The sequence below is a fragment of the Mobula birostris genome, chromosome 28, assembly GCF_030028105.1.
Source record: "Mobula birostris isolate sMobBir1 chromosome 28, sMobBir1.hap1, whole genome shotgun sequence".
Classification (NCBI taxonomy): domain Eukaryota; kingdom Metazoa; phylum Chordata; class Chondrichthyes; order Myliobatiformes; family Myliobatidae; genus Mobula; species Mobula birostris.
In genome coordinates this window covers 15,928,434-15,984,165 of record NC_092397.1, presented here as the reverse complement: position 1 = coordinate 15,984,165, position 55,732 = coordinate 15,928,434, and the positions used below count along the sequence as shown (strand labels likewise).

The window sequence follows — 55,732 nt, the reverse complement described above, 5'->3', positions numbered from 1 at the left end:
TCACAGCCCTCAGGAATTGTACTCCCGCATAACACCCAACTCCCCTTTTTATAGCCTCCCTCCTCTCCCACTCTCCTCACTCTCAACCCCTCTCTCTTGTTTCTGTCTCTCTTGCCCTCTCCCCTCTGTCCCCTCACTCTCGCCCTTTCTGCTTCTCCCTCCCCCTCTCTCTCCCTCGTCTCTCCCCCTCCCCCTTTTCCTCTCTCCCGCCCCTACCCTACCCCTCCTCTCCCTCCCCTCCCCTCTCTACCTCTCCCCTCCATCCCCTCCCCTTCCCCTCTCTCCCTCCCCTCCCCCTCTCTCCTTCCCCTCCCCCTCCATCCCCTCCCCTTCCCCTCTCCCCCTCCCCCTCTCTCCCTCCCCTCCCCCTCTCTCCATCCCCTCCCCCTCTCTCCCTCCACTCCCCTCCCCCTCTCTCCCTCCCCTTCCCCTCTTTCCCTCCCCTCCCCCTCTTTCCCTTCCCCCTCCCCTCTTCCCCTCTCCTCCCCCTCTTTCCCCTCCCCCTCCCTTCCCCTCTCCTCCCCCTCTTTCCCCTCCCCCTCCCCTCTTCCCCTCTCCTCCCCCTCTTTCCCCTCCCCCTCCCTTCCCCTCTCCTCCCCCCTCTTTCCCCTCCCCCTCCCCTCTTCCCCTCTCCTCCCCCTCTTTCCCCTCCCCCTCCCTTCCCCTCTCCTCCCCCTCTTTCCCCTCCCCCTCCCTTCCCCTCTCCTCCCCCTCTTTCCCCTCCCCCTCCCCTCTTCCCCCCTCTCTCTCTTCTCTCCCTCCCCTCCCCCTTTCTCCCTCCCTCTCGCCTCCCCCTCCCTCCCCTTCTCCCTCTTTACCTCCCCCTCTTCCCCCACCCCTCCCCTCCCCTCCCCCTCTTCCCCCACCCCTCCACCTCTCTCTGTCCTCTCTCCCCTCTGTCCCTGCCCCCCTCACTCACTCCCTCTCTCCCTCCCTCTCCCCTCCCCTCCCCCTCTCCTCTCTCCCTCCCCCTCCCCTCCCCTCCCCTCCCCCTCTCCTCTCTCCCTCCCCCTCTTCCCCCTCCCCTCCCCCTCCCCCTCTTCCCCTGCCCTCCCCTCCCCCCCCCCACAAATGTGGTTGTACTGTCTGTTTCCTTTTGTTTCTTGTTCCCCCTGGACTGCTCCCCCCTCCCATTCTCTCTCTCCACACACCTCCCATCCTCTGCGATTAAAACCTCCCGTGTTTTCTCACTTTTCCAGCTCTGACAGTGGGGCCCGTTAACCCCAAAATCCCTGCTGTTTCTCCCTCTGCGGATGCTGCCTGACCTGCTGAGCATTTTCCTATCCGAGATAATTACCTGGAGCGCTTTGTGTTGTCAGTGATCCCTCCCATCCGTCCAGCAATCTCTCTGTTCACCCCCCTCCCCGCCCGCCATCAGGCAGCAGGTCCTGTAGCATTAGGACAAGGACTGTTAGGGTGGGAGACGGTCTCTTTCCCCTCCCCCAGGCCGTGAGACGACTGAACTCCCTGCCACCACATACGAGGTATTATACGCCTGCAGCGTTACCCTGTTTACTTTTAATTGTATACACACCTTTTTTATTTGTGTGTGGTAATATTACATTGTGTTACTGGGTGTGAGTTACATGTATGGTTCTGTACAAATTTCGTTTGGCTTGGCGCGATACGTGTGCACGGTTGAGTGACAATTGGCTGGCGTTGCCCAGATGCAGACAGACGTACACAAACACATACATATATAGGAATGAAAGGCTTACCATATGAGAAACGTCTGGCAGCTCTTGGACTGTATTCCCTGGAGTTCAGGAGAATGAGGGGGGGATCTCATAGAAACTTTCCGAATGTTAAGAGGCCTGAACAGATTAGATATGGCAAAGTTATTTCCCATGGTAGGGGAATCTAGGACAAGAGGGCATGACTTCCGGATTGAAGGGCGTCCTTTTAGAACAGAGATGTGGAGAAATTACTTTAGTCAGAGGGTGGTAAATCTGTGGAATTTGTTGCCACGAGTGGCTGTGGAAGGCAAGTCATTGGGTGTATTTAAGGCAGAGATAGATAGGTTCTTGATTAGCCAGGGCATCAAAGGGTATGGGAGAAGGCAGGGGAGTGGGGACGATTGGAAGAATTGGATCAGCCCATGATTGAATGGCAGAGCAGCCTCAATGGGCAGAATGGCCTACTCCTGCTCCTATACCTTCTAGTCTTGTGTATACTTACACAGGCCTCTGTCGGTCAGAGTTCACTGTGGATGTTGTGCCCTGGCTGTCCAGATCTGCAAGGCCGGGCAGTACGATACGGAGAGCAAGCTGTTGCCCTTGTAGCAAGCGCCCCCTCTCCACACATCAGCTTGGCACCAGGAGCTGCCAGTCAGCGTTGAACTCAACGTAGGACTGCCTCAGGGAATCCTGCTCCGATTTCTCCCTCGGGGTTTACTCCCAAAGCCTTCCCCGCGAGCGGGTGTAGCCGCGAGGCAGCGTCTCTACCCCCTGCCCCCGCCTAACTCCCGCTGCCGTCTTTTCCTCGCCCCAGATACTGGCCAACGATCGAGGACCGGTTGCGTGCTGCCGCCTGCGAGCGCAAGGTGACCGTCCGCCTGCTGATCAGCTGCTGGCCACACACGTACGCCCCCATGCTGGTCTTCCTGGAGGCACTGGACGTCCTGCGAAAGGAGCCGCTCAGTTGCAGAGTTGAGGTGGTGAGTTGCAGCGTCCGGGGGGGGGGGGGGGGGGAGGCCGGCGGGGTGGGACTCCCGCTCGCGCCAGCGGGCGGTCGTCACTTGGAGAGGCACGAGATGGCAGACGCTGTAATCTGGGGGCGGAGGAGCTGCTGGGGGACGTCAGCGGCTCGGGCAGCATCCGAGGGGGTGAATGGACAGTTGGCGTCTGGGCCGAGGGGTCAGGGACGGCAGGGTAGCGTGACGCTGCACGGCGGCCGGGGTTCGATTCCTGCCGCTGACGGTAAGGAGTTTGCACGTCCTCCCCGAAACCCGGCACGTTAGCCCCAGACGCTCTGATTTCTTCCCACATTCCGGCTCGGCGGTCGTGTGACGACAATTGCGGGCTCTCCCCCGCACACCCAGCACATCCCCGGACCGTGTGGGTTGTTGACGCAAGTGACACACTTCACTGCATGTTTCGATGTGCGTGTGACAGAAAACCTACCGGCTGTTATCCCGCTGGTGTTTCAGGCAGTGATGAAGCTCCTCCATCTCTGGCGGTGTTCAGGGCTTCCCCCCTCGTGTCAGGAGCTTCCTCTTAGTTTTCACCACTGTCGGTCACGCAAGTCCCGGGTGGAGACTCAGGAATACCGTCACACTCAGATGGAGAAGGAATCTTCATTGCCGTTTCCGGAACAGTTTTGTTTGACCAGTCAGGGTTGTTAGCCCCGAACCTGGAGGACCGGTGGGCCACTCTTAGTTTGACCTCTCCCCTTTGACCTGTTTGGCATGGGTGACCCTACCAAGAGCCAAAGCACAAAGCCCTGACCCCAGCCAGCAGAGCTCTCCAGGTCACTGAGGCAGGCAAGCCTCCAAGCCCTACTGCGAGGTTATGGTCCTCCTGGAGGGTTATGACAAATATAGCAAATCTTTATCTTCATTTGGGCTGAACAACAGGGGGTGGGGGAAAAAGCTGGAATAAAGAGGTGAGGAGTTGGGGTGCAGGAGGTGATGGGTGGACCCAGGAGAGGGGAGAGTGGGAATAGTGACCGAGGCTGGGAGGTGATGGGTGGATCTGGGTGAGGGGATAATGGGCAGATGGAGGAGGGGAGAGTGGGAATAGTGACCAAGGCTGGGAGAGGGAGGAGTGTGTGGGTGATGGACAGGTGGAGGAGGGGAGAGTGGGAATAGTAACAGAGGCTGGGAGAGGGAGGAGTGTGTGGGTGATGGACAGATGGAGAAAGGAACGGGGTGAGGATGGCTGGGCCGGGTGTAGGAGGAACAGAGTGGATCAGGGACAGAGGGGGGCGTCTGAAATCAGAGAATAAGTTCATAGTTACCCTGCTGCCCAAGGGTTTTGACCCTCAAACCCAAAGGTGAGGAGATCAGATACCTACCACATACCGAAAGACCTGGACGGAGAGGATGTTTCCTGCAGTGGGAGAACCTAGGACCAGAGGACACAGTTTCAGAACAGAAGGACGTCCCTTTAGAACGGAGATGAGGAGGAATTTCTTTAGCCAGAAGGTGGTGAATCTGGTGGAATTTGTTGGCCACAGGTGGCTGTGGAGGCTAAGTCATTAAAGCAGGTGCTGATAGGGTCTTGTTTAGTGTGGATTACGGGGAGAAGGCAGGAGAATGGGGTTGAGAGGCTTAATAAATCAGCCGTGATGGAATGGCAGAGCTGACTCTATGGGCTGAATGGCCTAATTCTGCTCCTATACCTTATCGTTTTTGTGTCAGTGCTTCTTTCTTTGGTAGAACATCCATTCTGAGCTTAAGGATCTAGGATATCTAACCTGGAGAATGCCCCTCCCTCAGACAGAGTCATAGAAATAGGCCTGTGGCTCAGTGAATCCACATCAGATATCAACCACCTCCTCGACTCTCCCCCCACCCCCAAACTTTCCCACTCACGCACAATTAACCGCACTCTTTTGGGAAAGTATACCACCTGCTGTCACGGGGGGAGGAGCGTGCAAACTCCACACAGACGTTACCAGAGGTGGGGATCGAACCCCCTGCTCCGGCTTGGGAAATGAAAGTGCTGGGGCTGCCCGGGAACTCGGTGACTGCAGAGATCAGTCTGTGGAAGGACAGGAATCAGGGGATGATGACAGTACCCAGCAGGTCAGGCGGCGTCCGGGAAGGGGGAAGATGCTGACCCTTCCAGCTCCGGATTATTGCGTGTAGTCCTGGTCACCTCCCTACAACTAGATTGAAGGAGTGCGCAGGAATTTTACACGGACGTCTCTGGGACTCGAGCTCACAGTTAACTCTCTGTCAAAGTACATGCATGTCACCGTACGCGACCCTGAAATTCACTGTCTTGCGGGCCTTCGCAATCGGTAGAAAGAAACACAATGGAATCGGTGAAAAATCTCACAACCGAGACGGACAAACAACCGGCGTGCAGAAGACCTCAGAAAATACAGAAAGTGATCAATATTGAGAACACAAGTCACGGAGTCCATAGGTCGTGGAGTCAGCTCAGGGTTGAGGTGGGTGAAGTTAACCACCGTGACTCGGGAGCCTGATGGTTGAGGCTGTTCCTGAACCTGGTGGCGTGGGACCTGAGGCTCCTGTACCTCCTTCCTGATGGCAGCAGTGAGAAGAGGGCACGGCCTGGGTGGTGGGGGTCTCTGATGATGGACGCTGTTTTCCTCCGACAGCGTTTCACGTCGATGTGCTCGATGGTGGGGAGGGCTTTACTGGGGCTGAATCCACTACCTTCTGCAGGATTTTCCGTTCGAGGGCATTGGTGTTTCATACCAGCCCGCAATGCAGACAGTCAGCATCCTCTCCTTGCAGTTAGAGAAGTTTGTCAAAGTTTTAGACGACATGCCGAACCTGCAGAAACTTCTGAGGAAGTAGAACTGCTGCTGTGTCTGTCACCTTTGTGATGGCACTTAGCACGGGCTGGACCCAGGACAGGGAAACGCTGAGGAATTTAACGTTGCTGACCCTGTCTGATTCCCCCGATGAGGACTGGCCCACGGACCCTTCGGTTTCCTCCTCCTGAAGACAGCTCTTTGCTCCCGCTGGCTCTGGGAGAGGGTAACGCCATTCAACCAGGTTTTCAGTCTCCCTCCCGTACGCCGATCTGCCACCAGCTTAGGTCTGGCCAACAATATCCCAATATCCCCGAGAACTCCAGTTAGGAGGACTGGAGTTCTAGGGGAAGATCAAATAGATTCGGACTTTGTTCCTTAGAGCGCAGGAGAACGAGAGGAGATTTGATAGAGGTATACGTCATTACGTGAGCACATGGCCAAGTGGTTAAGGCGTCGGTCTAGTGATCTGAAGGTCGTGAGTTCGAGCCCCAGCCGAGGCAGCGTGTTGTGTCCTCGAGCAAGGCGCTTAACCACACATTGCTCTGCGACGACATCGGTGCCAAGCTGTATGGGTCCTAATACCCTTCCCTCGGACAACATCGGTGGCGTGGAGAGGGGAGACTTGCAGCATGGGCAACTGCTGGTCTTCCATACAACCTTGCCCAGGCCTGCGCCCTGGAGAGTGAAGACTTTCCAGGCGCAGATCCACGGTCTCGCAAGACCAACGGATGCCTTTAAATTGTTAATATGTAATTATGAGAGGTGTAGACAGGGTAAATGAAAGCAGGCTTTTTTCCCACTGAGGTTGGGTGGGACTACAACCAGAGGTCATGGGTTAAGGGTGAAAGGTGAAAATAACCATGTAACAATTACAGCACGGAAACAGGCCATCTTGGCCCTTCTAGTCAGTGCCCGTGCCCGTATTTGAGGGGAAGCTGAGGGGGATTTTGCATACCTCTGTCAAATCTCCCCCCCACCATTCTCCAGGGAACAGTCCGAACCTATTCAACCTTTCCTTATACGTCAGGTCCTCAAGTCCCGGCAACATCCTGGTAAATTTTCTCTGCCCTCTTTCAACCTTATCGCCATCTTTCTGGTAGGGTAGGCAGGTGACCAAGAGTACTCTGGGTTTGGCCCTCCTGTACAACCTCAACGCGGCGGTCTGCGGATCATTCGTGGCCGGCTCCTTCCGGTGAGGCTTTGGACCGCCCCAGCCTGTTTTGTACTCTGTTGCAGAAACTCTTCCGGGTTCCAGCCACCGCGGAGCAGCGGAGGATTCCCTTCGGCAGGGTCAACCACAACAAGTACATGGTGACTGACCGCATTGCTTATATCGGTGAGTGCTCTGGGTCGGAGGAGGGGTGATTCGCCCGTACCCCCGCCGCCTCTCATCCGCCACTGAAGGCTGCTGCGATTGCCGCCTTACAGGCTCGCACGGCAGCATCGCAGTCAGCGCGCTCGTTTGACGAGGGCAGCGACTGTTATCGAAGAGTACAGCTCAGGGACAGGCCTTTCGGCCCACAGTGTCTGTGCTATCCCAGCTAAAAAGCAAATCAGAAGCACCCCAACCCTCCTGCCTACACCATGTCCCTATCCCGCCATCCTCCTCACATCCGTGTGCCCATCCAAACGTCTCTTTTTCTTTTCAGCGTGTCACACCAGACAGTTGGCCATTCTCGTCTGGTGCGTGGTGTCGGGATTGGTCTCCTTTTGGATTAACCGGGTCACGATATGAACGTTCCTGACTCGACCCTTGTATTTTTTTCACGGGGCCGAGTGGCTAGCTCGACGCTCAACCTGGCACGGATGGAAAGCGTGCTCGGGTGGGGGTGGGGGGCATGGTCTGACTTGGATTTGAACTCGGGAGCCTTCGCTCCGGAATCCACTGTGCCACCAGCGATGTCTCTTAAAAGCCTCTAATGTAATGGCCTCTGCCACCGTTCCAGGCCTCCACAGCTCTCTGAGTAAAAAACCTGCCCTCGCATCCCCACTCCCCAAAACCTATCCCTCTGGTATGAGACATTTCAACCCCAGGAAACAGATATGTCCACTCTCTCTCTGCCTCTCATAATCTTATAAACCTCTATCAGATCTCCCCGCAGCCTCCAACGTTCCAGAGAAAACAACCCAAGTCTATCCAGCCTCTCGTGGTAGCACACGTCCTCTAAACCAGGCAGTGTCCTTATAAACACAAAATACTCTGCACATGCTGGGGTAAAAGCAACGCTCACAACACGCTGGAGGAACTCAGCAGTTCGGGCAGCATCTGTGGAAACGATCGGTCGATGCTTCGGGCCGGAACCCTTTGTCAGGACTGTAGAGGGAAGGGGCAGAGGCCCTATAAGGAAGGTGGGGGGAGGGTGGGAAGGAGAAGGCTGGTAGGTTCCAGGTGAAAAACCAGTAAGGGGATAGATAAAGGGGTGGGGCAGAGGAGGCAGGGAGGTGATAGGCAGGAAAGGTGAAGAAGGAACACAAAGCACAATGGGTAGTAGAAGGAGGCGGAACTATGAGGGAGGTGATAGGCAGCTGGGGGAGGGGACAGAGTGAAAACTGGGATGAGGGAAGGGAGGGGGAGGGAATTACCGGAAGTCGGAGAATTCGATGTTCATACCAAGGGGCTGGGACAGGATCTCCCAGTAGCCACCCACTTCAACTCTGCTTCCCAATCCCATTCAGATATGTCTGTTTATGGCCTCCTCTACTGCCATGATGAGGCTAAACTCAGGTTGGAGGAGCAACACCTCATATACCATCTAGGTAGTCTCCAGCCCCTTGGTATGGACATAGAATTCTCCTACTTCCGGTAATTCCCACCCCCTCCCTTCCTCTATCCCTATGTCACTCTGCCCCCTCCCCCAGCTGCCTATCACCTCCCTCATGGTTCCACCTCCTTCTACTACCCATTGTGTTTTCCCCTATTCCTTCTTCACCTTTCCTGCCTATCACCTCCCCCACCCCTTTATCTTTCCTCTTACTGGTTTTTCACCTGGAACCTACCAGCCTTCTCCTTCCCACCCTCCCCCCACCTTCTTTATAGGGCCTCTGCCCCTTCCCTCTACAGTCGTGATGAAGGGTTCCGGCCCGAAACGTCGACTGATCGTTTCCACGGATGCTGCCCGGCCTGCTGAGTTCCTCCAGCATATTGTGAGTGTTGCAGGGTCTTTATAAATCTCTTCTGCACCCTCTCCAAAGCCTCAGCGTCCTTCCTGTAGTACGGTGACCAGGTTAAATTCCTGCCGCTGCTGTTACGGAGTTTGCACGTTCTCCCGGTGACTGCGTGACCAAAGACCTACCGATTAGGCTGGCTGCTGGGCAAGCGGCTTTGATGCTGGAAGCTGGGTAACACTCGTAGGCTGCCCCCAGCGCATCCCCGGTCTGTGGCGCTGAAGGACGCACTTTGTTCGGACGTACGTGTGACAGTGGAGCCGATCTTCAATGTTATGTCTACCTCCTGGGGATTCCCACAGTAAGCGCGGTCGCGCACGCTCCCCGCCTCTGTGAGGTCTCTGAACCAACCCAAAAACCTTAAAGGTTAGCTCGACAGAACTACAGAAAACCTACAGCACAATACAGGCCCTTCGGCCCACAAAGCTGTGCCCAACATGTCCCTACCTTAGAAATTACCTAGGGTTACCCATTGCCTCTATTTTTCTGAGATCCATGTACCTGTCCAGGAGTCTCTTAAGAGACCCTATCGTTTCCGCCTCCACCACTGTCACCAGCAGCCCATTCCACGCACTCCCCACTCTCTGCATAAAAAAACTTACCCCTGCCATCTCCTCTGTACCTACTCCCAAACACCTGAAAACTGTGTCCTCTTGTGCTAGCCATTTCAGCCCTGGGAAAAAGCCTCTGACTGTCCACATGATCAATGCCTCTCATCATCCTATACACCTCTATCAGGTCACCTCTCATCCTCCGTCGCTCCAAGGAGAAAAAGCCGAGTTCACTCAACCTGTTTTCATAAGGCATGCTCCCCAATCCAGCAACATCCTTGTAAATCTCCTCTGCACCCTTTCTATGGTTTCCACGTCCTTCCTGTAGTGAGGCAACCAGAACTGAGCACAGTACTCCAAGTGGGGTCTGACCAGGGTCCTATATAGCTGCAACATTACCTCTCGGGTCTTAAACTCAATCCCACGATTGATGAAGGCCAATGCACCATATCCCTTCTTAACCACAGAGTCAACCTGCACAGCAGCTTTGAGTGTCCTATGGACTCAGACCCCAAGATCCCTCTGATCCTCCACACTGCCAAGAGTCTTACCATTAATACTATATTCTGCCATCATATTTGACCTACCAAAATGAACCACCTCACACTTATCTGGGTTGAACTCCATCTGCCACTTCTCAGCCCAGTTTTGCATCCAATCAATGTCCCGCTGTAACCTCTGATAACCCTCCACACTATCCACAACACCCCCAACCTTTGTGTCATCAGCAAATTTACTAACCCATCCCTCCACTACCTCATCCAGGTCATTTATAAAAATCACAAAGAGTAGGGGTCCCAGAACAGATCCCTGAGGCACACCACTGGTCACCGACCTCCATGCAGAATATGACCCGTCTACAACCACTCTTTGCCTTCTGTGGGCAAGCCAGTTCTGGATCCACAAAGCAATGTCCCCTTGGATCCCATGCCTCCTTACTTTCTCAATAAGCCTTGCATGGGGTACCTTATCAAATGCCTTGCTGAAATCCATATACACTACATCTACGGCTCTACCTTCATCAACGTGTTTAGTCACATCCTCAAAAAATTCAGTCAGGCTCATAAGGCACGACCTGCCTTTGACACAGCTGTGCCTCTCCAAATGTTCACAAATCCTGCCTCTCAGGATCGTCTCCATCAACTGAAGTAAGACTCAGTGGTCTATAATTTCCTGGGCTCTCTCTACTCCCTTTCTTCAATAAGGGAACAACATCTGCAACCCTCCAATCCTCTGGAATCTATCCCGTCCCCATTGATGATACGAAGGTAATCGCCAGAGGCTCAGCAATCTCCTCCTTCACCTCCCACAGTAGCCTGGGGTACCCCTCGTCCTAAATCCATAGAACCATAGAAACTACAGCACAGAAACAGGCCCTTTGGCCCTTCTTGGCTGTGCCGAACCATTTTCTGCCTAGTCCCACTGACCTGCACACGGACGATATCCCTCCATACACCTCCCATCCATTTTCTTTCTTTTTCTCTCTCTATCATTTATTATGCAAATTTATGCTAATTTAAGCACTATTTACATGATGGCAAATATGATGGCAGATCCAAAAGTAAATACCGATATGCAGATTTTGGAACAGGTAGGAGATATGAGGAGAGAGGAAGGGGGCTGACCACGAAGTTGTCACAAGCATGTAACTTGTGATCTTTTTTGCTTCGAAAGGAACATCCAACTGGTCCGAAGACTACTTCATCAGGACGGCTGGCGTGGGACTGGTCATCAACCAGACTGGGGCGGATGCGGGGAACCCCGGCACGGTGCAGAGCCAGCTGAAGGCCGTTTTCCAGCGTGACTGGGACTCTGAGCACGCCCTGGAGCTGGGCAGCAAAGGAGTTAAAGAATGCCTGGAATCGAAGCGGAGCGCGTAGGCAGCAGCGAGCGTCGTGCAAGTCCGTTCCGTGAAGGATGGGCGGTGGGAGGGAGGGGACTGGCTGGCAGAGGGGTGGGGGGAGAGAGCAGCAGAGTCTCACACTCCCTCCCTCCGTTCCTCATCTCTTCCCAGAGGCTGGGTGGCATTTTCGTTTTAAAGCTGGCATGGGTTTCGGAACTCTCCACTGCTTTGCGGTCCCGTGACAGTAAAGGAGGGGACGGTGCCGACAGGAGGAATTTCATGATGTGGAAGCTGCCGTCACTCTTGAACCTTGACCCCTCAACCCCCTAGGGCCCTTCCAGAAGCCGTTGTTAGCAGAGACACAAACTTTGGATTTGTCGGAATTTGTACGGTTTTCCGATTCCCACCCCACCTTTTCGGCTCACGCAGCAAGCGTGATTGTAGGAAGCAGCCTTTGAATGACTCTCTGGCTGCCCGTGCCACAAGGGGAAGCTCTTCTGCTCCGAGGCAGGTGGAGTTGCTGGTATTTTGGATCCCCGGCCCTGTCTCTGCCTGCGAATGCCACTCAGCCTAGATTTTAACTCTCAGGCCCCAGCTCGTCTCCTCTCACTCATCTGCGAAGCTCACGGGTATACGTACGCACAGCAGTTTACATAAAAGTTTCTCAGCTTCTCCCTCCCCACCTGGGTACTTGTAATATACATATATATTAAAAAAAAAGTTGCGTTTGCATTGTGCCTCGTCCAGACTCTGGTTCGCCAAGGCCACTTGCATAGCATAGGATTAGGAAACTTTCTGCCGAGAAGGATTATTAGGATTTAACGCTTTGTCGGAGAGAGGACACAAACTGTATATATGCAGTACACTGTCCTGTTTTGGATGAAACACTCAGTGGCCACTTTGTAAGTACAGGCGTGGAACCTGGCGTGGTTTTCTGCTGCTGCAGCCCGTCCACATCAAGGTTTGACGTGTTGTGCGTTCAGAGATGCTCTTCTGCACACTGCTGTGGTAACGGCTGGTTATTTGAGTCACTGTTAGCTTGAACCAGCCTGAGCACCATTAACAGGGCTGCCGCCTGCTGGATGTTTTTCTCTCTCCCCCCTCCCCACCAGTTCCTTGCGCCCATTCTCCGTAAACTTCGGGGACCGCCGCGCGTGGAAAACCCCCAGATCAGCGGTTTCCAGAACGCTCAAACCACCCCCGCCTGGCACCGACAGTCGCTCCACGGTCAAAAAACAAAATCACCCAGATCACATTTCATCCCCATTCTCGTGTTCGGTCTGAACAGCAACCAAGCCTCTTGACCGTGTCTGCGTGCTTTGACGCTTGGAGTTGCTGCCAGGTGATTGGCTGATTAGATTCATGAGCAGGTGCGCTGATAAAGTGGCCTCTGAGTATAGGTATAGTTTCAAACTGGGCTACGTGCTTAGCCCGCTAGATCTGTGGTAATAGTGTACAGTGTCAAGCGGACTTGTTAGCGGTGAGGACAATCGCCCAGAGTTGATCGCTGTTGTTACCACTGACCTTTGCCCCCTTAGACTGCTGCACAGAGGACCAATATAGTGTTCAGTTATAAAAGTATTCCTAGAAGGGAGAACTTTTAAATGTATATTTTGTTAACAGTTCTATTTTTGAAGGCTCTTGTTCTCTATTGTAGGATTTATGTAGCTTGGACAAAGAATGAGTGATTATTTTTTTATACGGACATGTAGCAATAATTAGCCAGACCCTTGCCTATCGGAACATAGTTTTTAGATACAGGAGTAGAGAATATTTGTTTTGTGAACTTCTATAATTGCACCCTTATTTTGCTGAGCCTCTTAAACTTGATAGAGAAAACCTGTTACATTCATTTCTCAGTGTATCCCAACATTAGTTGTTGACTAATTCCTCCTGGATAATTTATTGGAGAATCCAAAGATTTGTTTTTGTTTCTCGGAAGTTGCTAAAGGATGAACTGTGCTAAATTTTAAACAGTCTGTTATAAATCCGCCCGGCGATTTCTGAAATGGCAGCTCTTTCATCCTGAGTTTAACCATAAAACACAGGAGCAGTATTGGGACGTCCGGCCCATCGAGTCTGTACTGCTGTTCGTCCGTGGCTGGTTTACTGCCCCTCACAAGGCCCGTTCTCCCGCCTTCTCTTCGTTACTAATCGAGTGTCAACTGGCTAGTTTTTGTTGGCTAACCCAAAGTTGAAACAGCTTGTTCACAGGGCGAGCTCGGGCTTTTCTCTTTGGAGAGGAGGATGAGAGGTGACCTGATACAAGGGGTTCAGATCGCGGGGACAGCCAGAAGCTTTTTCTTGGGGGTGGAAGTGGCTAATGTAAGGGGGAGTAACCTTAAGGTGAATGGAGGAAAGTATGGGAGGGGTAAATTCTTTACACAGGAGTGGGGAGGTGTGTGGTAGAGGCAGATACATTAGGGATGTTTAAGAGACTCTTAGGCACATGGATGATAGAAAAAAAGGGGGGGGCTACATAGGAGAGAAGAGCTGGATTGATCTTAGAATAGGTTAGAAGTTACGCACACTGTGGGCTGTAGTGTTCTGCTTTATTTTACTGGCCCGAAGTGGTGGGATCCACAGTTCAGGATGTCTGAATCTGTCCGATCGAGGGATGGCATACCCGGTGTTACTGATGCTGGGGACAACGTGCCCTCGCAGGTCTCGCAGATCCCAGCCCACGGCCGGGTACTGGCAAACCCCTGCCCACTTCACCCCCGAGACCTGAAGTCAGACGTCCAGAGGGAGTCAGTGGAGGTCTGGACCTGGCACCGGCTGCTTCTGACAGGGGACCCTGTCCCCTTGACCAACTGCCCAGCAGCAACGTCCCGCAGGCGAGTCGGGGCACAAGTTTAAAAATGTGACGTCATAGGCACCAGGCATGGATGGATGGTGTTGCAGTAAACCCCAAAGTCATTTAGGTCAAAGTAGCCCGTGACCTCTAACACCAAAAGCAGTAGGCATGTGGGAAGTGGCACCAACTGCAGATTCCACCCTCCCCGCCCTAGCTTGGAAAGGTAGCTACGGTTCCTTTATTACTGGTTACAAATCCTGGAATTTCCTGCCCAGACTGCAGTGCTGGTAGGAATCAGCCTAAGGGCGTGCAACAGTGCTGGCTTTGCCAGCGAAGTTGAAACCCCTTCTGAGAATTAAAGTGTGTAGGAACGATAAGACACAGGAACAGAATGATACCATTCAGCCCAGTGAGTCTGCAGCGTTTCATCATGGCCAATTGATTGTCCCCCTCTGATATTTTGTGTATTTTCTTTGCATTTGTTTACCGATGTTCTGGCAGGCAGCCGTTCACTAGCGTTCCTAGATGTCCAGGTGAAGCTGTGAGTGGGCCACCATATTGAAATCGGTGCGGTTTGTGTTACAAAGGTGCTGCTGTTTCCCTGGTTGCTGAGGCTTCCAGTTTGTGCAGATTTAGGCCATTCGGACCATCGAGTCTGCTCCGCCATTCAATCGTGGCTGATTTATTATCCCTCTCAACCCTATCCTCCTGTCTTTGCCCTCGCTAATCAAGAACCCGTCGACCTCAGCTTTATATACACCCAATAACTTGGCCTCCACATTTGACTATGCCAACAAATTCCAGATTCACCACTCTCCGGCTGAAGAAATTCCTCCTCATCTTTGTGCTTAAAACTAAAAGACTGTCCTTGCATTCTGAGGCTGTGCCCCCTGGTTCTAGATTCTCCCTCTATTGGAAACGTCCTCTCCACGTTCAGTCTACTCAATATTTTATGGGTTTCAGTGAGATTCTCCCCTTCACTCTTCTAAAGTCCAGTGAGTACTGGCTCGGAGCCACTCCTCTAACACTTGTTCATTCTTATGAACCTCCTCTGGACTCATTCTCCCTACCAATAAATACCAAATCCTGCGCTAGTCCAAAGCTTCCAAATGCTAAGGAGAATTTCTGGCAGCCTTTGTGTTTGACGTTAAGCTCGCAATATTCAGTAACTTCCAACGCATTACCAAGCCACTGGCTAGCTTTCTGCTAAGGCGGAAAGTTTCTGAACAGTTGCAATTAATCCACTTTAAAACAGAGTGGATTTACTTACTTCATACTTTATTCTCGCCAAACAATTGATACTAGAACGTACAATCATTACAGTGATATTTGATTCTGTGCTTCCCGCTCCCTGGAGTACAAATCGATAGTAAGTATTAAAAATGTAATCATAAATCATAAATAGAAAATGGAAAGTAAGGTAGTGCAAAAAAACTGAGAGGCAGGTCTGGGCATTTGGGACTTGGAGCAGTGGGAGAGACTAGGACCAGAGGGCACAGCCTCAGAGTAGAACATCCATTTAGAACAGACGAGGAGGAATCTCTTCAGGCAGAGGGAGGCAAATCTGTGGAATTCTGTGCCACAGCAGAGGTTGGAACATCGATTAGTAAAGGCATCAAAGATTATGGGGCAAAGGCAAGTAGAATGGGGTTTGGAGAGAAAATAAATCAGCCATGATTGAACAGTGGAGCAGACACGATGGGCAGGCTGGCCTAATTCTGCTCCAGTGTCTTGTACTCAAAGGTTTATGTGAAAACCCCTGCTCTCACGCTACAACTGGGTAAGGAGCTGTGGCCAAGACCGGGGATGCTGTGTGTGTTGAGCTCGGCCAGTACTTACCACTTAAGGGACAGTTCCGGTGCTAGCAGACATTAAATACACCAAAGCTCTCCACGCCATGCAGATTTGTACACGGCACAACACAACCCGTTCTCCCTGCAGTCCGAGGGGGGATTAAAATCAGGCGTGAAGTGTGTCTGCTGCAGGACAACTGTAGATAGGGTTGGGAAGAAAGCTAGTGGCACATTGGCCTTCATAAACCTGAGTACAGGAATTGGGATGTTACACTGAGGTTGTACAAGACACCGGCGAGGCCCAGTTTGGAGTATTGTGTACAGTTCTGGTCACCTACCTACAGGAAGGATGTAAATAAGATGTTGCCAGGGCTTGAGGACCTGAATTATAGGGAGAGGTTAGGACTTGATTCCCTGGAGCGTAGGAGAATGAGGGGAGATTTGATAGAGGTATACAAAATTACGAGGGGTATAAATAGGGTAAATGCAAGCAGGCTTTTTCCACTGAGGTTGGGTGAGACTAGAACTAGGGGTCATGGGTTAAGGGTGAAAGGTGAAACGTTCAAGGGGGAAATTCTTCACTCGGGAGGGTGCCACTGGAAGTGGTGGATGCGGGTTCGATTTCAACATTTAATAGGATTTTGGATAGGTTTGGGGATGGAATTGGATATCCAGCTCTTCTGGGGGTGGAGGGGGGGTGGTTAACACTCCTAACTTAAAAGGTGGTGTTGCCATGGTAAGTTTCCTTTCTGCCTTGAATTGAAGTTGTTTTCTGAATGCTGTTTTAGAATGCTTTTTTTAAAAAAAGATTTGTCATGCTTGTGTTGAAATAAAGTGTTTGATGCTTTTTTTTCCCCTTGGGACTTGCATGGATTTTTTTTTGGACGATGAAATATTACTGTCAAAATAACCCCTGGCCTGTAAAGGCACGGAGGCTGAAAGTATTCACACTGATGTACGGTGCGAGGGGAGGACTGTATTCAACACTGAGGAATCCTCACCGTTGCTGGACATCAGTGTTACAGTCACTGAACCACATCTGATACTGCACTCATGTTGAAAGCAGAACTACTCACTTTCCGGATTGATGGTGGGTCTCGGCACGAAACGTCAACTCTTTAAAGCCCTCTGTAGATGCTGCCCGGCCTGCGGAGTCCCCCCAGCATTTGGCGTGTGTTGCTCTTGAATTAGAGCTGTAGCCCAGGGTAACTTTACCTCTGGTGTGCCCGCCCAGCTCCGCGCGACCATGTGACACTCCTTCCCGCCGCCCACGCAGGGCCGTGGGACATCGCAAGCACGGGAGCCCGTCAGAGCTGAACACAATGCCAGTTTAAAACAAATCCCTGCACGCCACCCGTACCCCTCCAGCCCCTGCTCCTTCAGCTAAAAGTGCGGCCCCTAGCGGCCTGTTCACACCACCACCACCAGTCTGTGTGCAAACAAAACGTTGAAAAAATTTCCCCCCTCGCCTCAACTTCACATCCTCTATTTCCACCCAGATACGATTATAACTGCGTGATCTATCGGTGACTGAGTTGTATAAACTTTTGTCAAGTCTCCCCTCGGTCTCCGATGCTGCACAGAAAATAACCCACGTTCGTGCGACCTTTCATTACAGCTCATATTGCAGGCCGCAGCCTGGTACACCCCTTCTATACCCCTTCCAAAGCTGCAGGGCATTGCGGGGAGAGTTAACCTACCCCTCAATCCATCTCCAGCTTTAAAGCACGGTCAACTGAACCAAGGTGACTTTATGCACTCTCTCGGGTACATGTCAACAGTCGAGGCCAACGGTTGTGAAACGGCTCAGCCAGTGCAGAGTTCCTTCTTTTAACAGCGTACATAGAATACACTATGAGCCGGTTGGTGGTGTAGTGTCATCCGCACCGGGCTTCAAGGCGACTGGTCCCCGGGTTCGAATCCGGCCGGCTCCTCGTACGCTTCCCATCTGTGCAGGGTTCAGCCTCGGGCTGGTGCCTCAGCCTCATAAAAAAACAGACAAATGCTATGGAACTGGCAAAGGTTGCTGCCCGACACGCCAGAAGGCGTGGATAGGAGCAGCAAAAATAGAGCATAGCACAGGAACACAGTGTAGTGTCGCACCAATTAAATTAGTAACCAACTGGACTAATCTCATCTGCCTAAGCAACATCCATATCCTTCCCTTTCCTTACATTCATTTTATTGAGAGTGTGAAATTGGCACTTGGGGCCGCACCAACCAGCAATCCCTGACAACCCATATTTAACCCAAGCCTAATCGCGGCACTCTTTACAATGACAAATTGCCTTACCCAGTACACGCCCCTGGACTGAACTCAAGTACTGTACAAAATAAAATAAGAAATGGGAGCAGGAGTCGGCCATCTGATCCGTCGAGCCTGCTCCACCATTCAGTAAGATCATGGCTGATCTGACCATGGACTCATCTCCACCTACCTGCCTTTTCCCCATAACCCTTAATTCCCCTACTGTGCAAAAATCTATCCAACCTTGTCTTAAATATATTTACTGAGGCAGCCTCCATTGCTTCATTGGGCAGAGAATTCCACAGATTCACCATTCTCTGGGAAAAGCAGTTCCTCCTCACCTCTGTCCTAAATCTACTCCCCCAAATCTTGAGGCTATGTCCGCTGGTTCTAGTCTCACCTACCAGTGGAAACAACCTTCCTGCCTCAGTCTTAATTTTATATATTTCTATAAGATCTCCTCTCATTCTTGTGAATTCCAGCGAGTACAGTCCCAGGTGAGTCAATCTCTCCTCATAGTCTAACCCCCTCATCTCTGGGATCACCCTGCTGAACCTCCTCTGCACTGCTTCCAAAGCCAGTAGATCCTTCCTCAAGTCAGGAGACCAGAACTGCATGCAGTGCTCCAGGTGCGGCCTCACCAGTACCCTGTACAGTTGCAGCATGACCTCCCTGATCTTAGATTCAATCCCTCCAGCAATGAAGGACAACAATTCAATGGCCTTCTTGACAGCCAGCTGCACCCGCAAACTGACCTTTTGTGATTCATTGTAGTACCCATCTAAAAGTTCCCAATATTCTGACTCTACCGCCACCCCAAGCAGGACACTCCAGACACCCACCACTCTCTGTTAACAAACTTGCTGCTCACATCATTTTTGAAACTGCCCCCTCACCAAATTTTTTTTTAAATGTTTTGCAAATAGACCAATTAACATCCATAATCAGTTTTGATGGGTAAACAGTGGAAAACATAGTTTAAAACTGCACAGAAGGCATTAAATTGAAATACCAGAACATTTTCAAATCACAGATCTATTTATTTAATAGGAAATACAAGGGGATCGTTGTGGCTTGCTTAGAATTCAATTAAAAATGGGAAAAAGAAACCGCAAAATATTCCATCAGAAAATCAAAATACATTTTTTTTTAAAAAACTAGGGAATCAGAAATTACATCTGTTTTAAGTTTAAGATTCAGCCAACACCCTAAGCCTCAGCTTGTCCAGGATAACCGACCAACAGGGGGAGACAGAGTTCCTGGAATGGAAGCGTTGGGCAGTGGAGGCCACAGAGAGAGAGAACAAAACATCGGCCTACTTCTTTCTGGGAAGGCTCAGCGTGTTGGAGGGAGCCCACGGCGATCACGCGCTGCCGCTAACACACCGCGAGGGGGGCTGGGTTGGCTCCGGTGCAGACGCCAACCTCTTTGCAGCTTGACCGCGGGTTTGAAGTAGAGCCGACGTCACCGTGGAGGTTCCAAGGCAGCAGTGCGCACCCGCTCACGTGAGCTATGGCAACAATACCGCCCTGGTGGAGGGAGTTGGGGGGGGGGGTCCACTCCAGAGGGGCATGAACGGGAGGGAGGGTGTGTGCTGCCTCCTTTTGGGCTGAGGAGGATTCCAGGGAGGTGTCTTCAGATTTACAGACCCGTTTTGCATAGGATCTCGCTGCCCCTTGGCTCAGTCCTCGGACAGCAACCACACCCGCGGGGTCGGACCCCCAAAAGAGCGGGCGTGCGGTACTGACGTCGAGCAGGTCTTGCGCGGCGAGGTGGGGCGGCGGTGCCCTGCCAGGGAAGGGAGCGGTCACCCTTCAGAACTCCTGGTCCCTGTGGCGGCGGGTCTGGATGGGTGGTGGGTGCTCTAGCTCACAAGCCCTGCAAGAGGGGAAAAACGCTCGGCCATTAAGTGACGGAGGCTTGCACGGACCTAGAGGGCAGCCCCTGCCTCCCAAGCTGATGAAACGTTAACAGCACCAAACCCGGCATGCCTCTTGTTCCACAAGATCCACTGGGAACGCTGTCAACAGAGGCTAAACAGGCTCCAAATCCAAGTTCAATTGTCATTCAACCATCCACACGTATACAGACAAATGAAACATCATCCCCCTGGGGCCAAGGTGTAAACCACAACACACACAATCACACACAGTACACAGCGTTATGATCCAGCACACACAGATCCCCCAGTGGCACGGCATGAGGATTGATGGTGTATGGGACAGTGCCCTTTGGGGATTAGCAGGGACAATCTTACAGAAAGATGCAAGATCCTGGGGGGAGGGGAGATGTGGAGAATCTTCAATGAGAGAATTTAGTTTGTCACTTAAAACTAAGGCGTTTGGAAATTTATTACTGCGTGGAGTGGCGAGTATTTGGTACTCTCTGCCTGAGGGAATACGGGAGGCCAGTTCAGTCCATCAGAAGGCCGGGTGGAAGTCCAGTTCAAAACTCGAAGGTCAATTGGAGCCCGGACTGAGTCTGTGAATCACCACGAGTCCACTGGGGGGGGGGGGGGTTAATGGTTCTATGTCCGTGGGAGGCTGAAGAAGCTGGCCTGTCCTGGGGGTTAGAGGGCTGTGTATGTGTGAATGGGTGGCTGGGTGGGTGGGAGGGAGGGGGAAATGGGGCTCGTTTCGCTGTTTCATCTGCATCACCCCGCCACCCACTCTTGATGTGCCGGGAGTTACTGCCCACACACACGGTGAGGGCCACGAATTACACGTTCGTAGCCCTCACACCCACGTGAGGGGTGGGTCTTGCCATCTCATCGCGCATCCAGATGACGGGGAGACTCCCGCTAGCCCCCTGTCCTCCCAGGACGACAGCACATGTACTCACCGAGGTAGTCATCCATCAAAGAGCCGATGGCAAACTGCAAGTGAAGTGAAAACACTCGTTACAGGAGTGGACGGGACCCTGCAATCTCCCCTCCTCCAACCAGCTAAAAGTGGTGCGTTTGGCATACAGATTCCTGTGCTTCGCCCCCTCCCCCCCTTGCGGGCCGTTCCCCTCCCCTCCCCCACTCCCCGCGGGCCGCTCCCCTCTCCTCCCCTGCTCCCCTCCCCTCCCCCATTCCCTGCGGCCCTCTCCCCCTCCCCTCCCCCACTCCCCGCGGGCTGCTCCCCTCCCCCACTCCCTGCGGCCCTCTCCCCCTCCCCTCCCCCACTCCCCACGGGCTGCTCCCCTCTCCTCCCCTGCTCCCCTCCCCCACTCCCTGCGGCCCTCTCCCCTGAAACCAGGCTGAGTACTCACTATGTCGTTTTTATCCACCCTGGTCCCTACGATCTTCAGGCGAATCTCATCATCTTGCTGAATGACTATGTCCTGAAGGGGAAGACTCAGAATTACAAAAGACCATTCTGTCAAACACGCACACTAAAAGAACAGCCGCTCTCTTCTGATGGAATCTGGGAGAGGCCAGGGCCAGAGTGGAAATTCTCTCCGAGCCCCTGAAGTGATTCCAGGGCCCGGAGGTTCGACATGAAACAGCTTCCTTTCTACAATTCCAAGCAGCAATGGTCAGGCTCCCTGTTTAGAGACACAGGACAACAGCAAGGAGCTCCAGTGCCTCACCACTCTCGCAGGCAGGAATTTGCTCTCAGGCCTGTGGAAGTGGGTTACTCCCGATTCGCTATTGTAAATCTAACAGTCCCAGTCTTACGGACATCCGGAGGCTGTACTTCTGGTTGGACAGTCGTTACAGCTCTGCCGGCCAGTGAGCTGAAAACTGAGCAAAACCAAAGCAACGATGGTGCTGGAGGCAGGAAATCGGTTGTTCTTTGTTTGTGCAGCTTTTCACTGGTTCTATTTCGTTTCTTTGCTCTACTGCGAAGGCCTGCAAGAAAATGAACCTCAGGGTGATATTTGGTGATCTGCACCTCCTCTGAAAACTGCAGAAATCCGAAAGAAAAACAGATAATGCCAGAACACTTAGAAGATAGGGCAGCATCTGTGGAGAATGAAGAGTCGTTGCCAGGTCCGGCTGAGGGAACATTATAGCTGCTTCTCTCTCTCTCTCTCTCCCCCCCCCCCGCCACCACAGATTACTCCCAAACCTGCCAAGTCTTTCCAGCACTTTCTTTAAAAATCCCACACAACGTTATTTGGTATTTTTCTTCAAGTAATTCTAGCCAAACTGTTAACCTTTCTTGCTTCCAGAGGCTGAAGTTAGGCGGGATCCAGGACATCTGCTCTCATCTGCACTGAAGGGCGACTTTTTTTATAACAGTTTGAAAGCGAATGGACGGTGAACCAATTCATGAATACTACCTCATTATTTTTGCTCTCTCTTTGCACTACATTTAGATTTTAAAATAAAATTCTTATTGCAATTTATAGGTTTTTAGCAACAGAATTGATATCATCGGCATATGTCATGAAACTTGTTAACAGTGGCAGCAGTACATAACAAGAAAAAAATGAATTAAAATAACTAACTAAGTAGTGCAAAAACAGAAATAAAAACGTGGGTTCAATGTCCATTCAGGAATCGGATGGCGGAGGGGAAGAAGCTGTTCCTGAATCGTTGAGTGTGTGCCTCCTCCCTGATGGTAGCAATGAGATCAGGGTGTGTCCTGGGCAACGGTGCAAAACAGGTTCAGTGATATTAAAGCTGGTTCTGATTCAGCTATTCAAAGAGAGAGCAGCAATAACGAGCTGAATTCTCTCTCACCCAATGACCCCACCCATCTGACAACAGAATGACTAGTCACTGGCCGGTCCCATCTTCCCTCACTGCTAGCTACTTGCTGTGGTAACAACTACCAGCCTTCTCAGTGGCGCTGAGCTAGACTGGAGGGGGAGAGAAGAAAACAAATCCATTCCTTCCGCGTTATAAAGCCACTGAACGCCCGAGCAAAGTTGAGTCACCTACCTCATCGCTGGTCTTGTAACAGGGTGGGTTGGAGTTGGGGTCAAATTCCATTTCTGATGGAATAGACTGGGGAGAAAGACACGTCAGGACAAACTGATTGGCTTTATGGCAAAGACAAAATCAAAAGTCAAAGTAAATTTAACATCCAAGTACGTCTTTGTTAGCATTTGCTGCCCTCAGTTTCATTTTGGCTTCAAGTACCTTGACTACAATGCGAAAATCCCCTACAGCAGTGGTCCCCAGCCTCCGGGCCGCGAAGAATGCAGCGGTAGCTGGAACGCACCCAGCACGTCTTTAAGAAAAAAAGCCCGGCACGTAATTAATTGGCTTGTTTATTCTGGCTTTTTTCTTAAAGACGTGCTGGGTGCGTTCCGGCTACCGCTGCATTCTTCACGGCCCGGAAGTTGGGGACCACTGCCCTACACGCACAGCCAATCTTCAGGTTAGAACAGGGGTTCCCAATCTTTTCACGCCATGGGCCCCTGCCGTTAAACGAAGGGTCCAGGTTGCGAACCCCTGTGTTAGAATGAAGCTGTCACTTTGACACATGCACACACATCGAGGGGCAGAATGCATATTGTACTCAGTTCCTCTGACCAGGTGGCAATTTCCTGCCACTGTCATACAAACAGACCTGCTAGTTTACACAGCGGGCATAGCAACCGGTTGGTGCATTGGCTGTGTTCCACAAGGGACTTCCCCAATCCCTCACTCCACCCAACCCTTCACTCTCATGCACTTCCTTACCACTCCTTCAATGTACCCATGCAGGACATGGGAGACCAGGCCATTCGGCCCATCGCGTCTGCTCAGCCATTTATTGTCCCTCTTTCTCAACCCCATTCTGCCCGTAACCTTTGACACCCTCACTGATCAAGAACCGATCAACCTCTGCTTTAAATATACTTGAATGTGCCAATGAATTCCACAGACTCACCACCCAGTGGCTGAAGAAATTCCTCCTCATCTGTCCTAAAGGGGCGTCCTTGTATTCTGGGGCTGCGCCCTCTGACCCTGGACTCCCCCCACTATAGGAAACATCCTTGCCACATCCACTCTATCTAGGCCTTTCAAAATTCAGTAGGTTTCAATGAGATCCCCCCCCCCCATTCTAAATTCCAGAGAAGGAGGCACCAAATGCTCCTTCTCACAGTAAGCTGACCCTTGAAGGTGAGCTTCCCCACTCTCCAGGTGAAGACTGTCCCTGAATACCTTACAGGGTGTGTGTTCCACACTTATGTGAACCACTCAAAGCAAGTTCCACGTTCACCCTCTGAGTAAACTCTGTTATCCTCCCCTCCACCATCCACCCTCACAACTGCATTCTCTTCTCTGTGCCCTTACGGTGGCAAACGGAATTCCATCTGGTCACCACCCGCACCCCTTGCCCCACCAGACTTCTCACCTCGGCAAACAGACCCAGCCAATTCGATGAACCTAGGGAATTTGCTGCCATGGGCGACTGTGGAGGCCAAGTTATTGAGGGCGGAGGTTGACAGGTTCTTGATCAGTCAGGGCAAAGGTCACAGGGGGATGGGGTTGAGAGGGATAATGAATCAGCCATGTTGGGATGGCGGAGTAGAGTCGATGGGCTGCTCCCACATCTTATGCTCATGACCCTGTAAATCCCTGACCCTGACCTAGCATCCTGGGATTAGTCAGCAACTCGATGAGCTGTCGGTGATTAATAGCCTGTCGACGTCACCTTCCCCCTCTGTTTACCCACGAGCGACTGGACAGTAATCTGCCGGTTCGGATTTGCTTTTTCCACGATAGGCGTGACACGGTCACGCAGTTCTGTTACAGCTTTTCTGGCAGCACGTTGAGACGTCCGCAGTGCAGGAGTTCATTCCCAGACCCCTCGGTTAATGGTAGGGGGTCCGTGGCATTAAAAAAAGGTTGGGGGTCCCCTGCCGCGGAGAAACACTCCCGACCAGCGCATTCTGGGCTTCAGGAGGATGCCCTGGGGCTCGGTGTGTGGAGGACCATGTCATAGGGTTCTTCCACCACTGGACAAGGAGGGGTTGGGTTGGGCTGGGCGAGGAACCCCCTCAATTATTGCAGTATATCACCACCCCAGCCGGTGGTATAGTGGTGTCCATGCCAGCCTTCGAGCGGAGTGGTCCCCGGTTCGATTCCGGCCAGCTCCTTGCACACTTTCAACCCGTGCTGGGTCGAGCGTCGAGCTACTGACTCGACCTCGTTAAAAAAAAAGAGAAATGCTAATGAAACCGCAAGGCTGCCGCCCCACGGAGAGAACAACAACATTACCACCCTGGGGAGGTGGGGGGGGGCCACATGAGTGGCAACACTCCTATTGGTTTTAAGGAATATAATAGCACACTGCTTAACGTATTAACTATGAATTGTCAATGGTTCAATTTAATATCAGAGAATGTATATGGTTTACAACCTGAAATTCGTACTCTTCACAGACAGCCACGAAACAGAAAAAAGAAACCCCAAGCAATGAATAACAGGAACATCGGAACCCCAAATCTCCCTCCCCCTCACAAGCAGTAGTAAAAACATCGACCCTCCCCCTCCCCTCACTCGCACCGGCTCTACCCTCTCCCCCCACCATGTAAGAATATACACATTTCATGATTTATCCTTGTAAATATTTGAACGAGGTTGATTTTGATTTCTCTTTAAGTGACTCAGGTTCAATTCTCTGCCACCGTCTGTAAGGAGTTTGTACGTTCTCCCTGTGACCCGGTGGGATTCCTCCACGTGCCCACATTCCGAAGACAAATGAGTTCGGGTGAGTAAGTTGTGGACGTACAATCTTGGCTCTGGGAGCGTGGCGATACTTGCAGGCAGACCCCAGCATACCCTCAATGTTGGGCGCCAAGGCCAAGTTAAGGTGGAGGTAGCTCGGTTCGTGATGAGTCAAGGCATCAAAGGTTACAGGCCGAAGGCAGGAGAATGGGGCTGAGAGGGATAAAACTCAGCCCTGATGCAATGGCGGTGCAGACGCGACGGGGCGAATTGCTTAATTCTGCTCCTATGCCTTACAATCTAACTGGGGCTCAGAGGACTGGGCAGGAAAAGCTGATGTTTGGTTCTCAGGAAACAAAAGAAGTAAAAGAGCAGAAACAACAGGGACGCGAGTCAAACTGGGAAGCACAGAGGGGAGCAGCATTATTTGGCCATTCAAAGGTCTTGCAATGACTGTAATTCACGGCAGCATCTCGTCCCTATGTGAGGTACAGCAAGGTAACACTGAGGTACCTTGGGGCACTGGAAGCAGCAAGGCAGAGTGAGGGCCGGTCAATGTGACTGGATGGCCAGCATGGGGACTGTGGGCCAAAGGGCCTGTTTCTTTATTCGGCGACAGAGCCTTCCGGCCAAAGGAGTCTACGCTGCCCAAATCACCCATGTGACTAATGAACCGACTGAAGGGCAGCACAGGAGCATAGTGGTTAGCACAACGCTCCACAGCGCCAGCGACAAGGGTTCAATTCCCACTGCTGCTCGTAAGGAGTTTGCTCAGCTTCCTCCGGGTGCTCTGGTTTCCTCCTACAGTCCGAAGAGGTACCGGTTGGTGGGTCATTGTAAACTGTACCGTGATTAGGCCAGGGCTCAACTGAGGGTGGCTGGGCGGCGCGGCTCGAGGGGCCTGTTCCGTGCTGGATCCCAATAAAAACAAATAGACAACCGGCGTGCCTTTGGAAGGCGGGAGGAATCCGGAGCACCAGGAGGGAACCCACGCTGACTCCGGTGTGAACTGAGCCCGTGTCGCCAGCGCTGTGATAGCGTCACGCTGCCACTCTGCTCCCGGTAACAAAGGGGAAATGTCTGTTACTTGGGGGATACAGGGGTACAACACATCGACAAGGTTACGGGGTCGTCGCAAGGCATTATACAGCCAGTAACGCGGGATTCACTGGACAGGTTTGCAAAGACGGATGTCTGGGTACACCATTATCACAATGAGTGGTGTGGAGCGCGAAGGCGTGGTATTAGGAATCGTTTCGACCGCTCGAGTCGAGTACGATGCTCTCCTAAGGGGTTACTGCTCAATGGAGAAAACAATGTGCGATGTGGGGGGGGGGGGGGGGGAGGATGATGAATGGGGTAGTTCTTCAGAAAAATGAAGGGGGGACCTCACTGAAACCCGTCAAAATAGTGAAAGGCCTCACTAGAGTGGATGTGGAGAGGATGTGCCCTATGGTGGGGGAGTCTAGGACCTGAGGACACAGCCTCAGAATAGAGGTGATGTCCATTTACAATGGAGATGAGGAGGGCGGTGAATCTGTAGAACTCATTTCTACAGTCGGCCGTGGAGGCCAGCTTTCTGACTATATATAATGTGGAGACTGATCGGCTCTTCATTAGTGAGGGCGTCAAAGGTTACAGGGGGAAGGCAGGAAGAATAAATCAGCCATGATGGATGGTGGAGCAGATCCGATGGGCTGAATGGCCTCATTCTGCTCCTATGTGTTACGGCCTTGTGGAAACCCACACACCCACAGGGAGACGGGACAAACTCCTCACAGACAGCGGCGGGAATTGAACACGGGTTTGCCAGCACTGTGAAGCATTATACCACCATTAATTTTTAAGAAATGATACCGAATTCTCAGCCGCCGTAATGGGACTGAACCAGTTACTTAGCGAGCAGCTTTACCAGTGAACAGGAGGTGAGCGTCAGCAGGTTTTACAACTTACGTGTCTGGAGATGAAGCAGGACATGGGCCCGATTTCAGTGAAGAGTCCAACCTGCAGGGTTCAGGAAGAATAATAAATAAACTGAGCTGCTGTTTGACTCATCCCTAGCCTAACTCTATACTTACACGACCCATCCTTAACCCTGGGGAGTAACAGGGCACTAGAAATACATGACTGATCCTCACCCTGGGGAGTAACCCAGACGTAAGGCCGAGGCTTGGCTTGGAACATTGAGAGCATTCTGGGGCCCCTCGTCCCAGGAAGGATGCTCTGGCGTTGGACAGGGTCCAGAGGAGGTTCACAAGGATCAACTTGGGAACAAACAGGTTAACATACGAGGGGCATTTGATGGCTCTGGGCCTGCGCCCGCTGGAGTTCAGAAGAATGAGTGGGGACCTCATTAAAACCTATCTTGGCCCACATAAGAGCGAGGACGTTTCCAATAGTCTGGGATATTTCCTAGCCCAGGACCTGAGAGCACTACCTCAGAATACAAGGGCATCCCTTTGTTATTAATAATAATCATAACAATAATAATATGCACTTTATTGATTCGTGGGCACGTGGCCAAGTGGTTAAGGCATTGGACTAGCGACCTGAAGGTCGTGAGTTCGAGCCCCAGCCGAGGCGACGTGTTGTGTCCTTGAGCAAGGCACTTAATCACACATTGCTCTGCGATGACACCGGTGCCAAGCTGTATGGGTCCTAATGCCCTTCCCTTGGACAACATCGGTGTCGTGCAGAGGGGAGACTTGCAGCATGGGCAACTGCCGGTCTTCCATACAACCTTGCCCAGGCCTGCTCCCTGGAGAGTGAAGACTTTCCAGGCGCAGATCCACGGTCTCGCAAGACTGACGGATGCCTTTACTTTATTGATTCTGAGCGGGAGATTCTTCTGTTACAGCAGCAACATTTAAAAACATTTAGCAGTGTGCAAACTAATAAGGCGCAGAATAACATACACAATAATTTACCAATGTGCAATAATGTATGAAATAATAAAACAGAAACTATTGTACTATGATGCGTGTTCTTGTGTCACACAGAAATGAACTGTTGTATATGCTGACTGCATTTGGTAGGAAAGATTTTCTGTAACGATCCTTGTGACAGTGGAGCTGAATGAGCCCGTTGGAAAAGGTGCTCCGCTGTTTATCCAGTAGGTCATGGAGAGGACTGTCCATAATGGATAACAGTTTGTTTAGCAGCCTCCTCTCCACCACTAACTCAGGCAAGGACAGATGAGTTTATTTTGTCTTTTCGCATCACCAGCACCGATGCTGCGCCCCCAACGTAAAGCCGCAAAGAAGACCGCACTCGCTACAACAGACTGGTGAAAGATCTCCAACATCCAGAACAGAGACGTTCGGAGGAAGTTTACCAGAATTATCCCGGGAATGAAAGGGTTAACGTGCGAGGAGCACTCGTTGCCTCTGGGCCCGTGCTCGCGGGAGTTTACAAGATGAGGGGAGGGGCCCCAATGAAACCTATTGATTATTGAAAGGCCTTGATGGAGTGAACGTGGAGAAGGCATTTCCAATAGTGGGAAGAGTCTAGGACCAGAGGGCATGGCCTCAGAATAGAAGGACGTGCCTTTAGAACAGAGATGAGGAGGAATTTCTTTAGCCATAGGGTGGTGAAGCTGTGAAATCCATTGTGGAGGCCAAGTCACTTTGGATGTACTAAAAGTGGACGTTGGTGGGTTCGTCATAGTAAGATCGTCAGGAAAAAGGCAGAAGAATGGGATTGAGAAGGATAATAAATCAGCCTTGGTGAAATGGCAGAGTGGACCTAATTCTGCTCCTATGTCTTATGGTCTTGTAACAGGACACGATTGATTCTTATTCTGGGAATAACTGAACACCACCTTGAATCACCTGGGCAAAAGCAATACCTACATCAGGCTGCTTTTCATTGATTACAGCTCAGCGTTTAACACAATCATACTTAATCAACAAGCTCCAAAGCCTGGTCCTCTGTACCTCCCTCTGCAACTGGATCCTTGACTTCCTTACCAGGAGACCAGAGTCTGTGTGGATCAGAAATAATATCTCCTCCTCGCTGACAATCAGCACCGGCACACCTCAAGAATGCTTGCACAGCCCACTGCTTTACTCTCCCTATACCCACGATTGCGTGGCTGGGCACAGCAACCACCATCTATAAATTTGCCGACGACACAATTACTGTTGGCAAAATTTCAGATGGTGACCAGGAGACGTACAGGAGCAAGATAGATCAGCTGGTTGTGTGGTGTCACAACGACCTTGCGCTCAATGTCAGTAAGGCCAAGGAACTGCTGTCGACTTCAGGAAAGGCAAGTTGAGGGAACACACTCCAGTCCTCATCAAGAGATCAACAGTGTAACGAGTGAGCAGCTTCAAGTTCTTGGGTTCATTCATAGCTTGTTGCACCAGACAGTCAGCCATTCCTGTCTGGTGTGTAATGTCAGGATCGGTCTCCTTTCGGATTAACCAGGTCACGGTATGAACGTTCCTGACTCAACCCTTCTATTTTTTTAAACAAGGCCAAGTGGCACAGATGGAAAGCGTGCTCGGGGGGGGTGGGACTGGCCTTGAACTCGGGAGTCTCCACTCCGAAGTCCGGCGCTGATGTCACTGCACCACCAGCCGTCCCCAAGTTCTTGGGTGTCAACATTTCTGAAGGTCTATCATAGAAACCACAGAAAAACTACAGCACAGAAACAGGCCTTTTGGCCCTTCTTGGCTGTGCCAAACCATTTTCTGCCTAGTCCCACTGACCTGCACACGGACCATATCCCTCCATACACCTCCCATCCATGTATCTGTCCAATTTATTCTTAAATGTTAAAAAAGAACCCGTATTTAGCACCTTGTCTGGCAGCTCATTCCATACTCCCACCACTCTCTGTGTGAAGAAGCCCCCCCCAATGTTCCCTTTAAACTTTTACCTCCTCACCCTTAACCCATGTCCTCTGGTTTTTTTCTCCCCTTACCTCAGTGGAAAGAGCCTGCTTGCATTCACTCTATCTATACCCATCATAATTTTATATACCTCTATCAAATCTCCCCTCATTCTACTATGCTCCAGGGAATAAAGTCCTAACATATTCAACCTTTCTCTGTAACTGAGTTTCTCAAGTCCCGGCAACATCCTTGTAAACCTTCTCTGCACTCTTTCAACCTTATTTATATCCTTCCTGTAATTTGGTGACCAAAACTGAACACAATACTCCAGATTCGGCCTCACCAATGCCTTATACAACCTCATCATAACATTCCAGCTCTTATACTCAATACTTTTGATTAATAAAGGCCAATGTACCAAAAGCTCTCTTTACGACCCTATCTACCTGTGACGCCACTTTTAGGGAATTTTGTATCTGTATTCCCAGATCCCTCTGTTCCACTGCACTCCTCAGTGCCTTACCATTTACCTTGTATGTTCTACCTTGGTTTGTCCTTCCAAAGTGCAATACCTCACACTTGTCTGTATTAAACTCCATCTGCCATTTTTCAGCCCATTTTTCCAGCTGGTCCAAGTCCCTCTGCAGGCTCTGAAAACCTTCCTCACTGTCTACTACACCTCCAATCTTTGTATCATCAGCAAATTTGCTGATCCAATTTACCACATTATCATCCAGATCATTGATACAGATGACAAATAACAATGGACCCAGCACTGATCCCTGTGGTACACCACTAGTCACAGGCCTCCACTCGGAGAAGCAATTCTCTACTACCACTCTTTGGCTTCTTCCATTGAGCCAATGTCTAATCCAATTTACCACCTCTCCATGTATACCTAGCGACTGAATTTTCCTAACTAACCTCCCATGCGGAGGTCATGTCAAAAGCCTTACTGAAGTCCATGTAGACAACATCCACTGCCTTCCCTTCATCAACTTTCCTGGTAACCTCCTCGAAAAACTCCAATAGATTGGTCAAACATGACCTACCACGCACAAAGCCATGTTGACTCTCCCTAATAAGCCCCTATCTATCCAAATGCTTGTAGATTCTGTCTGTTAGTACTCTCTCTAATAACCTACCCACTACCGACGTCAAATTTACCGGCCTATAATTTCCCAGATTACTTTTCGATCCTTTTTTAAACAATGGAACAACATGAGCCACTCTCCAATCCTCCGGCACCTCACCCGTAGACACCGACATTTTAAATATTTCTACCAGGGCCCCCGCAATTTCAACACTAGTCTCCTTCAAGGTCCAAGGGAACACCCTGTCAGGTCCCGGGGATTTATCCACTTTAATTTTCCTCAAGATAGCAAGCACCTCCTCCTTTTCGATCTGTACAGTTTCCATGATCTCACTACTTGTTTCCCTTAATTCCATAGACTTCATGCCAGTTTCCTTAGTAAATACAGATGCAAAAAACCCATTTAGGATCTCTCCCGTTTCCTTTGGTTCCGCAAATAGCCGACCACTCTGATCTTCAAGAGGGCCAATTTTATCCCTTACAATCCTTTTGCTCTTAATATACCTGTAAAAGCTCTTTGGATTCTCCTTCACTTTGACTGCCAAGGCAACCTCATGTCTTCTTTTAGCCCTCCCGATTTGTTTCTTAAGTATTTTCTTGCACTTCTTATACTCCACAAGCACCTTATTTACTCTGTTTCCTATACATGTCATACAACTCTCTCTTATCAGAGTTGCAATATCCCTTGAGAACCAAGGTTCCTTATTCCTATTCACTTTGTCTTTAATCTTGACAGGAACATACAAGCTCTGCACTCTCAAAATTTCTCCCTTGAAGGCTTCCCACTTACTGATCACATCCTTGCCAGAGAACAACCTGTCCCAATCCAAGCTTTTTAGATCCTTTCTCATTTCTTCAAATTTGGCTTTCTTCCAGTTCAGAACCTCAACCCTAGGACCAGATCTATCCTTGTCCATGATCAAATTGAAACTAATGGTGTTATGATCACTGGAACCAAAGTGCTCCCCTACACAGACTTCCGTCACTTGTCCTAACCCGTTTCCTAACAGGAGATCCAATATTGCATCCCCTCTAGTTGGTCCCTCTATATATTGATTTAGAAAACTTTCCTGAATACATTTTACAAACTCTAAACCATCTAGACCCTTAACAGTATGGGAGTCCCAATCAATATATGGAAAATTAAATCCCCTACCACCACAACTTTATGTTTCCTGCAGTTGCCTGCTTTCTCTCTGCAGATTTGCTCTTCCAATTCTCGCTGACTATTGGGTGGTCTATAATACAACACCACTAATGTGGCCATACCTTTCCTGTTTCTCGGCTCCACCCGTAAGGACTCAGTAGACAAGCCCTCTAACCTGTCCTGCCTGAGCACTGCTGTAATATTTTCCCTCACAAGCAATCCTACTGAAGCCACTTACAAGAAGGTACATGTAACTCCTGCGTAGCACCCGTCTTATCACGTGTGACTAGTCACCGCACTCTTTGAGAAAATCAAATGACTCCAAGTGCCTGTAGGCCATCAGAAGATTCTGGTATCGGAAGGAGGCAGCCAATAGAAACCACACACTTCTGGAGATAAGTTTTGTTTATAAGGAAAAAACAACATGTACAAAATATTTACATCAGCAAGAACAATTCAAAATTCCAACACTCTGTTTACGTTCCAAATCTTAGCTATCAAACCACAATTTCCTTTTAAATTAGAATCAGAGATTCCTTTATTATCCTAATCTCTTTAATTAGATCCAGTGTTATTCCCTATTTAAAAGGGAAACCCCCCCTTTTCACTTGTCCCCAGTTAGTTAGAAAACCAAATATAATTCCAATTCTTAAGTGTTAGTTAACTTCAGTTTTGTTCCAGGCAGTACATCTACAATTTTAAATACTTTTTTTTAATTTTATTTTTATTTGGATATGGAATTCACAAATATCATGTACCTTTTTCACACATATAACCTTTTCCATCTTTTATATGTATAAAACTACAATTATTTATACATTCTTAAGTACACATTGAGATGATATAAAAGGAAAATAAACATTTAAATAGATAATTATGTACTGTGGTAAATCTAACCTATTAGGCTAAGTAATGGAATTAGTTGTTAAGAAAAATGGTAATAATAGTTTCCATATAACCCTTCTGGACCATTTCCACTGGTCCAAAATGTTGTATATAAGCCTATGTATCAACCATTGTAGGTGTTTATATCCTAATTTGTTCATGCTTGCTCCTGCCCGCAGACATAATTATCCAATCCCTATGTACTTATTTACTTAATTTTTTCATTTTTTTTATCCCTTTCCCAAATCTTTCCCTTTACTTATGTTAGTTCTCTATTTTCCAAAAGAAAACAAAAAAAAAAACAAACATTTAGACTAGGGGTGCTTACATTAGCAATATTACTGTGTTGATGAGAAGAGCAATATAAATCATTAGGAGAGTCATCTAAAGTCTGCTCGCATTGGGGTTATATATTCAATCCATTTATTCTAGATTTGATAAAATTTTTCTTTTTGAGTTCTCAGGGAGTAAGTCAACTTTTCCATTTTAAATATTTCCAAGATAATTTCGTACCAATCTTCTAATGTAGGTGGTATTGGATTTAGCCATTTTCTAGTGATTGATTTCTCACTTGCCGCTAAGAGGGCCTGCAGCAACTTTATATTTTCCTTCTGTTCAAGAAACAATACATGCCCCAAATAGAGCGTCTCAAAGTTCAGAGGTATCTGGGACCTAAGTACCTTAACTAATGTTCTATGAATACCTTCCCGAAATAGACTTAATTTAGGGCAATCCCAAAAAATATGAAAATGATTTGCCTCCTTGGAGCCGCACCTTCTCCAACACATCACATTTGTATCTTTATATTTTTCCTGATATGGGGTCTTGAAGTATCTTATAATGTTTTTCCAACAATGTTCTCTCCAAGTCAAAGAATTAGTCGAGGACCATTGAAAGCTGCAGATTTTCTCCCAAGCCTCCTCTGAAAGTACCAACCCCGCTTCTTTCTCCCACTTCTCTTTAATATACAGTGTATTTACATTTTTAGCATTGGAGAGTGCATTATATACTCCAGAAACTGATTTACTAGGTATTGAACTGCAAGCCGAATTCAGAATCTTGAAAAATTCTAATTCTACTGTTGATAGGTCTGTATATCTACAACTCTGGTCAACATAGTTTCGTACTTGAAGGTACCTAAAAAAGTCATTATGTTCTAGGCCATGTTTGTCCTGCAGGATTTGGAAAGTTTGTAATACTCTTTTTTCTATAAATGAGAGGTAGGTTGTAAGACCTTTCTTTATCCATAGCTCAAATCTTTTATCTCCTCTGTTGGGAAGGAATTCAGTATCATATGCACACCATCTAAAGAGTTTTAACATGTTATTAATTCCACATGAATTAACCACCTTCTGCCATACTTTTAATGTAAGATTTATCCAAGCGTTTTTAAATTTTTCCAACTGGGCCATCAATCCTTTGTCAGCTATTGAGGCCTGAAGAGGCAAACTGTCAACTAATCCAAATTCTACTTCCTTCCATCTAGCCTTATATTCCCTATTACACCAATATAACAGAGGGGTTATCTGTGAGGCATAAAAATAATTTCTCAGGCAAGGAAGAACCATACCTCCTCCTTCCTTCCCTAACTGTAAGGTGTTATATCGAATTCTAGGTTTCTTTCCTTGCCAAATGAAGCCGGAAATCCATTTGTCCCATTCCCTGAATTGATTATCATCCACCTCCACCGGTAAAGTACGGAAAAGATACAATAACCGAGGAAGAATATTCATTTTTATAGTATTTATCCTTGAATTTAAACTTAAAAAGGGGATAAGATTCCATCTATGCATATCTGCTTTTATCTCTGAGATTAATGGCCCGTAATTTACCTGTGACAGTGTTGAAAGATCCTTCGGCAGGGTTATTCCTAAATATTTTAATGATTTAGCTTCCCACTTAAAATCATATGTATCCTGCAACTTTTTGGATGGTGTATAATTTAGGGACATAACCTGCATTTTCTTTACATTTATTTTATAACCTGATATTTTGCCAAAGTCATCCAACAGTGTAAACAATCCTATAAATTATTTTTCTGGTTCACTCAGGTAGACCAAAACATCATCTGCAAATAACGCCACTTTCTGTTCAATCCCTGCCACCTTGATACCTTTTACGATTTCGCTCGGTCTTATTAGTTGGGCAAGCGGTTCAATATATAGCGCAAAAAGGAGAGGAGAAATTGGGCATCCCTGTCTAGTGCCTCTCTCTAAGATGAAGGAGTCAGAGAGGTCCCCATTTATCTTAATTCGGGCTGTAGGGCTGTCATATAGAGTCTGAATTACTTTAATAAACTTTCCTTGAAAGCCGAATCTTCCTAACACTCTGTATAGGAATGCCCAACTAACCGAATCAAAAGCTTTTTCAGCGTCCAATCCTACTACCAGTGTCTCTGTCTCGTTCTTATTAACCTGTTCTAATATGTGCAGAGTTCTCCTTATGTTGTCCTGTGTTTGTCTTTGATGAATAAATCCAGTCTGGTCTAAGTGGATTAGGCCAGGTAAAAGCTTTTCCAAACAACAGGAATTCTGCAGATGCTGGAAGTTCAAGCAACACACATCAAAGTTGCTGGTGAACACAGCAGGCCAGGCAGCATCTGTAGGAAGAGGTGCAGTCGACGTTTCAGGCCGAGACCCTTCGTCAGGACTAACTGAAGGAAGAGTGAGTAAGGGATTTGAAAGTTGGAGGGGGAGGGGGAGATCCAAAATGATAGGAGAAGACAGGAGGGGGAGGGATGCAGCCAAGAGCTGGACAGGTGATTGGCAAAGGGGATATGAGAGGATCATGGGACAGGAGGTCCGGGAAGAAAGACAAGGAGGGGGGGGACCCAGAGGATGAGCAAGGGGTATAGTCAGAGGGACAGAGGGAGAAAAAGGAGAGTGAGAGAAAGAATGTGTGCATAAAAATAAGTAACAGATGGGGTACGAGGGGGAGGTGGGGCCTAGCGGAAGTTAGAGAAGTCGATGTTCATGCCATCAGGTTGGAGGCTACCTCCCTTACCACAAGTGCTACACATGCCCTTACACTTCCTCCCTTACCACCATTCAGGACCCCAAACAGTCCTTCCAGGTGAGGCAAAACTTCACCTGTGAGTCGACTGGGGTGATATGCTGCGTCCGGTGCTCCCGATGTGGCCTTTTATATATTGGCGAGACCCGACGCAGACTGGGAGACTGCTTTGCTGAACATCTACGCTCTGTCGGCCAGAGAAAGCAGGATCTCCCAGTGGCCACACATTTTAATTCCACATCCCATTCCCATTCTGACATGTCTATCCACGGCCTCCTCTACTGTAAAGATGAAGCCACACTCAGGTTGGAGGAACAACACCTTATATTCCGTCTGGGTAGCCTCCAACCTGATGGCATGAACATCGACTTCTCTAACTTCTGCTAGGCCCCACCTCCCCCTCGTACCCCATCTGTTACTTATTTTTATACACACATTCTTTCTCTCACTCTCCTTTTTCTTCCTCTGTCCCTCTGACTATACCCCTTGCCCATCCTCTGGGTCCCCCCCACCCTTGTCTTTCTTCCCGGACCTCCTGTCCCATGATCCTCTCGTATCCCCTTTTGCCAATCACCTGTCCAGCTCTTGGCTCCATCCCTCCCCCTCCTGTCTTCTCCTATCATTTTGGATCCCCCCCTCCCCCTCCAACTTTCAAATACCTTACTCACTCTTCCTTCAGTTAGTCCTGACGAAGGGTCTCGGCCTGAAACGTCAACTGCACCTCTTCCTACAGATGCTGCCTGGCCTGCTGCGTTCACCAGCAACTTTGATGTGTGAAAAGCTTTTCCAATCTGCGCGCTAATATAGATGTAAATAGTTTGTAATCTAAGTTAAGAACACTAATTGGCCGATAATTGCCACATTCTAGTTTATCTTTACCCTCTTTAGGAATAACTGAAATAATCGCTTCTCTCCAGGAAGGTGGAGTTTTTCCTCTCTGCAAGATCCAATTAAAGGTGTTGTAGTAATGGGGCTAACTGTGTCTTCAGAGATTTGTACCACTCTGAGGTAAACCCATCAGAACCCGGGGACTTTCCAGCCTTTAACGTAGAGATGGCCACGTTCAGTTCTTTGACAGTTACTGGTTCTAATAAACTTTCATTTTGTAAATCTGTAAGTTTAGGTAGATCTAAAAAATTCAATACACTGTCTATATAGGGCTCATTGGGGGCCCAGGGTTGGGAGTACAGCTCTTGATAATATGTTTCAAAACTCTCTTGAATTTTCCCTATTGTACTCTCCACAAGCTTTGCCTTTGGATTCTTTATTTTATGAATTATATTGTCTGCTTGTTGCTTTCGTAATTTATATGCTAATAATCTAGCTGATTTACCTCCTACTTCATAATTCTTTTGTCTCAGGTAAAGAAAATTTCTTTTGAGTTTCCAACGTATAAATATCGTCAATTTCACTTTGCAATTTCCTAATTTCCTGTTTTCGATTTGAATTACTTTTGTTGCTATCTACAACTTGAAGTAGTTTTAATTTTCCTTGAAGGTCTGCTAATTTTTGTGCATTGATTTTTTTCATGTGAGTGGTAATGGAAATAATTTTCCCTCTCAGTACAGCTTTCAATGTATCCCATAAGATCACTGGTGATGTTTCTCCCGTGTCATTAAGGTCTAGATATTCTTTGATTTCTCCCCTTAATCTCTCCATTACTTTCGGGTTATTGAGTATATGTGAGTTTAGCCTCCACAGTGTTTTCCTCATTTTCCTTTCCAAGATTAGAGACATAGAGACTGGGCTACGATCCGACAGATCAATTGTTGCAATATTACAGTTTTTTATCCTGAGTCTATCTGTATTAAAGATAAAGAAATAGTCTATCCTTGAATAGGCTGAATGAGGAAAAGAGTAATATGTATAATCTTTACTAGTAGGGTGTAATCTCCTCCAGACATCTATAATTCCCAACTCCTCCATCAATGAATTCACTTTCCGAGTCAGAGGTTTATTCTGAGTAACTATTCTTGAAGAATCTAATATAGGATTTAATCTAATATTAAAATCCCCTCCACAAATTACTACTCCTTGAGAACTGACCATTAGGTCAAAAATGTGTCTATAAAATGACCATTCACAACCTGGAGGAGCATAAACATTCAGCAATGTTATTTCTGTACCTTCTATTCTTCCTGTGATTTTTACGAACCGTCCTTCTTTGTCTCTAGTCTCTGAAATATGTTCATAATTAAGAGTACTTGATATTAAAGTAGCTACCCTTCTTTTGTGACTCAATTTATATGATGAATAAAATACATGCTTAAAGCCCATTCTTTTTAATTTTCCATGTTCAGATTGGCTCATATGTGTTTCCTGGAGGAAAGCTATTTGTGCCCTCTCTTTTTTCAATTTAGACATAATCTTATTTCTTTTAATTGGATTCAAAACCCCATTAACATTATAGGAAATTATTTTTACCAATTCAGTTTGCATTTTTCTCTAGTAGAAAAAAAAACTCTCCTTTTCTAACCAAACAGTAAGCAATCCCTTCTCAACAGTAAACCAAGACATATAACCACACCCTAGACATTTTTGAACGTGTAACATTTGAAAATTTTTCCCGACTTCCCACAGTGAGGCCTGAGCACCGACCCGCCTCAGTTCAGAGGGATAACCTCTATCTTCACCCTGTGTTAGAGGGCCCTCAGCAGTTTGAATAATCATAGAGAATTTTCTCCTATTTATGTCTCGACCATATTGCTATCATTCAAGTTATTCCGTCCAGTTTATTTTCAGTTACCAGTTTTCATTTTACCTTTAAGTCCGATTTACTCTTTTCAGTCATTTCTCTTAATTAATCTGTGTTCTCTATACATTCGCGTCTGAATATTTGCAGCTTTTCCTTGTAGTTTGACACTCTGGTTCGTGTGGAGCGTCCTCGCCGCACTAACTGCCACGACTTCTGCCGAATCCTCTCCAGTAGCGACTCCGGTTGGGTGATAACTTTAATAGGTAGTCCCCGGTCCGCCAGGTCCAATGTTGCCTCCTCCACCGTAGCGTAAGTTTTTGTCCCTTCGTCGTAAGAGAGTCTCAGCCGAGCTGGATACAGGGTCTGGAATCTGATGTGGTTTTCCTTCAGGACTCCGTGTTTCCGTATATTCCTTCCGTCTGGCAAGAATCCCCGGTGCGTAGTCGTGGTCTAAACTGATTTTATAGTTGTTCCACATGAAACCTTTCTTTTGCCATGCCCTTTTAAGCACCTCTTCCTTCGTTCTGTAACTGAGAAATCTGACCAGAATCGATCTGGGCTGGGCGCCTGCTGGAGGCTGTGGTGCCAACACGCGGTGAGCTCTTTCTATCTGTAGGTCTTTTGCGGCCGGTATATCAAGGTTCTCTCTAAGTAGCTTCTCCACGAAGGGAATCATCAATCCGGGTTTACCTTCAGTTCCTTCGGGAACTCCGTAAATCCTCACATTTTCCCTTCTTGAGCGGCTTTCTTGATCTATTAGTTTCCACTGGAGCTGGTCTTGCAGCTTCAGCATTTCTGCTATCACCTCCTCTGCGTTTTGTAGCTTCTCTTCAATTCCAACAATCCTCGCTTTGGCTTCATCTATCCGCGAGTTAGTTTTTACTATTTCTCCTTTAATATCTTCCAGCTGTTTGCCGTTATCTTGTCGGAACTCGCGAATCTCTCCGAGAATCAAGGACAGAGTCACCGATTCCCCCTCATTATCTCCGTCCTGGCTTGCCGTGGGGGAGCTAGGCCCGTCGCCTTGCTGCGTCTCTTTATGTTTATCAGCCTTCGGAGCAGACTTTTTAATCTTGTTCTTAGACATCATCCTTGCCCCTTTTATTAATATAGTTATGCAATATTAAGTATTTGTCTAAATTCCATTATGGGGCAGTTTACCTTCTTTTTTGTCAAGAGACCTTTTCCTTACGCCGCCATTCCCTTGATGACCCGGAAGTCCCCCCCTACAATTTTAAATTCAAATTCAAAAATTATATATAATCACTGTTTAACTCCTTTCATGGCAATTCTCCAACATCACAACTTTTAAAAAAAGTAAATCTCGTTCAGTAACTTAAAGTCTTTGCAAAAAATAATCAGTCCTTGCAGAAAATCAAATTCAGATTCTTCGAATGAGAATAAACTTATACATCCAACCGTATTAAATCCTCTGCGTCATTACACATTTCGTTTTTCGCTGGTTCTTCACCTTGGGTGGCTCGCCATCTTGTTTCTTGGTTCGTGGGATGAAACGGTTGATCATCCATGGAAAGTCAGTTCACAAACTTGTAGAAAGACTTGACCAAATCCCTTGGTATGATCTTACAGAACTAATTCCCGACCACACAGTGGGATTCTTGGACACTCATCTCTGCCGATATTGTCTCGTCATAGCTGTTGCATGTTTAGCCGTAGCTTCAATAAGTCTTTCATCGTTATTTTCTCTCCTCCAGGGGTTTCACACTGAAGGATTCAAGTTAGTACAGATACTCACTACTAATTCCACTCTTAACAGTTCACGTCTTCAGCTTCTAATTGTTGCTGTGTTTCTCTCCTTGTCCGTCCTGCGTCAGCCATGCCCCGCCCTCGCAGAGTATTGTTTTCAAAATTTATTTGAAAAAAAAATCGGTAAACTTTTTTTTCATCCCTCCACAGGAGGAGTTTTCTAACATCACATATTTAGGTTTAAATAGCCTGGGTTACGTGTAGCAGGGCCTATATTTCATTAGGAGTTTGAGGAGATTAGGCATGTCACCAAAGACACTTGCAAATATCTACAAATGTACCGCAGAGAGCATTCTAACTGGGTTCATCACTTTCTGGGACGGAGGGGCTACTGCACAGGATTGGGAGAAGTCACAGAAAATTATACACTCAGCCAGCTCCGTCATGGGCTCTAGCCTCCCCAGCGTCAAGGACACCTTCAAAAGGCGATTCCTCAAGAAGACAACATTCATCATTAAGGATCCCCATCACCCAGGACGCGACCTCTTCTCACTCTACCAAAGAGGAGGTACAGGAGCCTGAAGACACACTCAACATTTCTAGGAACAGCTTCTTCTCCACCGCATCAGATTTCTGAATGGACAACAGACCCTTGTATCAGCCATTGCTGCCTTGGGGGAAAAAGGTCTCTGGCTGCCCACTTGATCTGTGCCTCTTATCATCTTGTACACCTCTATCAAGTCACCTCTCATCGTCCTTTGCTCCCAAGAGAGAAGCCCTAGTGTGCTAACCTATCTTCATAAGAAATCCTCTCTAGTCCAGGTGGCATCCTGGTGAATCTCCTCTGCACTCTCTCGACAGCTTCCACATTGGTAGCCAGCACCAAACACAATATTCCAAGTGAGGACTAACCAGGGTTTTATAGAGTTGCAACATTACCTCACAGCTCTTAAACTCAATTCCCCCCCCCCCAAACCCCGACGAATAAAGGCTAACATACCATACATTTCTTATGGAGGAAAAGCCATAGCAGACCATGAGATCTGCCCCACATTGTGAAATTGAGTTTGTTGCTTTAACAAGTAACATTTTGTGTTTGTGTTGCTCTGGATTTCCAGCAGCTGCAGACTTGCTTGTGTTTATGGTCTGCAGAACCTCTTGCGTTTATGAAGTAATTCCTTCCCCCTCCCCTCTGGGCCAAAACTTAAACTGTTTCACATAACTACAGACAGGAGTTACGGTGAAATAATTACTCCTGGACATTACCTTGTTGACCTGCGTGACCACAGCATCGACAACCTCCCCTTTGAATGGACGGAAGACGATGGCCTTGTACTTGACGGGGTAGAGCACGAACCCCCGTCCTGACTGGATTACACCTGCTCCAATGTTGTCTATGGTGGTGACAGCAATCACAAATCCGTATCTGGAATAAACCAAAACGCTGCAATTTTAGCATGAGGTCCGGATACCGCCTGAGAATTGGGCAGCAGGCTCGGAATAAAACCCACCATAAGTGACACACACAAAATGCTGGAGGAACTTAGTAGGTCAGGCAGCACCTATGGAAAAGAGTAAACAGTCGACAGTTCAAGCCGAGACCCTTCATCAGGATCGGAATGGGGAGAGGGAAGAAGTCAGAGTAAGAAGGGTGGGGGGGGGGGGGGAAGAGGGAGAAAGAGGTACATGGTAGTAGGTGATAGGTGATACCAGGGGAGGGGGTGAAGTACAGAGCTGGGAAGTTGGTTGGTGAATGAGTCAAAGAGCTGGAGAAGGGGGAATCTGATAAGAGAGTGTAGAAAGGGAAGGAGGGAGGATCACCAGAGGGAGGTGATGGGCAGGCAAGAAGATAAGGTGAGAGAGGAAAAAGGGGATGGAAAATGGTGAGGGGCGAGCACAATTACTAGAAGTTTGAGAAATCGATGTTCATGCCATCAGGTTGGAGGCCACCCAGACGGAATGGAAGTCGTTGCTTCTCCAACGGAATGGGAATGGGAAGTGAATTAAAATGGGTGGCCACCGAGAGATCCCGCTCTTTCTGGCAGACGGAGCGTAGGTGCTTGACAAAGCCGTCTCCCAATCTACGTCGGGTCTCACTGATATACAGGAAGCCACAACGGTAGCACTGGATACAGTAGATGACCCCAACGGGCGGAGTGTCACCTCTCCTCTAAGGACTGTTTGGGGCCCTGAATGGTAGTGAGGGAGGAGGTGTAGCGGAGCAAGTGCATGCAAGGAAAAGTACCATGGGATGGGGTGGCTGGGGAAGAGATACTCGGTGGTGGGATCTGGTCGGAGATGGCGGAAGTTACGGAGAGATATGTGCTGGATGCAGAGGCGGGTGGGGTGGTAGGTGAGGACAAGAGGAACCCTATCCCTGGTAGGGTGGCGGGTAGATGGGGTGAGGGAAGGTGCGCGCAAAAAGGAAGAGATGAGGGTGAGGGCAGTGTTGATGGTTGAGGAAGGGAAGCCCCTTTCTTAGGAGAAGATCATGAGCAACCCTCTCAAGATTGTTTGGGACAACATGGTAGTGTGGTGGTTAGCACGACGGTTCACAGTACAGGCGACACGAGTTCAATTCCCGCCGCTGCCCATAAGGAGTTTGTACGTTCAAACCTGTGACCGTGTGGGTTTCCTCCCACAGTCCAAAGACGCACCGGTTGGTAGGTTAATTGGTCATTGTAAAGTGTCCTGTGATTAGGCTAGGATTAAATTGGGGGATTGCTGGACAGCGTGGATCAAAACTCCGCACCCTATCTCAGTAAATAAATCTTTATGCAAGCAATGCATTTCATTGTATGTTTCAATGTATACATGACAAACAAAACCATGCTGACCAAGATTTCCATCTAAGCTAGTCCTGTGTTTAGTACGTCTCCCTCCGAACCAGGGGTTCCCAACCTTTCATAGGCCATGGAGCCTTACATTAATCGAGAGGTGTGTGGGCCCAAAGTTGGGAATCCCACTCTACACCTTTCCTACCATGTACCTTAAAAATGTTGTTAATCAACCTGCATCAACCACCACATCTGGCAGCTCCTTCCAGTCTTTGGGTGAAATGGTTACAAATGGTATTCTCTTAGGTTCTCCTCTCTCACCTTAAACTGCACCCTCTCGTCCTTGATTCTCCCCAATGCTGGGATAAAGACTGTGCACATTCACTATATCTATGCCTCTCTTCAAGATCACTCCTCATCCTCTGATGAATCAAGTCTCAACCAGCCCAACTTCCCTCCGTAACTCAGTCCCTCGAGTCCTGGCAACTCCTCTGCACGCTCGCCACTCTTCCCCCAGGCCAGCGTGAGCCCTTGTGCAACACTACTTTCCAAATATGGCCTCAGCAGTGTTGCACAAGGGCAACAAAACATGCCGACTTCTGTACTCAGTGATGAAGGCAAGTGTACCACTCTCAGAAATCCATAAACTTGTCTACAACACTCTCCACGGCCCCGCCATCCACTGTGGAAGTCTGTACGCCATCTGTCTTCCTAAAATACAACACCCAGCCTTATCCAAATTAAACTCTATCTGCCACTCCTTGGCCCACTTACTCAGCTACTCAAGATCCTCCTGTAGATCCAGATAACTGCCCTTAATGTCTGCCACGCCACCTATTTTAGTGTCAGCTGCCAAGGTTACGAACCGTGCCTTGTATACATTCTCAACCAAATTGTTGATACAGACGTCACAGAGCATTGGGCCTAATACAGAGCGCTGGCGAACTCCACCAACCATGCGTCTCCAGTCCAAAAAACAGCGGAAGAGACAGGTACAACTACAACGTTTAGAAGACATCCAGACAGGTCTAGCGGGAAGCCTTCCAAATGGGACTAACTGAATTCGGCAATTTGTTTTAACTTAGCAATACAGAGCAGAGTAAGGTTGTGTTGCCCCAGCAACCCCCGACAAACCCGATTTAACCCTAACCTAAACACGGGACAATTTACAGTGACCAATCAAACTCCCAGCACGTTTTTGGACTGTGGGAGGAAACCGGAGCACTCGGAAGAAACCCACACACTTCAGAGACTCCTGACAGAACGGCGCTGGATTTGAACTCCGGAACAGCCCAAGCAGTAACAGCACCACGCTGACCACTACGCCACCGTGGCGACACAAATGACGTGGGCTCGAAGGCCTCTTCCCACGTTGTATCGGCCTATCACTCTAACACTTAAAGACTGGCTTTATTTGTCACACGTAGACCAAAACATGCAGTGAAATGTGTTGCTTGCGTCAAATCCAATTGGCAAGCACTGTGAACACGAGATCCCGGAAACCCTGAGCAACGCACACGAAATGCTGGAGAAACTCAGCAGATCAGGAAGCATCTATGGAAAAGATGTTTCGGGCCAAGACTCTTCATCAGGACGTGAAATGTCGACTGTTTACTCTTTCATAGAAACACAGAAAACCTACAGCACAATACAGGCCCTTCGGCCCACAAAGTTGTGCCGAACATGTCCTTACCTTAGAAATTACTAGGCTTACCCATAGCCCTCTATTTTTCCAAGCTCCATGTACCTATCTAAATGTCTCTTAAAAGACCCTATCGTATCCGCCTCCATCACCGTTGCCGGCAACCCATTTCACACACTCACCACTCTCTGAGTAAAAAAGTTACCCCTGACATCTCCTCTGTACCTACTCCCCAGCACCTTAAACCTGTGCCCTCTTGTGGCAACCATTTCAGCCCTGGGGAAAAAGTCTCTGACTATCCACACGATCAGTGCCTCTCATCATCTTATACACCTCTATCCGGTCACCTCTCATCCTCCGCCACTCCAAGGAGAAAAGGCCGAGTTCACTCAACCTATTCTCATAAGGCATGCTCCCCAATCCAGGCAACATCCTTGTAAATCTCCTCCGCACCCTTTCTATGGTTTCCACATCCTTCCTGTAGTGAGGCGACCAGAACTGAGCACAGTACTCCAAGTGGGGTCTGACCAGGGTCCTATATAGCTGCAACATTACCTCTCCGCTCCTAAATTCAATCCCACAATTGATGAAGGACAATACACCATACACCTTTTTAACCACAGAGTCAACCTGCGCAGCTGCTTTGAGCATCCTATGGACTCGGACCCCAAGTTCCCTCTGATCCTCCACACTGCCAAGAGTCTTACCATTAATACTATATTCTGCCATCGTATTTGACCTACCAAAATGAACCACCTCACACTTATCTGTGTTGAACTCCATCTGCCACTTCTCAGCCCAGTTTTGCATCCTATCAATGTCCCGCTGTGACCTCTGACAGCCCTCCACACTATCCACTACACCCCCAACCTTTGCGCTTTCCTGCAGATGCTGCCTGGCCCGCTGAGTTCCTCCAGCATTTTGTGTGTGTTACACTCCAGTTTCAATTTACCGCTGCCAATACTGCCCACACAGAGGTGAAAGGGCTTGCGTGATATCAACAGCATTTATTGCCCATCCTAGTGGCGGCAAGAGTCATCCCATGCTGCGCAAGGCAAGAAAGGATGTGCTGGCATTGGGAAGAGTCCAGACGTGGTTCACAATAATGATCCTGGAAGTGAAAGGGTTAACGTATGAGGAGCATTTATTTATTATTTGGTGATACAGGACGGAATGAGACCCAACAGCCCTTTGAGCCACACTTTCCAGCAAACAGTGCCCCCCCCCCATTTAACACTAGCCTAACCACAGAATTTACAATTAATCTACTAACCAGTACGTCTTTGGACTGTGGGAGGAAAGTGGAGAACACGGACAAAACCCGTGCATTCTACAGGGAGGACGTACAAACTCCACAGAGGAAACAGGGATTGAATTCCATACTCCGATACCCCAAGCTGTATCAATGGCTCTAGGTCTGTACTCATGGAACAGGAATCTACACACTACAGGCCCTTCGGCCCACAATGTTGTGCCGACCATGTAACTTAGTCTAGAAGCTGCCTAGAATTTCCCTACCGCATAGCCCTCTATTTTTCTAAGCTCCACATACCTAAGAGTCTCTTAAAAGACCCTATTGCATCCGCCTCCACCACCGCTGCCGGCAGTGCATTCCACGAACTCACCACTCTCTGTGTGAAAAACTTACCTCTGACATTACCCCCCATCCTCAAGCATCTTGAAACTATGCCCCCTCATGTTAACCGTTTCAGCCCTGAGGAAAAAGCCTCTGACTATCCACACGATCAATGCATCTCATCATCTTGTACACCTCTATCAGGTCACCTCTCATCCTCCGTCGCTCCAAGAAGAAAAGGCTAAGTTCACTCAACCTATTCTCATAAGGCATGCTCTCCAATCTAGGCGACAATCTCCTCTGCACTCTCTCTATAGAACTCCAAACTCGCTCGAGTTTAGAAGAATGAGGGGTTGGTGGGAATGTGCTCAGATTGGAGAGGGTTTGGAAGAGGTTCGTGAGACTGACCCTGGAATAAAAAAGATCATACAAGGGGCACTTGATAGCCCTGGGCCTATACTCACTGGAATTTAGAAAAACAAGGGAACAATCTCACTGAAACCCATCGAACATTGATAGAAACATAGAAACATAAAAAATAGGTGCAGGAGTAGGCCATTCGGCCCTTTGAGCCTGCACCGCCATTCAGTATGATCATGGCTGATCATCCAACTCAGAACCCTGTACCAGCCTTCCCTCCATACCCCCGATCCCTTTAGCCACAAGGGCCATTTCTAACTCCCTCTTAAATATAGCCAATGAACTGGCCTCAACTGTTTCCTGTGGCAGAGAAGTCCACAGATTCACTACTCTCTGTGTGAAGAAGTTTTTCCTAATCTCGGTCCTAAAAGGCTTCCCCTTTATCCTCAAACTGTGACCCCTCATTCTGGACTTCCCCAACATCGGGAACAATCTTCCTGCATCTAGCCTGTCCAATCCCTTTAGGATTTTACATGTTTCAATCAGATCCCCCCTCAATCTTCTAAAATTCCAATGAGTACAAGCCTAGTTCATCCAGTCTTTCTTCATATGAAAGTCCTGCCATCCCAGGAATCAATCTGGTGAACCTTCTTTGTACTCCTCTATGGCAAGGATGTCTTTCCTCAGATTAGGGGACCAAAACTGCACACAATACTCCAGGTGTGGTCTCACCAAGGCCTTGTACAACTGCAGTAGTACCTCCCTGCTCCTGTACTCTAATCCTCTTGTTATAAATGTCAGCATACCATTCGCCTTTTTCACTGCCTGCTGTACCTGCATGCCCACTTTCAATGACTGGTGTATAATGACACCCAGGTCTCGTTGCACCTCCCCTTTTCCTAATCGGCCACCATTCAGATAATAATCTGTTTTCCTGTTTTTGCCACCAAAGTGGATAACTTCACATTTATCCACATTAAATTGCATCTGCCATGAATTTGCCCACTCACCTAACCTATCCAAGTCACCCTGCATTCTCTTAGCATCCTCCTCACAGCTAACATGGCCGCCCAGCTTCATGTCATCCGCAAACTTGGAGATGCTGCATTTAATTCCCTCATCCAAGTCATTAATATATATTGTAAACAACTGGGGTCCCAGCACTGAGCCTTGCGGTACCCCACTAGTCACTGCCTGCCATTCTGAAAAGGTCCCATTTATTCCCACTCTTTGCTTCCTGTCTGCTAACCAATTCTCTAACCACATCAATACCTCACCCCCAATACCATGTGCTTTAAGTTTGCCCACTAATCTCCTGTGTGGGACCTTGTCAAAAGCCTTTTGAAAATCCAAATATACCACATCCACTGGTTCTCCCCTATCCACTCTACTAGTTACATCCTCAAAAAATTCTGAGATTCGTCAGACATGATTTTCTTTTCACAAATCCATGCTGACTTTGTCTGATGATTTCACCACTTTCCAAATGTGCTGTTATCACATCTTTGATAACTGACTCTAGCAGTTTCCCCAACACCGACGTTAGGCTAACCGGTCTATAATTCCCTGGTTTCTCTCTCCCTCCTTTTTTAAAAAGTGGGGTTACATTAGCCACCCTCCAATCCTCAGGAACTAGTCCAGAATCTGAAGAGTTTTCAAAAATTATCACTAATGCATCCACTATTTCTTGGGCTACTTCCTTAAGCACCCTGGGATGCAGACCATCTGGCCCTGGGGATTAATCTGCCTTTAATCCCTTCAATTTACCTAATACCACTCCCTACTAACATGTATTTCCCTCAGTTCCTCCATCTCACTGGACCCTCTGTCCCCTACTATTTCCAGAAGATTATTTATGTCCTCCTTAGTGAAGACAGAACCAAAGTAATTATTCAATTGGTCTGCCGTGTCCTTGCTCCCCATAATCAATTCACCTGTTTCTGTCTGTAGGGGACCTACATTTGTCTTAACCAATCTTTTTCTTTTCACATATCTATAAAAGCTTTTACAGTCAGTTTTTATGTTCCCTGTCAGTTTTCTCTCATAATCTTTTTTCCCCTTCCTAATTAAGCCCTTTGTCCTCCTCTGCTAAACTCCGAATTTCTCCCAGTCCTCAGGTGAGCCACTTTTTCTGGCTAATTTGTATGCCTCTTCTTTGGAATTGATACTATCCCTAATTTCCCTTGTCAGCCACAGGTGCACTACCTTCTTTGATTTATTCTTTTGCCCAACTGGGATGAACAATTGTTGTAGTTCATCCATGCGATCTTTAAATGCTTGCCATTGCATATCCACCGTCAACCAGCAACATACATAAAAGTTGCTGGTGAACGCAGCAGGCCAGGCAGCATCTCTAGGAAGAGGTACAGTCGACGTTTCGGGCCGAGACCCTTCGTTAGGACTAACTGAAGGAAGAGCTAGTAAGAGATTTGAAAGTGGGAGGGGGAGGGGGAGATCTGAAATGACAGGAGAGGACAGGAGGGGGAGGGATGTAGCCAAGAGCTGGACAGTTGATTGGCAAAAAGGATGTCAGAGGATCATGGGACAGGAGGCCTAAGGAGAGAACATTGATAGGACTAGAGGGCACAGCCTCAGAATGGGAGGACGTCCCTTTAGAACAGAGATGAGGAGGAAATTTTTAGGCAGAGGGTGATCAATCTGTGGAATTCGTTGCTACAGATGGCAGTGAAGGGCAAGTTATTGGGTACATTTAAAACAGAGTTTGACAGGTTCTTGATTAGTAAGGAGGTTACAGAGAGATGGCAGGAGAATGGGGTTGAGGGGATAATAAATCAGTCATGATGGAATGGCAGAGTAGACTCGAAGGCTAATTGGCCTAATTCTGCTCTTATGGGACAGAAACACATGCACAAACTAGAAGTCTTTAGTTACTGGAGAAACAGCAGCATCTTTGTAACACAAACTGCACCAATTTCATTTGGTGGCCCACTCACACCTTCACTTGGACATCTAGGAACGCTAGTGAACGCATGCCTGCCAGAACATCGGTAAACAAATCCAAAGAAAACACATAAAACATCAGACTGGGAAATCTACGCATGCAGTTTTAAATCTAATTGCAAACACAGCAACCACAATGGAAAAAAAAACTGTGACAAACATGAGAGATTTCTGCTGTTCTTGACATGTACTGTTTTGAATACAGCTTTAATCACTCACTTCCCAGTGCAGGTTCCTTCCACCTCTGTGAACAGCTTCTGTTTGACGGTATTGAGGAGGTTGGGCCCAAAGTAACGAGGGTGAAGCAGGATTTCATGTTCCAGAGAAATCTGTATTCATAAGGAAAGAAATATGCAGTCAGCGGGCTTCTGAAACTTTCAACAGTGAATAAAAACACAGCTCGGAAGTGCACACCGGCTGGAGTTTTGGGGGGGAGGGGGGAGCCGTACCACCATTGCTGGGGGAGGTCAAACCAGCGGCAGGAGCCTACAGTCTCGAGTACGAAACTGAAACTGCCCTTGCAACACTACTGGGGAAAAGAGCACCACATTGTTAGAGGTGCCTTCACTTCCAGGATGTATTAAACCCTCTTGACTGGTCGCAAATTATTCCACAGAAAATAGTCAAGGTGGGGTTGCACACACCGAAATTTGTAAGGTAAGGATAGAATTGAAAGGGTATTGTCACAAGTACTGAGATACAGTGAAAAACTTTCTCTTGCAGACCATCCATACTGATCATGTAGGTAGTACAGGGAAAAACAGTAACAGAACGCAGAATTTAGTGTTCAGTTATAGAGGAAGTGCAAGGCAGGTATGCAATCAGGAGCAAGGGCCACAGTGAGGTAGAATGTGAGTTAGATTGTGAGAATGGATGATGAGATGCCACTTTAGAAGATTCAGCAATAAGGGACAGCTCTCAGGCTAGTAAGGGTTACGTTTCTGTCTGTCTGTAAGTCTGGAATGTCAGAAACAGTAATCCATATCATATTGCTCTACATACACCTGCAGTGTTCTGTTCATCATGAGAATTAAACTTACGGAAAATATACAGTACAGTATCCAGTCAGTAAAGAATAACTACAGAACTTTTTACTATTACCCGCTTCAAAAGTGTAAAGGGGAGGTTGGTCGGTTCTTGGTTAGTCAGGTAATCAAAGGGTACGAGCAGAAGGTAGGAGAGGGATAATAAATCAGCCATGATGGAGTGGCAGAACAGACTCAATGGGCCAAACAGCCTAATTCTGCTTATGGTGAGGGTAAGGGGGTGAAGCAAGGGCTGGGAAGTGATGGGTGGATCCGGGTGAGGAGGGGCGATGGGCAGATGGAGGAGGGGAGAGTGTGAATAGAGACCGAGGCTGGGAGGTGATGGGTGGATCCAGGTGAGGAGGATGATGGGCAGATGGAGGAGGGGAGAGTGGGAATAGTGACTGGGGCTGGGAGGTGATGGGTGGAGCCAGGTGAGGAGGGGCAATGGGCAGATGGAAGAGGGAAGAGTGGGGATAGTGACCGAGACTGGGAGGTGATGGGTGGATCCGGGTGAGGAGGGGAGAGTGGGAATAGTGACAGAGGCTGGGAGGTGATGGGTGGGTCTGGGTGAGGAGGGGTGATGGGCAGATGGAGGAGGGAAGAGTGGGAATAGTGACAGAGGCTGGGAGGTGATGGGTGGATCCAGGTGAGGAGGGGTGATGGCCAGATGGAGGAGGGGAATAGAGAAAGAGAGGGTGGGAGGGGATGACAGCTCATTCCACACTCTCACAATCCTCTGAGTGAAGATGTTTCCTCTCATTTTCCCCTTAAACTTTTCACCTTTCACCCTTCAAATGTTCAAAGCTTCATTTTATTATCAAATGTTGTATGCAGAATACAACTGAGATTTGTATTCTCCAGATAGCCATGAAATACAGAAAATCATACAGGTAGTTGAAAGAAAGATGCCAATTCCTCCCCACCCCACACCGCGCAAATCCCAAACACCCACAACCCCCCCACTTGCACAAAAACTACCAGATCACCCAAACAGCAACAAGAAAGAATGGGCGGGAACACACAAAATAATATAACTGAAAGAGGTCAATATGAACAACAGTCCAATCCATAAATCACAAAATTTTGATAACATCTCCAAGAGCATCAGGACCCGGCAGCCCCTCCGATAGCAACAAATCAAACTAGCGGCCCCTCTGTTGGTAGTGACTCGAACCAGTGGCCTCTCCAAGAATCGCTCGCTCTCCTCCACATTTGCCTTGATGTTTCAATCTTCCTCTGCACTTTTAACCCTTAGCCCATGACCTCTGGTTGTAGTCCCACCCCACCTCAGTGGAAAAAGTCTGCTTGCATTTACCCTGTCTACGCCCCTCATAGTTTTATATACCTCAATCAAATCTTCCCTCAATCTTCTACTTTCCAAGGAATACCAAAGGCCTAACCCATTCAATATTTCCTTATAACTCAGATCAAGACCTGACAACATCCTTGTAAAATTTCTCTGTACTTTTTCCAACTTATTTACATCTTTCCTGTAGGTAGGTAACCACTCAATACTCCAAATTAGGCCCTACCAACATCGTATACAACTTCAACATAACATCGCATCTCCTGTACTCAATAGTTTGATTTATGAAGGCCAATGTGCCTTCTTTACAACCCTGTCTACCTTTGCTGCCACTTTCAAGAAATATGTACCTGTATCCCTATATCTCTCTGTTCTATTGCACTCTCAGTGCTCCACTGTGTAAGACCTACCCTGGATGGTCCTACTGAAGTGCAGCATCTCGCACTTGTCTGCATTAAATTCCATCTGCCATTTTTCCAGCTGGTCCAGATCCAGCTGTAAACCATGATAATCTTCCTCGTCGCCCTCTACACCCCAGTCTTGGTGTCATCCACAAAGTTGCCAGTCCAGTTAACCACATTATCACCCAGATCGTTGATATAGATGACAAACAACAACAGACCCAGTACCGATCCCTGTGGCACTCCGCTAGTCACAGGCCTCCGATCAGAGAGGCAACCATCTTCTGCCAGTCTGTGACCGTGTGGCTAGGCACGGTGCAACACTACTGGGGAAAAGAGCACCACATTGTTAGAGGTGCCTTCACTTCCAGGATGTATTAAACCCCCTTGACTGCTTGCAAATTATTCCACAGAATACCAAGGTGGGGTTATAAGATATGGATAGAACTGGAACTGGAATAGATATTGTCACAGGTACTGAGATACAGTTAAAAACTTTCTCTTGCAGACCATCCATACTGATCACGTAGGTAGTACAGGGGAAAACAATAACAGAACGCAGAATCTGAGCAAGATCAGCTTCTTCCTCTTCATTCTCCGCCTGTTAGTGCAGACAGAATGTGCCCAAGTCAGTGTCACGTTCTTCGGGTGAGAGGTCCTTGTTTGAAGTTAACAACTCATCCCCTTCTACCCTAGGCCACGAACTTATCAATCACCCCTGATGAGTTATTAACTTCAAACTTTCTGCACAATCACTCAAAGAGTTGAAGTGCATGCAACGAGAGCCGTTTTGGTCCCCTAATCTGAGGAAAGACATCCTTGCCATAGACGGAGTACAGAGAAGGTTCACCAGATTGATTCCTGGGATGGTAGGACTTTCATATGATGAAAGACTGGATCGACTAGGCTTATACTCGTTGGAATTTAGAAGATTGAGGGGGGATCTTATTGAAATGTATAAAATTCTAAAGGGATTGGACAGGCTAGATGCAGGAAGATTGCTCCCAATGTTGGGGAAGTCCAGAACGAGGGGTCACAGTTTAAGGATAAAGGGGAAGCCTTTTAGGACCGAGATGAGGAAAAACTTCTTCACACAGAGAGTGGTGAATCTGTGGAATTCTCTGCCACAGGAAACAGTTGAGGCCAGTTCGTTGGCTATATTTAAGAGGGAGTTAGATATGGCCCTTGTGGCTAAAGGGATCGGGGGTATGGAGAGAAGGCAGGTACAGGGTTCTGAGTTGGATGATCAGCCATGATCATACTGAATGGCGGTGCAGGCTCAAAGGGCCGAATAGCCTACTCCTGCACCTATTTTCTATGTTTCTATGTATAACTCATCTCCTTCTACCTCAGGCCACGAACTTACCAACCACCCCTGCTGCGGACACTTTCTGGAGGTCCAAGATCCGTATGCTCCACGACCGCTGGACTCAGTGTGTACATGTAGGAGGGGACTAGGTTGAAAAATAAATGTGCTAGGTTTTCTAAAACTGACTCCTTCTACCTTGGGCCACTAACTTATCAATCACCCCTAGTACCTGAACTTCTCTTAAACGTTGAAATCGAGCTCGCCAGCGCTGGGCAGCTCGTCCCACACCCTCATTACCCTCTGAGTGAAGAAGTTCCCCCCTCATGTTCCACTTAAACTTTTCACCTTTCACCCTTAACCCATGCTTGGCACATTTTAAACCTTGCTTGAATGAGGTGTGCAGAATAGCATTCAGCAGAGGGAATAGGAGTGGGGGTTGCAACACTTGCTTTAAAAAATGAGTTAAGTTATTGTCAGAGGCAAATGATTCCTGACAAACAAAACAGGGAGTTTAGGCACCTTTTGTCGAGTAGAGGATGAGGCCTAGTCAGCATCCATAGGCAACACTTAGGGTAGGCTTGTGTTTTTTTATTACCCAGAAGATTATTATTATTATTTCCAACAATATCTCCTTAGATTTCGGGCTTTTAACTTCAACACTTTGGTAAATTTGAATTAAAAACGGAAAAAAAAACTATCCTTACACCCTCGTCCAACCCGCCCGCAACTATCATTGGTGGAACGAACCGTCAATCAAACAGAAACCGACAATACTGTCACCGGATTGGTCGTCGCGGCCGTCAATCCAGGGAAGTAGCGCTGGGGAGCTCCTTTAACTCGCCCGCCGCTCCTCAACCGCTAGTACGCCCTCTTCAATTAATATCATTTCTATAAACTCAACCAAATACTCACGTGATAAAACATCGCTGCAACGATCGGGGGACGCCAGAAATAGTTAAACCAGCTCTTACGGTCCGCCAGGCATCAAACGCGCGGCGAGGTCGGCGGCTAACTGCATCTCGTGTGCGTCATGACGCAGACTCCGTCCCCGCCCTCCTCGTGACGCAAGCGCGTTGCGGGCGTTCCCGCCCTTTTCGCTTGGACTTCTCCTTCTCCCCCCACCCCCGGCCCTACCCGGCCGCCATTTTCTGGTCCCGCTCCACGTGGATGCTAATCTGGCTTTAAGCCCCGAGAAAAGGGGAAACTAATGGGTTTTGGGAGGGAAATAAAAAAAAAAGATGACGGCAGGAGGATGGAGAAATAGGTGGTGATACAGGAAACAACAGGAATTCTGCAGATGCTGGAAATTCAAGCAACACACATCAAAGTTGCTGGTGAACGCAGCAGGCCAGGCAGCATCTGTAGGAAGAGGTGCAGTCGACGTTTCAGGCCGAGACCCTTCGTCAGGACTAACACAGGAAACTGTGTTACAGCCAGGATATCCCTATACAGCCCTACCTGCTGAGGTAGACATGTACCACCACCAACCCTAAGGTTGCGTTCCGTGCCCTCAGTCTGGCTTCCTCTGCAATGTTGAGACCGAGCAC

The 55,732-nt window shown here is 48.4% G+C and overlaps 2 protein-coding genes across 2 annotated transcripts; one reads left to right on the top strand and one right to left on the bottom strand.

The window, feature by feature from the left end:
• Positions 1-2,488: 2,488 nt before the first annotated feature.
• LOC140189032 (5'-3' exonuclease PLD3-like) lies at positions 2,489-16,439 on the top strand (the record flags this gene model as incomplete). The annotated part of the gene is made up of 3 exons (XM_072245713.1): positions 2,489-2,656; positions 6,688-6,787; positions 10,842-16,439. Coding segments are annotated over 3 exons (474 nt in total), but the record flags the coding sequence as incomplete, so codon positions are not given.
• Positions 16,440-18,875: 2,436 nt separating this feature from the next.
• polr2g (RNA polymerase II subunit G) lies at positions 18,876-55,228 on the bottom strand. Its single transcript, XM_072245731.1, has 8 exons — positions 55,098-55,228; positions 50,361-50,470; positions 42,092-42,251; positions 27,399-27,449; positions 22,725-22,790; positions 21,104-21,175; positions 20,690-20,723; positions 18,876-19,726 (listed from the first exon to the last, which is right to left on the bottom strand). Exons 1-8 carry the CDS (start codon positions 55,107-55,109, stop codon positions 19,713-19,715), a joined length of 519 nt encoding a protein of 172 aa, XP_072101832.1. The 5' UTR covers positions 55,110-55,228; the 3' UTR covers positions 18,876-19,712.
• Between the last annotated feature and the right edge of the window lie 504 nt (positions 55,229-55,732).

Bases quoted from the DNA above. Each gene is read 5' to 3' on its own strand.
- polr2g (XM_072245731.1), bottom strand. The intron at 27,450-42,091 runs GTAATGTCCAGG...TGAACCCTGCAG, and splicing joins TGGTCACGCAGGTCAACAAG to GTTGGACTCTTCACTGAAAT. The intron at 21,176-22,724 runs GTAGGTGACTCA...CTTCCCCTTCAG, and splicing joins GTTACAAGACCAGCGATGAG to GACATAGTCATTCAGCAAGA.